The sequence below is a fragment of the Rhipicephalus sanguineus genome, chromosome 10 (genome assembly GCF_013339695.2).
Source record: "Rhipicephalus sanguineus isolate Rsan-2018 chromosome 10, BIME_Rsan_1.4, whole genome shotgun sequence".
NCBI classification, from domain to species: domain Eukaryota; kingdom Metazoa; phylum Arthropoda; class Arachnida; order Ixodida; family Ixodidae; genus Rhipicephalus; species Rhipicephalus sanguineus.
The window spans coordinates 144,603,655-144,658,754 of NC_051185.1; the positions used below are offsets into that span (position 1 = coordinate 144,603,655).

The 55,100-nt window shown below is 47.4% G+C and overlaps 1 protein-coding gene across 1 annotated transcript; it reads left to right on the forward strand.

Annotated features, from left to right (window-relative positions):
* The first annotated feature begins 11,692 nt into the window (after positions 1 to 11,692).
* LOC119372541 (putative phospholipase B-like 2) lies at positions 11,693 to 52,560 on the forward strand. Its single transcript, XM_037643022.2, has 11 exons — positions 11,693 to 11,958; positions 13,646 to 13,892; positions 27,859 to 27,956; positions 29,018 to 29,247; positions 29,405 to 29,496; positions 33,825 to 33,985; positions 37,006 to 37,098; positions 37,161 to 37,232; positions 48,276 to 48,428; positions 49,527 to 49,686; positions 52,307 to 52,560. Exons 1-11 carry the CDS (start codon positions 11,726 to 11,728, stop codon positions 52,478 to 52,480), a joined length of 1,713 nt encoding a protein of 570 aa, XP_037498950.1. The 5' UTR covers positions 11,693 to 11,725; the 3' UTR covers positions 52,481 to 52,560.
* Positions 52,561 to 55,100: the final 2,540 nt, after the last annotated feature.

A 55,100-nucleotide genomic window follows, 5' to 3' on the forward strand; every position in this document is an offset into this window, starting at 1 on the left:
GATCAAGCGTATTCAATTCTCTTATTACGTGAGGAAAAAATTAAAAAAGGAAGATATTGTAATTGCAGAAGTATTCATGAAACGTTTAGGTTGTGTTTTTGGCGCACTTTCTCTTTTTATTTTAGAACAGTGATTCCTCAGGCATTACTTTTCAATTGGCCATTCAACAATTGGTAAAAAAAAGCTTCAACCGATGTATCTTTGCTCTGTCACAGAGTGTAGATAGTAGCTCTGCTCGGTGCAGAAGCTTCGTAGGGTAATCCATTCGCTTGAAGCGGTTAAAGATAAATCATAGTGCCTTACGCTGTACGTAACTTGAACAAACTAGCGCATGCTAAAACCCTCGTCTTTTGTTCTTTAGTTTCGTTTTAAAGGCACGCGTCTGCCCGTCTACTAGGGCGAACTCAGCCGGAACTGATCAACACACCGGTACCGTTCGTGCAGGTATGCTTCGGAATGGCGCAACAGGCCGCACCTTTGTTAAGTGCGGAGCACTTTAGGCTTGTCGTCCATTCATGCATCTCATGTCGCGTGATCACGCTCACAGTAAAGCGCACAATACAGGCCATAATAAAGCTAGCAATGCTCAAAACCGGGCTAAAAAGAATGAACAAGGTCTAAAATAATATAATTACCAGAAATAACCAAGCAGTAATCGAAATAATTAACTTAAAATTCCTAAAAACTCTTCGGAAACAAGCGCCTGTCTCCCGTGACGCACAAGAGATGGCGCCAGTGCCTCACCAAAAGCACGACGGTAGCTCCTACCACCTGCATTTCGCCACCGCTTGGTCGCGACATCTCAAGGGGAAAATAACCGGGCAGAACTCGCTCCAGATGACACGTATCTCAAATGCCGTAATAAGCAGAAAGTCGATAAGGCGCATCAAAAAGCAGTGCGCATGTTGCACACCGAGTTTGCGAATCACCCCATACAAAGTTGTACTCGTGCCCGAGTAAACCCTACATGCAACCTCAAGCATAGCGTCATGATCGGTGAGGTAAACGGAGCAGTGGAAACTCCACGAATGGGAATCGCTACGAGACGGTGCTACGCACTTCCTCAGATTTCACAGCCGCGGAGCTGTACTTGGTTTTCTGTTCGAGTGGTATGACAGAATACTCCGGATGAGGAAGAAAAAAAGTTCACCATCTCCCACTAAAAGGAACCATGTGGGGACGCGAAGGAATGCATGGGTCGACTTAAAGTTCCGTTCATCACGGGCATCTTCCCCGATGTTAACGCGTCCTTGCATGTAGAGCACACCATGAATTCACTGTAGTTGCTGTTGCTGTTACTCGTCCCGAACTCTTGTTGGAGCACGCCACGCGTGTTCATCGCGCGTCTGCAGAATCTCGTTCCCCGACTCCATCACGTGATTGCTGAGAGTGTAAGGGGGAGAGTCCACAGCGTCTTATCCAGCCCCTTACACAGGCCCTACGCGCTAGCGCGTTCCAGCGCGTTCTGACTAAGATACAACGCGTCGGCTCATCGTGCGTCTGCAGAATCTCGTTCGCCGACGCCATCACGTGATTGCTGAGAGTGTAAGGGGGAGTGTCCACAGCGTCTTATCCAGCCCCTTACACAGGCCCTACGCGCTAGCGCGTTCCAGCGCGTTCTGACTAAGATACAACGCGTCGGCTCATCGTGCGTCTGCAGAATCTCGTTCGCCGACGCCATCACGTGATTGCTGAGAGTGTAAGGGGGAGAGTCCACAGCGTCTTATCCAGCCCCTTACAGAGGCCCGAACGCGCAAGCGCGTGCCAGCACACGTGGTTTTGTCTGCGTTTCGCCAAGCTAGGACCAACGTTTGCTAGGACAGCATACGACAGCCCGGTCCCCTAAAGTGCTCTGCACGTATCATCATCAAGGCGGTCGAAGAACAAGACGAAGAAGACTTCTCCTTGGCGCGAGCGCGCGCTCAATAAGTTACAGATGGCTATGGTAGGTTTCAGAAAGCGGACGGTCGCCAATGGAACTACGGACAAAGCCTGGCGCAAAAGCTGCTTCGCATCTAACAGAGGAGGTTGGTGAAGCCAGCCACTCGATCGCCTCTTTCTCTCTCGCCTCTTCTTCTCGCAGTTGTACGCGTGCCGTGCTTTCTTTGGATGTTTTTCGGAAGCATGCCGCTCACCCGAAGCCATGCATTAAACTTTTGTTGCTTGTTTTCGCGCGGCCCTGTTTTCCCTGCTGGAACCTCTGTAATCATCAACCTGGTTCAAGATGCAAGCAGACAGGTATGACGTTCACGCTTCCGTATTTCTAACGCCGTCTAACAAGACAGAACAAATGCCTGATAAATACGAACGAATGAGTACCTAAGAAATAATGCATGAGTGCCTAACAACGGCGCTTAATAAAAAGAATAAGAATGCATTGGGGAGTGTTTAAAGTCGGGCTGGCACAAGCAATGTGGTTACACGAGTATTAAAGTATTTTTTTTAAATATTTGTCCTCACCGGCAACACAGAACTACTCTTCTGATACCAAGCCGTGTCGGCACAGCACAACGCGCGAACAGCTGTGATTGTACACGTACGTGGAATTCATGCTTTGCAAAAAGCAGTGTACATGACAAGCTAACGTTTAGAAGAATGCTTTACCTGCAAAATCATTCGTGGAGTTGCCAGGTCTTGCAAAGCGTCAGCCATCAAGCGCGAACGCCTAAGTACACAAGTGAGCAAATAGCTTTTTCCTGTATGTTTTTGCTTTATAGACTATTGTGTTTTCGTGGTTTGCACACGATAACTTAATCCACGTTATTTCGCCAGCTTATCGCGCGTTCATTTAGCGTGCACGAAAATATTGCGTTTGTCAAACATTGCTTATCGACGCCTCTTACTAGAAATCTGATTCGCCCAATGCGAAGCTCGCGCTGTGGTTTGTCGTCATTATCTGTTGAAATGAGCTTTCGTTTCTTCTTCACTCACCGGGAGCGTTGCTGATGAGAGTATAAGGCCTCCGATTTTTTAAAGCTTTCAGCGATTCAGACGTCAGCGGGTCTATAGAGATACGTGTGGTGTAGCGAAATTGGTGTGCGAACTAATTTCTCTTGGATTCACGGGGTTAAGTTCGCCGTCATCGCTGGTACCGCCAAGTGAGTTCAGCGCGATGCGTGTTTTGGTTCACAGTTTAGTAGCGATACCGCTTTATGCTAGCTTTGAGATCCCGCCATCACAGCCGACGTATCCCGCAGATAACACAAGCGGCTCGTCATACTAACTAATGATTGGGTGCAAAAAGCACCGGAAAAGACATAAAGGCATTTGTAACTTGTAAGTTGATCACATAATGATGGGCTAAGCGAAATGAAGTAATCTAATGATTGTTTTGGTTATTATATTGTTGTATTGCTTAACATAGCTTTAAAGGTGGAAACCGCGGTGCTTATATTGCATCTGATGGCTGACGTCAAATTAGTGCGATATTAAATTGGATCCCTTTTTTCTGATGTTCGATAGTTCACAAGAAATTACAACTTGTAGGGTGGCTTTGACTAAGCATGTGCAAATCCCCTGCACTGGGAGCGCCGAACCCGAACAACGCCTCTTGAACGGCATAATTCGAACCCAAATGCTGAGTTGGAACCATAACTCGCGTGCGCACAACGTCGAAGCCGTGCGCGAGACGCCGAACGCTGGATTCGCTTTGCTATAAATCTTCTTGAGTAAGCCTGACGGTGCGTTCTCTACCGTTCGTTATTGCTATAACTCTGCTTGCAGCTCTTCGCTAACGTCTCCGTCAGTTGCTGCTCTCTAAAACGCGCATGTAAAAAAAAATCTTTATCGACTCAGTTACGTGTCTTAGCCCGTGAACTGTGAGCACGGTAAGCAAAGAGCTAAGCTGGTTGCATGTGTTTGCGTATTTGTTGTTTTTTTTACCATTCGCCGTCGTGTAATGTAGCCGGAGAAAGGGTATTAAAAGCGATCACGCTTTCAGAGGATCTTGTCTCACACTGCGCCCTTTGCCCGGAAGCGTCGGCGTTGAAGTGTTCGCAACGACGGCGGGAGCACCCACACGTGACGCTGGCCTGTTGAGATAAGACGGCTCTCTCCACGTAGCGGCGAAGACAGACGGACGCTGGCGTCTGCCTGCGTTGGTAAGCCTGATCCTCATTTCTCGTTGTACGCTGCAACCAGGTTGTCTGAAACCGGCTGTTTTCGATACAGAACATCGAAACATAGCGTCGACATTGTGGCGAATTTCTTTTAAAAGTCGACGCTATTTCTCCCAGTGATCGAGGCAGCCTATATGCAAGTTATCTGCATGTCCCTGAGTAAGCTTTCTCAGTTAGCTTTGTGTCGACTATTTGTATTCACGTGTAGTCGTTTTCGAATTAATCCACGTGGCGTGAAAATGCCTTCCATGCAATTTGGTTGAACTTTATTCGACTCTAGAAATGTTTCTTCTGCACTTTTTATATTAGTTTACCAGCTATCTCTCAACTATTTTACAGTACACCTTGGAGGGGGCTTTAAGTGCACGGAAGCATGATGGGTGGATGTATTGCGAGAATATATTACATGAGTTGTTTCCCTTATTTTCAAAATCAGCTGTGAACATAGAGTTTTAGTTCAGTCTCCCTGAACCAACTGAATGCGAAATATATTTAGTGCCGGGGCACAGCGACTTGAGAACTAAGGATTTTTATGTAGGTGCTTGTAACTACTGTGGGACATCTTTTCTAAAAGAGGCATTCAGCTGAGCCCGCACAAACAAATCATTTGCATGAGTTAAGCCAATCAAATCCTTCATGTTGCTATTATGTAACGCAGCAAGTGAAATACAGGATTCGTTCAAAGTGGGGTACTGTCCGAAAATTCTGACATCGGTGGTGCGACACACATGCGAGTATCAACGCGACATAGAGAAGGGATGTTTGGGCGCGTCGCAGACACTAGGTTTATCTTCACGCCATATTTTGAAATAGCCTATCACCAACATTGTGTGGCAGTCCATCGCCTACACCCTAGAGTGTCCGTTTCAACAAAGACAGATATCGAGCTGCCTCCGTAAAACGATATAGCTTAGAATAACAATGCACGAAAAGGGAGCTTTACTCGTTAGTAAGGCTGACCCCAACCCAAACGCGCTAACAAATTGCCTTTTCGGCATTATGGCTGCGCCCTCAAATATTATTTAGTTGCCACCAGACGTATTGAAGCATTACTCAAGTGTGTATAGCACGCGTGTATATATGTATATAGATAGACACATTGTGGTAGGAAAGTAGAAAGTATATGCATCTGCGAACACGTGAGCGATTTCACGACAGTTCGAGCATGCATGTCCGCTTGGTATTTTTTTTTTCTGTTTTTCATATGTTATGTTGTCATATCCAAAGCGCACGCATCCGAAAACGTTATTCCCAAGAAACTTTCCCGGCGTGCCATAAATATATTTGAAGAAGCGGCATGACTTTCCGTCATGGCTTACAGGGTTATCTTATGTTTTTACGGCCGAACTTAACTCAAACTTAAAACAACGTGCTGAAAATCATTTCCGCTGTCTTAAACCACGTATGTACTAATGGGCTAATTGGTGAGCCATAATAATTGATTAGGCAGCGCACAAGAGGACACAATCACGCACACATAAAATGACGCACTTGTGTTTGCTCATTTTATGTGTGCGTGATTGTATCCTCTTGTGCGCTGCTTAATCAATTAAACCACTTCTCTGCAAATTATCAACCCGATTCTGTTATGCTGTACACAGAAAACAAATAGTTATAAAATTCCAAACCCAAACTCCAATAGTGTCAAATCTAAAAAAAATCACCTTTGAATGATTTCTGCTAAAGATTCTCATATTACTTGCAAGCAAGAGAAGCATCAAGTTTGTACATGAACGAGTACTATCAGAAAAGTATATTTTCAAAAAATACAAAAAAGGCTTCGGTCCGGATTTTAACAAAAGTTTTTTATGGAAGTCCATTTGCATCATGTAAATCATGGGTGGATATTCTGTAGCTTCGTTTGCTTTATTCACAAAATATAGCGGACCACAGTGGATTATGCTGAGCGTGCTGACTTTTGTACCTTTGCTGCTTGTTTATAGGTTTGCATTGCAGATAAATTTAGGTTCATACTTCAGCAGGAGTTTGCTCTGGTGACGTCTGAGAATATCTTGAAGTCGAAGATATTCTCGGATCTGATTTGTGTGTAGCGTGTGCGGGGGCGTGGGGGGGGGGTTCACTTGGAATACTTTTGTGACATGTCAAGAGCATTCCACGCAGTTACCCACACAACAATAATTAAAACTGCGATACTATGACTTCAGGGGCCCCTTCCTGGATGTCATAGCCTAATTTGCTATATTCACCGAAAAAGTCGTAAGTTAACGGCTGCAAATTAGTTTTTTTTATTGTGACAGTGCGTGCTGCAACGCAGAATTTTGGTATAGCTGCATTTTATTCACTGTGATGATGATTGAGAGAATATTCAGAAAAATGCGTAATGTGCTATTTAGGGTGAGGCGGGGCAAAATGAGACGCGGGGCAAAACGCGACATTTTGACTTTGCCGCCCTCTAGGACTCATAAAAAAGTACCTTTTCTTTATTTCGCTATTTCAACGATAGGTGCCGGCAGTTTTCGACATTTTATGTGTAAAAGTTGATGATTGCTCACAACGTTCACGCGAAAAAAATTGTGCGGCTGATGTCAGTGTGTTCATGACCCACCAAAAAGGGGCGAAATTCTGCTCGGCCAAATTTTCGGATCCGTGCATGAAGATACTCCGGCATCAGTACAACAATGTAATTATTTATGTTGTTACTTTATACTACTAGCAACATGCCACGAAAAGTTTAACTCATTTGGTGCCGTGGGCCAAAGGGGAAACTTTTTTTGCATTCGAGCATGTGAGAGGGGCAAAACGCGACAAAAAGGCATTGAATTGCCTTAGAGAGTGTCTTATTAAGTGAACCATTTATTTACTCTCATTATATATGACATTTTCTTGTTAACGATGGTGCGGACGTACAAGAGAATATCATCTAGAGTTTCCTGGGAGAAAAACGACATGCAAAAAAGCACTGAATGCTTTTCAGGAGTTTCGGAGCAGCACAGCGCCGGGTTCAGTGTAGATTCAATGCGTGGCGTGCAAAGACTGGGCGCATGAAGACTGCGTGGTGGCCCACGGAGTCAATTTGAAGTGCTTTTACTGCAAGAACTGAAAGGACAAAATTTTTTCCCGCTCTCTCGTGTTGCCTGACGCAGCGTCTCGTTTTGCCCCGCAGGTTGGGGCAAAATGAGACATGTGGTGCATTTTTTGTTTCTTTTTAAAAAAATTCGGCAGATCCCACGTACCGTGGTAGTCGATGTTATGCGAAGCATGCGGCAGGTAGGTGACTGTGGCGTAAGTTTTTTTTACTGAGCGACACGCTACAAAATGACGCTAAAGATTTGTATAATTTTTGTGCGCGCACTTATATATGTTGAAGAGCCTCATATGTGTTATATAACCAGTTGTTTACGTTTGGGTAACGCTGCCAATGGCAACGTGGGTATTACCAACACCAGAAGCGGTAAGCTGATATGTAGTGCTTATACGTGTCCCGAGAACGCACGCACATTCCACGAACCCGTGTGCATGTGTGCAAGAAGTTCTTGACAGTTCTTGAACAAGGACTTCATCACCGTGATCAGTGAGTACCAGCAGCTGGTCATGACTTGTTATAGGATCCGGTCGTGATCGTGGTGACGAGGGGTCCATGTGTAGTGAACTATGTGGTATAGTAAACCTGTTAGAATTCGTGGATGCCTCGGTCATTTCGTCGACAAACTGTCTGTCGACCGAGCCGGCGACATGTCGGAACCCGAAGCCACCCTTCGCGTTGGTGAGGTATAGGCGGTGGAGGCTGGTAGGCCTGGATAGCGCTACGTAGACCAACATCAGTGGATAGTGTTTGTCGTATTTGTAGACTACCTGGACGTATGTGGCCTACGTAGCCTAGTCTACAAAGCGGCTGTCAATCAATCTGGCATCATCCTCGGTCAGCATGAGGCCATCACCCAGCCTCGTAAGAAATGAAGAGGACACTGCGTCGTTCTGGCGGACTAAGTGCACTTTACGGTGCGTTGATGTGGATATCATACGTAACTTTCGTGAATGTATTCCTCCGGGGTGGAGCAATGCTTCAATATAGCTTGCTGAATCATAGGAATACAAACGTAATGTTTATTAGACTGCTATAAAAGCGGAGCCAACACTGGAACTACACACGTTAATCTGATATGACGCATGTATCGTAGGAGTAGACATCGTAGGAGTATCATGTAGTGTTTATTGCTGTCTTGTAAAATTAGATAGCCAGCACCACAACCACAATTGACGTTGCACCGATATTACACCTGCGTAGGCTGTTTTTCCAAAACCAATTTACAGACCGGGCGTGGCTCAGTGGTAGAATACTTGTTTGCCACGCAGAATGCTTGGGTTCGATTCCTGCTGGGATCCTAATTTTTATTCTTTCCATTCGTTGAGTCAACGCTGCCGATGTTGGTTTTCCTTAACGCTCTAGCACTTAAGTTAACAATGTCTGTTCTCGACGTTCCTGGATAGATATAAACTGTCAATCACCTGTGGCGCATACTCGTACATTGCGGCCCTTGGTAAACGGGTATGTGCCACACGTGTCTAGTGGAAAGGGTTTGACGGCGTACGCGACAAGATTTTAACGTTATTCATGTCATGACCCGGCAGTCATATTCGTCAGGTCCTCTTACCCTCCCATGCAAATTTTGGTCTACACCAAGTTAAGGAGGCGATCATGAGAGCACCCAGACGTAGGCGGCTAGATAGATAGATAGATAGATAGATACGTAGATAGAAACGCTCAAAGTGCCAGAGGTTCGCTAAGAAATGCTTCGCATTTAATAATATTTTGAACCGCCACAGCATGGCCATATTTATGTAGCACATACCTTGTACCCTAAAGAAAGTTCCTGTGTTGGCATTTTATGGTAACGAGTGAAATAAAAAAAAAGATATTCACTACTTTCAAATTTTTGTCGCGTGTTGCCCCGCCTTCCCCGCCTTACCCTATAAGTCATATAGAAAATTGACACATATGCCACATATCCGATAGTGCCGTATGATCACACAAGAAGACAGATGATTCATATGTGCTCATGCGAGATCGTACGAACACAGGCAAGTTAGTATATATATATATATATATATATATATATATATATATATATATATATATATATATATATATATATATATATATATATATATATATATATATATATATATATATATATATATATATATATATATATATCTATATATATATATATATATATATACCAACTTTTTTTTAAGCTGCGATGTTGCAGAAAATTGTGGACACAGCAAAGTGTGCCTTAATATTAGCAAACGCATAGAGCTTGAAAATTTGTTCAATATATAATCATATACGCAAAAATTATTGTGGGCTATTACCACGAAAACCACTACTAAGCTATGATTTGACCAACACGATGAATTCAGAATATATTCAGCCTGTAGAGAAAAGTTTTAAAGGAATTTTTCACGAAATGATACTGTAGAACAGCGAGGCTAAACTCGATCGGGCTAAATTTGTCATATCACAGGTGTGTTCCTGTCTGACACAATAAAAATGTCTACAATAAATTAATGTACTTACCTACAGTGAAATGTGGCTGTCCAGTAGGGAACATCCACAATGGAAGAGAACTTAGCTAGAATACATAGAATACAGAAAAAAAGCATTGCGTGTAATTCCAGGTGTTCCGTGCGATGCACGCGCTAAATCCGCTTTAAAGCCCTTGGGAAGGTGAATGAATGAGGGAGGCTGGTAGTTCGTGATGTCGTCCTAGCACTAACATTTTCCGTCAAGGGACGATATAGATGCTACACGCAGAAGTTCCAAACTTCAGACGCAACAACGGCCATAATACAGTCGCCAGAAATGGCAAAGGACCGCCACTAGTGCATAAGCGTGACTTCGATAGCCCTGGCTAAGAAAACATTACGCTATCTTTAGGTGTGACATGTGTTAGCAACCGTTGAATAATGTTTAAAGGGGTACTGACACAACATTTCGCGGCTGAGATAGCCTGCGGGATCGATTTTCGGGAACATGCGTACTTCATTTACCAAATCTGAACAGGGGATACAGCTTGGAAGGTAATTTGCATGAAGTGTGAGTTTCGCGTGCCCGTTCAAGCACTACGCCTCACCTCGCGACATTGCCATGATACGAATCGACCTGAAGGGGACCCAAATCTTCCTCGACGTCACCGCTGCGGCCGAGCTTCGAGATGCCCAGCGAAATTATGACATCATAGTCGACATTGTGCTTTTGCCACGGTTGCGCCAGCAGGCTACGATTCGGCGGCTGCTCTCTAGTCCATGCCCGCGGCGAACGTGTGGAAGCCCCAGGAAAGTGTTTGCCACCAGGTGACGATGATGACGACGACCACAACGGCAATGCGCTTGACATGCCGCTTGCGAAAGACCATGCAGGCAGCGCTGAAGTGCGTCACAGTTCTGAGTGCCGTCTCACCCGCTGGAGGGCGTGCGCTGCACGCGGGAGCATCGCTCTCGGAGCTCTACCAAACTGAAACTGATAATGCTTGGTAATAAACAGACTGTAGTTATCTACCACGCGCTGCAACAAACAATGCACCGTGGTATGACTAATAGGCCTCCAGCAATAGCAACAGAAAAACGCCCCATTAAAATTGCTGTGTCAATACCCCTTTAACTTATTTGATTTTGTTAGCGTTCCCTTTGTTTTCATCTTGTTACCTGGGTAGTAATCGCTTTGGATTGTTATTTGTGGAGGTATGTTAGCGCAGGTGCGCCGACTCGATTATAAAAATATGTCCGAGTCAAGGGCGTAGCCGGAAGTTTCTTATATATATTTTTTTGCCTTTGCAAAAAATCCCGATACCTTTCTTATTGGGCTAGAGAAATTAACGCGGTACAGTGCGCCAGCCACTCATACTCCGAAATTTCTTAAACTTGTACTAACTGTGGCTGCCAAATGGTTGGGTAGTCATTGCACCTGAGAATAAATACTTTGTCATGGTGAATCCATGTCTTCCTTGTAAGTTAGTACACGTGTGTTTAAAATGCTCAGGACATGACACTCACGAACACGCTTGAAACTGTATAAGGGTAATGATTTCACGGCTTTTACAACAGCTGTCCCTGGTGTTAAACGAGGTGTATGCTCTCAAAGTTTAATGAACTTTTGCTTTCACTCTTCGGCATCGCTGCTGTGACTGTTTTGTTGTCTCCTCCGGTGGCGAGGTAAAGTGAATTGAATTGTACTAGATGCTTACAATAAAGCTAATCGCGATCTTAATAATAATATCTGTGCATCTATTTAAATTACTGTTACGTGCATGTTAATTGTACATCGTCTATCTAAAATTGTAACTTTCTAAGATTTGAGATCATTTGTGCATGAAGCTGAATTTACATTTGTATACGTTTTCTGCATTTCAATTTTCATTAACCTCGCTGGTACCAGTGTTGCGCGTGGTATAAATTTCCTAAAATCTCTTCCCGCCTCATCAGGAAATGTATTGCTTGATGCCACATTTACCAAGACCGCTCTCTATTAAGTCGACTGCGCACTTCAGAATTATGAAAAGTGTATGCGGTCATTTATGTTATTTGCTTCGCGTATTTTTCTAAACTTTCTTGCAGGACTTCTGTTGTGGCCCACGCACCCCAACATGAGGCATTCACAGACAGTCGCACGCAGCTTCTTGCAACTTTGTTGCCTGGTGGTGATTTTGGTCACGTGTGAAGCGACTGAGTGCAAGTGGGCTTATGTCGCGCCCGAACTTGGAACTAGTCGCCTTCTTCTCTACGACGGCAAACCACCGTCCGTCTCTCACAATGGCGGCGCAACGTTACTGGCGCCGGTGGCGTGGGCGAACTTCCGCGACGACATACAGAATAGCGGGTGAGTAGAAGGTAGCTCTACAATTTACAAGTCTAAAAGATTCTCTCTACTTTTTACGAGGTGTGGGCGAGAGGGAGAATAAACATGTCTTCACTCATCAAATTTTTAAGCGCACAACAAAGATGGAGGAAAACTGGAACAAATACACACACACAGAAATATCTGGGCGCATATGTTTCATTTAACAACAGTACTGAGAGTGGGGAGAGTTGCTACTCATTCTTGACTGGCTGCGCAGCACATACACAGACAAAGAAAGAAATGAGCGCCCCGGGTGCAAACTCACAATTGTTTTATTAAAACGACGAAACGCACTTTCAATTTCATTGAGAAAGACGAAACCGGGCGCTCGACTCCAATAACTACGAAAAGATTAGATAAAAAACCAAATAAAAAAACCTACGTCATGTCAACAGAAATAGAACACAAATAGAATAATAAATGCAGTTCGTCGTTTCAATAAGGCAGTGGCGAGTTTCCGCTCGTGGTGTCCATTTCTTTGTTTGTCCGTGTGTTTGTGTGTTGTGCCGCCAATCATGAATCAGTATGTTCTTGATCTTTCGTCGGGTTTTCCTTGCACAGTTAAAAATTTGCGTAATATATTAACCGACTAGCCCAACAACATCCTGTGCGGTTTTCATTATACAGCACAATTCAAACTGCTATCGCATTACAAAACATCATACTCAGCGAAATGAGCTCTTGCATGGACGTAGTAAATATATATGCCACCCTAAACGTACGTCTTAAAGGAGAGTCGATGGAAGGGGTTATTTTTGGAACTTTGGCTTGTTTTTGAATTTTTCAGTAAGAAGAGATATTTTCAATACTACGCTAGACACCTCTTCACACACCTGCACTGAACACCTGATAATGATATTTCAGCTCCGCATATCTTAGACGCAGACTTACCGGGTGCGTGTGGCGCGGACGTTTTTAAGATGTTGTTTAAGGAGCCTGGCTTTATAGGCAAGGGGCTTGTGTCACGCCTTCATAGATATTGCCTTTCGTCCTTGTTGTACTTCAACTAGATATTATAACCGTGACAAATAGCATCTGATGTATAATTGGCCAATATAAGCATATGACAGGTGATGCTTAATCGTTCACATTCCGGGAATTTTCATGGAACATTTCAGTAACGCAGGGCCACCATTTTCCTTTGTCAATAAGAACACACGCCAGTAAGGACACTCAAGTTCTTTTATAACATTATTCCAGTGTTGGATAAATATATATATCTGCGATTGCTGTATCTTTATCGGCTTAGTAAATTGGCAAGATATTTTTCATACGTCAACTGTCAGCCTATCGGCACACTAGGGCGCAAATACTATGTATGAAATCAGGACAGCGAGGAACTTCGGTGCCTTCAAGAGGAGAGAAGTTTTGACGGTGCAGCTCATGGCGCGCAACGTAGTACACTGTGCCAATGTGCCGGCGAGAAACGGTAACAGAAGGATGGGAAACATCCGTTGACGCATGCACTCTTTTTTAAAAGATTTACAGACACACGTCGTGCATGCCCTATCTTGTACAACTGTACTTTTTCTCCCTCTTCGTGCTTTGCGCAAATGTTTTATGTGCGTCTCACTCTGTAATTAGGAAAAACGCACATTTTTCGTGTTTGTTACATGCGTGGCTCTAGCTTGATGACTGTCGCTAATATGTGTGCTCTCTTGCTCAGCTGGGCCTATCTTGAGGTCGAGTCAAGCCCGAACGCAACGGACGAGGTCCAGGCGTACGCTGCCGGCGCTCTAGAAGCGTATTTGACGCGCTATCTTATGGAGGCCCAGTGGGAAAACATGTTCGCCCACTACTGCGACAACCAGACGAAGTTCTGCGCGAAACTGTACGACTTCCTGCAGAAGAACCTGGAGTACTCATACCACAACGAAAAACGCCTGAGAGCCAGTGACCCGTACTGGAACGTGGTAAATCATGGCATTTGAACCGAACTAGCGTCATGCGTTAAAAAACTCACGGTGTCCCTTACGCATTCACCTAAGACGACTCGAAGGCGAATGCCATCTTCCTCTTTTCTTCTCAGTAGATGTACTGATCCTCCCGCACCCATCTCGGAGGTATTTCTGCGCCTAACGTGGTTTTCTCTTCCTGCAGCTTTGCTTGCAGTGTATGCTTTCTACACGTCACCTGCTCTTGCACTGCCACCGTGATCGGCCCACCTTTGACGAAGCGATGGTGTCACGTGATGACGTCACCATTTTATGTCACGTTAGCTGACGTCCTAGTGTCACTTAACTATGATAAGTGATGTGATAGTGTCACCTCACTATGCCGTCATCATGACGCCATAACTACGTTCAAATTTTGGTAATCTGTGACGTCATGGCGGACGTCATAGGGTGACGCGACCACGTGGTGATTTTTGCATCACTCGTGTGGAGGCCGACGCCGCGGGACGCCGACAGTAAATTCTCGCTTTTCATGAGGCGTCTAAGGCTTGCCCCTTAATAACCATGACTAAAGCGCCTCACTACTCTATGAGCGTAAGTGTCTGAGGCAGGAAAGCTTCGCCGGCACGAGAAAGCGAACGGTGTGTGCGGCATACTCGTTCGCATTTACACGGAAAACCATTGAGTTTGACAAACATTTTGGCCGTGCGGCCTGTCTGGTTGGGTTTCATTACTGAAGTGTACTTTATCTCACTGTCGACCTCACAAACCAAATAACTGGAATGCGTGGAGCTACCGATTTATTTTGTGATTTTCATACTATAACTTCTTGCTTAAGATGACTGATTGAACTTATTGAACCTTTTTAACAGACTTCTACAAATTAGTTCACAAGAGTAAGGAGAGGGAAGGAACATCAGACAGTGCGCATCGGTGCTTGTGAGTGAAAAAAAAGGTCAGGCCTGCACGAAACCATCAGGACAGTAGCAGCGATAGCTTGAGCAGCGGCTTTTCTGCAGCCCATTGTAAACGCTATTGGGACGACCACCACAAGTACAGCGGCAAGGTACCCACCACGCCATCAATCGTCATAATTTTGCGAAAAGGGAAGTCTCCCCTATTTTATAATTGATCATTCTGAGGAGAAGGGAGGTACCCGCTACGCATCTGTACGGCATTTTGTACGCTTTGTTGTCGCTGTGGCTCATCATAACGGAGAGTTATGACTGAGTCCTTTGTAATGGGTGGGAAGCTATAAATCACCTTATCGGCCGTTGCGCATTTGGCATCGTGTGACGCCTTCTGCTATTCTGTTCTACTACAACGCTTTATTACATCAGTTAACGTGATTGTTTGTCCGAAATGACGCATGTATAGGGTCTTCTTGCGAAGCAGTTTCTAGCACCGGCACGCCTCTGTGGCAGAATACTCGACTGCCGCGCAGAGCCCTGAGTTCGAATCCTGCTCGATCCTGAATTTCTTTTTCTAATCGTGCACGATAGCGGTTACGGACACCGTCTGCGGCGGCGGACAACTACGCCACCAAAACTGGCTATTACTTCGACCCCATACAGCTTTCGATGGAAAGCTGCAGAAGAGTCCATAATGAAAGAAACGCAGCGCAAAAACGAATACAAAAGGAACTACAAGACAGAAGAGGCGCTATCCTGCCTGGGCAGCGCATGCCCTGTGTTCTTCTGCTTCCTTTTGTATTCGGTCTAGCGCTGCCTTTGCGTCATGATCAACCCAAACAAACTTGCTCACCAGTCTCTTATTCTGCGCTGCAGAAAAGATTCAGTCGCAGAGAATCGTGCTCACTGCAGTTCATCAGCAGTGGCCAGAACGTGCATGACTACTAGTTGAATAGTGTAGGACAATACAAGGACAGAGAAAGAACGTAGTCATGACACGTGCTATCACGTCTACTTTCTTTCTAATGTCTCATTTTTTCGAGCACTATTTAGTGAGTCCCCATATAGCTTCACTAAACCGCCCAAAATGCAGCACTTGCTAATCACCCTGTGGTTTCCACATTCCCCGTATGGTAGGCGTTGCTGAGGACAAAATTTGAGCCTGCATCTACCGCATAAACGCCATTTTATATGAATGGCAGGAGAGGGTTAAAAATTACTGTAAATAGTGTGCTCTTATTGTGCACTTTCTCAATGACATAATCAGTTAGAAAAGCGTAAAGTAGGCACCAGCAACTGGGTACCCTAAAATTCGTTTGTAATCACCCGCGCGATGCACAGCCGCAGTAATCAATTCTAGTTTGCGTACATTGCACAATGCGTTGAAAAACCACCATCTTTCGAATTCTTGGGCTTCCAGGTTTCTAAATGGCGTATTTTAATGGACTCTCACCCTATATCTTTTTCGGCAGATGCCTACTTTCTCGACGGAAACAGATCCCTTAGACTACGCATTCTCATTCACATGATTGCTGCTACCGACTGTTCATTAGTCATTCTTCTGCTTACTGAAAGTGCGTTTTTTGGACGGACCTTCGGTCAGAACGAGTCAAGAGACATTGTTTAAAGTAGAAAGGCTGCACATCATGATGGAATAACTTCACAGCGCCGAAAAAACAAGGACAGGCATGAAGCTGTCAAGTTACTCCATCATGTCATACAAACTCGCCCAAGCTTTCCTGCTACAAGTCATAGTGACACAATAGAATGGTTTCCCTCGATTTGAATAGCATTTTTATTAAGAGCGCAGTTGTTTTAGCTCTGAGAAACTCCGTCGGTCGTTAGCAGAAATTGTCATCCTCATGAATCAGCACGTGCTCTCATCGTTCTCTTGATCCTCTTCTTCATCTTTTGATTCGCACCCAGAACACGTGCGCCGATTTGGCCTGCGCGGGATGCAATAACTCTGCTGCGCGAGAGAGCGACTACAGAGAGAGAGAGAAGAAGAAAGAGAAATTTCTCTTGGCGAAAAATCACAGCATATCCACGGAGTGAATGATGATGAGTGGGCGAAGCTGCGGAGGTTCATCGGTAAACCGTGAATCTTCCATGAATTCTGCCCAGTACATCATCACCGACGTGAGATCGGGCGCGTTTATACTAAAGGTTCGATGAGTTATGACGACTTGCAGCTCACTTTAATTTTACATGTACGCTGTGAATTTTCATTGTTTAGAAAACCATTGCTTTAGAAAACATCTGGCGTCTTTCGTTAAGCAGCTGGCGTCTTTTCGTTTTGCTTTAGAAACATCTGGCGTTCTTTCGTTTTGATTTTAGAAAACATCTGGCGTCTTTCGTTGGTTTATTTCATCAATCAACGGCGTTTTGAACAAAATTTTTATTGTTTAATCACGCACAGGAGAAATCTCACCAGGCACTACCTTGCAGGTAAACAATGGCTGCTAATGGGAATGAGAGACAGAAGAAGTCGGCTTTTAGCTAACACTTACACTTCTACTTCTACTAACGTTTCCTACTGGAACATGCCAATGGCTGCTAATGGGGAATGAGAGACAGAAGAATTCGGCTTTTAGTTAACGCGTACGCTGCGAATTTTTTATTGTTCAACAACGCACAGGAAAAATCTCCCACCGGCACCACCTTGGAGGTCAAGATCTGGTACTAGCGTTACGACTGGTTACGCACTACTACGACTACGAGGGACGAACGGGTGCCGCCTTAAGGAGCTTCGCCCCTAAAAAAAAAGTCGCCTCTTATTTTTACCAATTCAAAGGTCGCATGTAGACTCTTTCTTACCGGGAGACTACCACACAGCACCATTCGCCTATTAGGACCCGACCTAACGCAGGACCACGCGATCATCTGGTGCCCGGGATGCGCAGAATTTGATGGCAGTGAGAGAGCGGACGGGCGTTGCTCGTGCTTTTATCAACCGAGCGGCCGACCACTCCGACGAACATCCTTTCTTACCGCGAGACATATTTGAACACCAACGGCTTGAGCGACGACAGTACAGTCCACCACACCCTGATCTATCCGGGCGGGAATCTTACCAGTGGCGCAGTATACAAACACATACATACCCGAACCTTTATTTGAAACATGCCATTAACCCTACAATGTACAGCGATAGCTGTTCGTGGTGCGGAGGAAGGCCCACTCTCAGCCGCATAACCTGGGATTGCCAGAACAGGCCACCCGAAATTAACTCGGCGCAAACAGCCGGAAAATTTTCCGGAGGGGAGCAGTGGGAGACTTTGCTTGCCAGCGAGGACCGGGGGTTGCAACTAGCACTCCGCGACCAGGCACGGAGGGCCGCTCAAGCCAGTGGAGCCCTGGATTAGGTGCCCCACCCACCCGCTCCCTGAACGTCTCTTTTTTCCCCTTCCTCAATAAACATTTTGATATTCGTTTTGATAAACGTGATATATCTTACAACACCTGGCGCACCCCTCGGCCGATCTGTTTCTATTGCGGCATCCGTGGCCATATTTCACGATTTTGCCGACGCGTCAGCAAGACGAAAGCCGAGGCTATGACGACTTTGAACGGGACGACTTTTACACCAATAGATTGCAAAATAGTTGTCCATACCAGAACAGCCCACGTCGATCATAGTCTCCGCAGAACTTCGGCGCAGTTGGCAGTTCCTGAGCCGCTACCTTCCATCCGCTGCATTCAGTTCGCCTCGTATCAGCGTGCTGACCCCTATTGTAACCGCATCATTGGATACCTCAGTGGAGCATCTCCACCTCCTAATGCCAGACTACGTCGTCAGCTAAGGCAATTCAAGCTGGAAAACAATGTGCTGCATCGCTATACTTACAATACCGATGGGCATAGGTGGGTGCCAGTACTTCCCCGTTCGGTGCGTGCAGAAGTTCTCAAAGCACTGCACGACGACCCGTCCACTAGCCACTTGGGGTTTCACAAGACGTACAACCGTGTGAGGAGCCGTTTTTTCTGGCCTGGCCTTTCTACCTTTGTGGCCAAGTATGTCGCTTCTTGCACACTTTGTCAACGCCGGAAACGACCAACTTCACCTCCTGCTGGCCTGTTACAACCCATCCTATGTCCCGAAACGCCCTTTGCTGTAGTCGCAATAGACCTGGTCGGGCCACTTCCCGTAACGCCAGCAGGTCATCGGTGGATTGTAACAGTGGTCGACCACGTCACACGGTACACAGAGACCGCCCCTCTACGCAATTGTTCTGCGTCCGACGTGGCCGCCTTCTTTTTGGAAGCCATAGTGTTGCGTCATGGTGCACCTCGCGTGCTGTTGAGTCACCGGGGCAAGACATTTTTGTCGAAAATTCTTGAAGAAGTGCTGAAGACGTGTAGCACAGCTCATAAGAGGACATCAGCCCACCACCCTCAAACAAATGGCCTAACGGAGCGATTCGATCGTACGTTAACCGACATGATATCAATGTACACCGGAGCACACCACGATAATTGGGACACAATTTTACCCTTCGTGACGTTTGCGCCAACACCGCTGTCCAACGAACTACCGGATATTCACATTTCTACCTGGTCTACGGTCGTGCGCCGACATTCGCCATCGACGCCTCTTTCTTCAATGCAACAACGAAAATCTAAACAACCACACCAGAAGACTTCGTCTCTAGGCTTGACGAATGTCGGCAACGTGCTTGCCTCAACACAGAGGCCAGTCAACAAGACCGCAAGCAGCGTTATGACAGCTTTCATCGCGACGTCACCTTCCATACTGGCGATGAAGTACTACTTTGGACGCCTGTTCTTACTCCTGGATTGTGTGAGAAGTTTCAATCACACTTCATTGGACCTTACGTTGTTCGTGAACAAACATCCCCAGTGAACTATCTTGTCACCCCCGTTGAGGTCTCTTCGGACCATCGTTACCGTGCTTCTGAGATAGCGCACGTAACGCGTCCCAAGCCATTCGTTCGGCGCACCTTTTCCGCCTAAATCGCGGCCGCGCCGGCCGCTCACGAGCGCGGGGTGACTAGTGTGAGCATTGTTGATGCCCTTCATGTTCTCATATGTACATACTCATCATCACCAACTGTGTTCGGGTTGTGGGGCTCACACTCGGCACAATAAAGAAGATTCTTGAGAGTACTGAACGTTGCCTCACAATATATATATTGGTGACGCAGCACCCAATCAGAAGTAGTGAGGGTGAGGAGGAGAGATGTGAGGGTAAGGAGAAAGGAAAGGAGGACAGAGAGCAATGCATACCATATTCTTGTATTGTTTTGTATAGCAAGGGGGTCGGCAAAGGAAGGGAGTGTGAACAGCCCACGGTGGTCGAATAGTCATGGTACTCAACTGCTGACCCGAAGGTCGCGGGATCGAATCCCGGCCGTGGCGGCCGCATTTTCGATGGAGGCGAAAATGCTCGAGGCCCACGTATACTTAGATCTAGGTGTACGGTAAAGAACCCCAGATGGTCGAAATTTCCGGAGCCGGTCCTCTTCGGCGTCCCGCATAATCATATCGCGATTTTGGGACGTTGAACCCCAAGAATTATTATTGATATTATTATTAGTACACGAAGGAAGGGTGACTATTAGGAATATGAGGAGGGGAGAGAGTGAAACATACCACGTCCTGGTATAGTGTAGTATTGCAACGGGGTGGAAAGAAGAAGTGAGGGTGATGAGTAAAAGGAGTAGAGGATAGCATGAAGCATAGCATATCCGTGTATGCTATAGTACAGCAAGGGGTAGGAAAGGGAAGTGAGGGTTAGGATGATGAAAACGAGGAGGCCAACGCCACCAGCTCCGCTACTTCCTCAGTCTTCGCACCAATAGTTTACAGCTGCAGCATTTCTTTTTAATTGCCCCTGGAAGCCTCACGGGCATATGGCATCGCCTAGTGACAAGCCTTGGTAATCCGCGAAAGAGTCGTCCGGATTGCTGTACACTGTCTGCTGTTGTTTAGCCGCGTCATATTTGGGGCCTGGAATTACCGCCTCTATACTATTAGCCATTCGCGCTTTATTCTGTGATTATTGCGATGTATAAGGAGTTCATGCGAGAAGTGTTACTGCCTTCGTGGCGTTTAGTGAAACCATGAGAAGCCGTGGCGCATGCTCAGCGAACCGCAGCGCGAAAATTGCCCCACCTCCTCGAAGGGAATCATGAGGAAATGCGAATGCATTTCTTGCGCCGAGAGAGGGTACCGTTGCCGTCAGACATTCGCCTTCACCGACTTCTGCCATCGCCTTGAGAGGCGCCCAGCCAGCGAACGGTCGAGAGTGAGGCGCGAGCGGACGGGAGAGTGGGGCGCAGGGAGGAGAGAGAGCAAACGGCGAGAGAAGGAGCAGCGAAGTACTGCACCTACCCTCTCCTACACTCTCTCGCACCACATGCTCCGGTTGCTAGAGGCGAGGATAAGCGCGCGCGCCCGCAGCTGTTGCTATGGGAGAGGGCGCCGCGGACAACGCCGGACGCCTGACATAGCCCGACTAAGAAATGCATTTGCATTTAAAACACGAACCGCTATCGCGCTATCCTACTGCTGTTGGCAGTTGCACGTCTAGCGTGTATGCCTTCGTGGTAGCTGCAGACGGAAACATCCTGATAAACATATTTAACGGTGATGAACATGTTCAACGGGATAAACATGTTTAAAGGGGTACTGACACGAATATTTTCAGTTGTCGTTTTTTTGCGTCAAATGAAAGGTCAGGCCCTCAAGAGCCTAGAAAAGGTAGTGCTAAGCGCGAGTGCGACCTGAAAACGTAATTACAGTATGTTTTTAAAAGCTAGTTTCGGTTCCTACTGTACCCTGACGTCACAACACGGTATGAGCTTCTCGTCACGTGCTCGCACAATATACAGTGACATTTCCACGGCCGCTCCGCACATCCCTTACAAAAATATATTTAGACAGTCTATAGACTGCCTAAAAATGGGTTTAGACAGTCTATAGACTGTCTAAACAAATTTTATAAGAGACCGTGGTTCCGTTGGTGACGCACAAGCGGCCATTTTGGAAGTTTTGATGACGCACAAGCAGCCATCTTGGAAGTTTTGGTACCTAACGTCATCACAACTAGCCAGACTGCTGCGTGAAGTCACCAGAATTTGTACTGTAGCCTGACGTCAAGCTAGTGTCAATGTCAGTAGCTGCGCCATGAAAAAATTGACTTTAATATCAAAATAAAATATCTTATCAGCATTTGCTGAGCTTCCCACTTGCTCAGAGCCGTCCCTGCACACAGCAGATCTGTATGGCGGAGTAAACTCGCCTTCTAAAAAAGGTGTCAGTACCCCTTTAAGACTCTCCGGGCATCTAGTCACAGAGCTTTACCACTCAGTGACAAGACGCCCAGAGCGGTAAGCTTTCTGCTGCACTAACGCAAGTAGTACCGACCCGCCGTGGGGGTCTAGTGGTTATGGTGCTCGAGTGCTGACACGAAGTTGTCGGGATTGAATCCGGGCCACGGCGGCCGCATTTCGATGGAGGCGAAACGCTTGGGGGCCGTGTACTTAACTTTAGGTGCACCTTAACAAACACAACATGGTGTCCCTCTGTCATATCGTGGTTTTGGGACGTAATACCCTAACGGTTATTATTAAAGAAAGTAGTAGCCTAAATATTGGTTGTCAGTGCATTTAAACTGCATACCGCCGCTGCTGCCTATTTTTTCTCTGTTGTATAAAGGTGAAGGATGAGGCCCGCCAAGTATCTACATCTGTGGAGCACTTTTCATTTTGTTTCTAGTCCTCCCATGGAGCTGTGTTCTACAACGCTTAGTTACCTGAAAGCTTCAGCTTCTTCCCAAATTATTAAGGCGATAGTGTTAGATGCCTCCTAAAACGCCACAATAGACCCTTTTCATAATCCGCAAGTGCGCTTCTCTGCGCTGCATATTTGAACAACTAATGGCGGCACCTCTCTTGCTTAGAGGGGAGACGAGGTCCTAGTTGCACGTGCTGAGGCTTGTCTATTATGCGTATTTATGTCAAGACAGCCCAGTCTACATTTTCCACGTCATAGCGTAAGCAAAATGCGCTAGAACACGCTGTTTGCAGTAAGTGACTAGCCGCCATTTCTTGGGCAAACTGCATGGCAGGAAAGCTAGCTTTACAATTATGAAAAGGGTATATTGACCGTCGGCGTCGGCGGTGTCAATGAGAGTGACGCAAGAGCTCATTACGTGATGACGTCACCATATGACGTCATCACATGGTACAGATCGCCAAAATTTGTGTCAACTTCATGCCGTCACTATGCCGTCATCATGACATCACATAACGTGAGGTCACGTGATGACGTCATCACAGTACATCGTCCCTTGGTCAAATGTGGGCCTATCACGGAGGCAGTGCAAAACCAGGTGAGGTGTAGAAAGCTTGCAAAGCCCCCGATGCTAGAGGCCGTGCAAAACGTTAGTTGTAGAGAGCTCTCGGAGGGCGACGTGTGTGGATCGATGAAACGCTGAGAAGAAAGGAAGACGCCTTTCGCCTTGGAGTCATCTTAGGCAAATGCATAAGGGACCCTGTTGGTTTTTAAAAGCGAAACTGTTTAGCAAATCATTCCTTGTGAGTCGATCGCAGAAAACTATCATCTTGACGGGGTATGTGCCACTGTGCGGTGTTGTGCCAGAGCACCTGACCGAACGAGGAGACGTCAACACCTGCTACCTAAAGGGCTGCCCGACAGACTAAGGGGCTGGTGAGCCGATGCAGCCGAAGATCGGACTTATCGCTGAGGAGCAGGACAAGGAGGCAAAACGTTTACAAACAGTAACAAGGTTTATAGCAGGTATAGCAGGCAATAGCAGGTTATAGCAGGTTATAGCAGGACAGAGCCTGCCAGCACGACCAAGTCGGCTGGGGCGTCTCCCTCAACAACGGACCAGCCCGGTCTTAAATAGGGGACCAGTCCATTGTTGACAGGGTGGCTCTTTGGTCCCAGGTGTTGACGTCCCCTTAGTGTGTCGGGCAGCCCTTTAGGTAGCAGGTGTTGACGTCCCCTTAGTCTGTCGGGCAGCCCTTTAGGTAGCAGGTGTTGACGTCCCCTTAGTCTGTCGAGCAGCCCTTTTTGGTAGCAGGTGTTGACGTCTCCCCGTTCGGTCAGGTGCTCTGGCACAACAGCACCCCCGCCACAAGACAATGCATCCAGAGTTCGAGCTGTCAAACGCAGCTCGGATGATGCGATGCTGGTTGACCGTTGTCAACTGTGGTCGTACTGCTCTTTCCACCAGGAGTGACCTCCACGGCCCAGCAGCAGTTTACTGGAACTGCCAAGAAGCAACACAAAGCCAAACCACTCTGGCCAAAGCAAGCGCCCTCCAAATGCTGATCAAATCGCCAGACCAGCATAAAAGAACAAAACATTTCCTAGAGACTACGCTAAGCTAAAATTAAAACATCACGAGCAACGTATCTCAGGAAGAATACCAAAGTGAGGACGTGCCTCTAGCTAAGTGTCATTACGTGACACTGCTAAAATCAATCAGAATGTCTTCGCGAGCGATTCTCAATGGTGACATTGGCAGATTGGGGACCATCGAAGCAGCTGGGGAAGACTCAATTTTGCCCCAAAACTACAAACACTCCACTAAGTGCTCCCTAAATCGTGCGCTTTGGCACCGCTCGCAAGCGTTCTAAATGTCTGCCAACAAACATCTCAAGATAAAACAACACTAGCCTTTCGCTAAAACGCTTTCGCTCATTGCCCTTGGCAAATGAGTACTACATTAAGAAAACAAAGCGCTTCAAACTAAATACGAAATAAACTGAAAATCAAACTCACGCGTTTAACACAAAACAAGGAGAAACTAAAATTATACTGACACGCATACTAACACGTAACGCAAAACAGATCAGTAGTACCTTAAACAGAGGCTTTTATCATTCAGCCTTCTCTGTAACTACTACGAACAGCTCTCCTCTACTCGAGCGCTAACAGTTATGTTTCTAAACACTAAAACAAACAAATAACCAAACAAACATCTCCATGTCTGCTACAATGAGGAGGAAAGTGACAAATTACAAAATTTCACTCCTCAATTCGTTAGTACACATTGACACACTAACTTCTTCCAAGAGGTTAATTCGTTGGAAATCATTAACACACTATGTTCTTTCAAGATGTCAATCCATCTTTATGCTGCGGTTATCCCGGGGTGTCTCCAAACGCACCCTTTCAGACGAGCTCTGGGGAGCCGCGCATTCCACACTTTTCGAGGGGTCCGATCTCGACAAAGGGACAGGGAATAAACCTGTCCGACACACTTAGCAGCGGCTACCTTTGTACCGTGGTCGCCGAACTCAGACAAACCGGCATACCAGCGGTTTTGTCTGCCCATTGTACCACTCCGGGGTAGGCCGGTACCCCTTCGCCACTGTGGGGGACTTCCTTTGTCATTGTTCCGATGCACGCGACACCTCGCTGCGCTCCTGCGGCTTCTTCGCGTAGGCGATAACTAGGCGATAACTACGGCGCTTGAATTTACTTGAAATTCGAGTCTTCGCGACACGCTTCACGCTTAATCTAGATCTCAGCAGCGGCCGGAACTTCAATCTTTTCTTAGCGGGCCTTCTCGATTTCTTAGGCCCAACCTGGAGCTTGGCGTCCGAGAGATGACGTCATCGCGCCTAGCCACTTTGGTGCGCTTAACGCCACTCGCAGCTCTCGCGTTCGCCTTCACGCGTTCTCGCCGACGCCTTTTCCTTTCGGTACTGCTCGGAATGCTCGCAGCATCGGCACTCGTACTCGCAAGTACGCTGCATTCGACTTGATTTGCCAAAGCTTCATACTGCTCAACCAGCTGATCCTCGGGATCGTTTATCGGTGTCCGTCTTTCTGGCAGAACGATAGTTCCGACGGTTTCTAACCTAGCCGGCTCGCCTTGCGATGTCTCAATTAGTGGCGGTGTACTAATGTCGCGGGTACAACCCTTTCTTTGGCCTTCGAAGTCGGCCTTCTCATCACTATGACGCACTTCGGCGTCCTGCGCCTCGCGAGGAGCTTCAGCCTCTAGCACGTCGCGACGTTTCTCGACCTCTTGGTCTTCGCGGCCCGCCTCGGCCTGTAGCGCCGCGCGATGGGCCTCAATCTCTAGTGCCTTGCGGCTCGCGTTATCCTCAAACGCTTTCTCTGACGCGCTTCCTCCTCTAGCGCCTTGCGACGGGCCTCGGCCTCTAGCGCTTCACGATGGGCTTCGGCCTCTAGCGCTTCGCGACGGGCTTCGGCTTCTAGCGCCTCGCGACGGGCTTCGGCCTCTAGCGCCTCGCGACGGGCTTCGGCGTCCTCAAGCGTCTTACGACGGGCCTCGGCGTCCTCAAGCGCCTTACGACGGGCCTCGGCGTCCTCTGCTTCCCGCTTTTTGCGCCTTTCGCGTTCCTCCGCGTCCTGCTTTTCGCGCCTTTCGCGTTCCTCGGCCTTCCGCTTTTCGCGCATTTCGCGTTCCTCCGCCTTCCGCTTTTTCTCGCAAATCTCCTCCCAAGTCTCGTCAGCCTCCTCTATCGTCACATTCTCCGCCCGCATCACCGCGAGAATCGCTTGCTCTGTTTTTGCGGACCCGGCGGAAATGCCCAAGTCATCACAAATTTCAAGGAGGTCCTGTACTAGGTATTTCTCCATCGCGATCTCGTCCCTCGTGATGCCTTTCTACAACATTTACTCTTACTTTAAAGCTAATATCGTGGTTCAAAGTGAGTAAAATGAATCAAACAAAAACACAATACTCTCTCCTAACAACTACCTGTGCTAGAGAGGTCTGGCGAAATGACCAGTAAACGTTGGGCACTCACCCAACCAACGTAGCTGACTCCGGTCGAACTCGTGGCTGCCGTCGAGCGGTGTCGTGAGCGTCCTCGCTCCTCGGGCCTGCAGGGATCCGATCCGGCTTGCCAACCGTAGGGATCAGAGTAGCATATCCCGTGCAGCCAAACGTTGAGGTAGCGTATCCCACCTGGTCCAACGATGAGATGAGGTAGCGTATCCCACCGCTGCCACCACTGTTAGGAATGTGGGTTTTCGTGACGATGAAAGCCGGGAGGCTGGTGAGCCGATGCAGCCGAAGATCGGACTTATCGCTGAGGAGCAGGACATCGGCTCACCAGCCTCCCGGCTTTCATCGTCACGAAAACCCCCATTCCTAACAGCGGCTACCTGATAGCGAGTACAGAGAGGGAGAGAGAGAGAAAGAAAGAAACAAAGAAAGACAGATACGCTAGAAATATATAAAGACAAAAAATATTCTTGCCGACAATATTCTTCAGGAGGCGGGATTCGAACCCGCATACCCTTGATCCGAAGGCGAGCGTCCTCAGCGCTCGGCTTTCCAGGGACGCTGGCAGAGCACAGCATAACCTTGTATAGTACTGTGTAGCTAGGAGGTGGGAAAGAGAAGTGAGCGTGAGGAGGAGAGATGTGATGGTGAGAAGTAGGGAAAGGAAGAGGAGAGATAGCAAAGCGTAGCACAGAAAGAATGAAGAAAGAGAGAAACGGAAAGAAAGGCAGAAAGAAAACGAAAGAGAAACAGAGAGAAGATGAGTGAAAGAGAGAGAAAGAGGTAGAAAGAGGAAAAAGATAGAAAGAGATGAAGCAAGCACCGCGTCCTCTTGCGACCAGATGCTGCACCACCTGGCCAAGCCGCGCATAAGCAGTAGCTATACAAGAAGGGAAATCTGGGCTAGTTGATTATAGTTCATTTTCGATCAGCTCACAGCGCAAAAAAGACGAGGACACATTCGTGTCGTCGCATTCTTGGTCTGTGTCCTCGTCTTTTTTGCGCTGTGACCTGATCGCAGTAGCTAAGTCACGCACACCGATGGAAGCATGGCGCGCAACCTCCGCTCTATAGTGCATAGCCTGGCTGCGTACTCCCGAGGAGGAAGCCGCGCATCTCGAAGCTGGACGTGTTGGTCGACGGGGAGTACGAGTGGCGACGGGTCCGTGTTTCGCTATGCCAAGCTTTGCGCGATTTTGTGCAAGCTGCTCGCATTTTTTTATACTGCTTTGAACATTCGTATATTGGAGTTTGAAACTCGCTTTTTTCTTCAATTCAAATGCTTATTGTGTGTTATTTTTCTGTGCGACAGGTACACCTCCAAATGCGGCAGCTTAGTGGCTTGAGCGACGCCTTCGAGAACATCACACTTGACACGTCACGGGAGCTTACGAATGTCACCAGAGCTTTGTAAGCTTTTCCAGCAATGCATTTAGTGGACTCATTTAGTAGAAAAGAATTATCTCAATCTGCTTTTCTTCATGCTGCTAATTCCAGGAAAGGGACAAGAATATACAGCACATGAAGCTCCCGTGAGAGCAGGCTCGCGCGATTGAACATACAATGTCTCAAAAAGAATATGTAACGATGAATTAGCATGCAATGGCGGCAGCTTACGGAAGCCGTAGCCAAAAAAAGAAAGAAAAAAGAAAAAAGGTGGCCGAACGGGGGCATCACCCGCGAGCGATTGTGTGGTAATCTAAACAGCGGCATTTCCTTGGTTGCCACAGGAAGCCGCTAATGTGACAGAAGCTCTAGAGTTACTGTATATGCTATCTTTAGGTAGCAGAGTTGTGCATCTGTCTTCCAACGCATCTAGCAACCATGCATTGCGGAGAAACTGCCGCTTGGGCCGATTTTGTTTTTATTTCTCGACGCCGCCGCTGCAGCGAACTGAATTACCACTAGCCATCGACAGCCAATGTTTATCGCAGGTCTTCGACACGCCAGACAGGTTAATCGGCGACACGGTACGCATGTCGCCTGCAAAAAAGAAGTGCGACTTCACCGCATAGCTGTGCTTGCTAGCCGGACTTATGCGCAACTCTGCTACCTAAAGGTAGCACATACAGTGACTCTAAGAAGCTCCACGGGCGCGTTATATTATCTGGCCTCCGCAAATAGCCGGGCTTCCACTCGTAAACCCTTCTTGTTGCATGACTCCAGGAACACAATATTACCTGGAAACACTGACATACATAAACACACACCGATAAGGTATTTTACAACTACGTTATTCCGTTGAACTTCTGCAATTCTTCAGTGCGCACAACAATAAAAAAAGCATGTCTCAAGCTACTAAAGCTATATTGTATGACAAAATGTTTGTGCCGTATGAATTCTTTCATTTTAGCAACCTCATCCATTGTTGGAACTACACTAATGCGCATATTTTTATGCATCAATTTTAGTTTCGTTTGATATGGAAATAATTCAGGTCTAACAAGGTAATCGTTCACCCAATTTTACAGGTTCTTCAGCCTTGTGGGAGATTTCCTCGACCTTGAAGCAGCGTTGAATCGCCCTGATGATTTCCTTTCTCTGAACCTGGTACCAGCGTGTTCGGCACTGGTTAAAGTGGTCGGTGACAACAAAGACCTCTACGTGGGCCACGACGCTTGGTTCCTCTATAAAAGTATGCTGAGAATTCAAAAGAAATACACATTTCCCTGGCACTATGCGCCTGACGCTACGGGTCTAGGTGAGTATCAATCATTAGGACTTAGCAAACAGTATTTTTTGTGCCTTGGCAGTACACGCCGACTGTACATAGATATTTCTTAAACACAGAAGACCGTGACCGTTCTGCAAAATAAAAACAATAAATTCTTACAGAAAACGGTGTGCTTCTATTACAGATGGTGTAATTCCTGGCCACACGATCACAATGTCCTCTTACGCCGGGAAGCTCGTCTCCTTGGACGACTTCTACTTGACGTCAGCTGGACTGGTATTACGACATTTCTTTCAGTTTCATATATGCTACAATGCAGAAATTTAGTCAGTATCTGGCGGCACAGCCAGTTTGTGATTATTATGCCGTGTTATTTCCCCCTCTTAGAGATAGCGATAGGTAAGCGCTTATGGAGCATTGATCAATATGATGGTTTGAAAGCCACAGTACACGCCCATTGCTCGCTGCTGTCGTACATGTAACTTACAGTGGATCACCTTCGACAGCTGCGCTTACATTGAAAGTTGCCTCCACATCTCCCAGTGATTCCAAGCTCGACATTTGATTTCCGTGCACTACTGGAATTCACCAAAATAACAAGACACCAGAAAAAAAAACTGTATTTCCTATATCTTGCCCCATTTCCATATTCTTCGAACATGACTACAAATGCAGTTCATTGCAACTTAGAAACATCCCAAAATGCTCGCATTACAAAGGGAAATGCACACTGACTCATGTTCAGAAGTTGTGATAAACGCGTGTACTTGATGTGACTTCAAGATGTTTCGTTTATAACCGCACCACATGCAATATTCAGAGCATCTGCCTATTTGCAAAATTACTTTCACCAGATGCTGATTCTTACCACAAGAATGAAGTGCTTACACAGTGGTAAGGTGGCTCTCCATTAGCTTTTATTTTTTCCACGAAAGCTTTTGGGTCAGAGCAATCAGAAATACAGAGAAACTTAAAGGAGTACTGACACCGTTTTGAGAGATCAAAAAAGGGACAATTTTCTTTGCCTTGGTATGCAGCGTAAACGCTCTGCAGACACTGGATTCAGACAACACGCATAAAATATTTCTTTGATTTTAAAATTTTCGTCGCTGAGCATCTGCAAGACAGCCCCACCGCAACTGACATTATCCCAACGAGTCACGAAAGTTCCACTGAGTTTGCGTCCTGCATGCAGTCGGGGTCACTGGGCGACAATTCACTCATCGTTGTTTACGTGCACCACGAGCAGATGGCAGATTTGCTGATAGTAAGTCGGAAGTTTTTGTCTCCCCATGACGTCGAACTATGCTTACACGTCACTGTGAGGCCCTGGCCTCGATGTCGAAAGCGAAAGTGTTTTTCTTTTTAAGGTAGCGGTATTAAAAATAAATTCGTTGCATTCCCAGGCACAAGAACACCCTTTTCAGGGTTGTCGACACCAGTGTCTGAATTTAGAGCAACCATCCGAAATATTTAAAATTCGTGTCAGTACTCCTTTAAGCACAAAGTAACCATGAACGAATAATAGCACCTGCAACTTCCTCTTCACTCGTAGATATTTCCATTCGGCTAACTCGATTTTTAGGGTCTCGGGCGCTCTTCTAATACATATAGGCCGATGCATTGTGATGTAAAGTATCGCCAAGAGCCACTTCTAAGCCTGAAGAAGCATCGCTTTTTGATATACAAACAACTGTGCGAGCTCGGGTCTTCAGATATTTCTGTTGCAGTAATTCCAAGTAGATCTTCAGTATTGCTTGGTATAACGTAATGTGACGACGTTGACTTGATCGAATGAAGTAAAATAAAATTTTGCGTCACAGCTTACCACGCCAGGCGGTTTTTCATTTATTTCTTTCCCTCCTGTGACATTTTGTAACTACCACTATGCAGGAACGCTGCTATATTTATTTAACTGTGTAAATTCCATTTTTCTAATTGAAATGATCGCGTTTTAAAACAAGCATTTTTTAAAAATTTTAGGCACTCGAAACAGCGCGACAGTGTTATGTCGTGAGCATGCGTTGTCGGCGAGACATCTCTGTGGATCTCGTGTCATTGTCTATTTCTTTGTTAACTTGCCTCCCGCGCGACTGCTGCGGTTTCGTAGAAGTTCTGCTTGTGTTAAGGAATCGTAATAGACGCTGAGTGAAGTAATAGCTCAATGTATGCGTTTATAATATTTCTTGTCATGTAGCGTGCGACCCTACAAAAGGTTGTGGATGTTACGAATGTCTCACAATTCTTGTAAATTCGTATGAACCTAGTGACGCCTTTAAAATAAACAAAAAAAACAGCGTTCTTCTAGCTAATATGAGCTACAATAAACAATATATCAGCTAGAACCGTGATATATCAATTACCTTCTATTTGTCGCTGAGCGGCCGTATTTAGGTCTGTGGGGTGTCGGAAACAATAAACCTACACCACACGACTTGCAACAGATCGTAAACGCTTACTTGGTGCTGTGCACAAGGCACAACAACAAAGACACAGACCTAAAGTAGGTAACATTTTGGCTATATATAATTTGTTGTTATGTATAAGTAACCTATAACCTTCTGGTCCACTAACAGCATTGTCCTCCTCAAAAGTGGCCGCTGAGAGTGAACGCTGTCGAAAAGTATACGCAAACCTATTATTGGTAGGTCAAGACAAAAGGACGCATTCTATCTACTGTCAAGTACATCAATGCAAGTACAACAATGCGACACTTGGCTTACTTACCGTCTTGCAGTAAAGCTTTTATTCGTGTAAACTTGCATAGTACAATAGCTCAAGAAACACAGGGACACAGGCAAGGGAGACGATACAGCCGCAGGTAAACACGTAATGCAGGTAAACTTGAACTTGTTTATAAGCACTCGTGGTAGAAAACGTTAGCTGTTCCTAACACGGAGAAGAGAGACGCGAGTTCTCTTCCCTTTGTGTTCTTTCCTACACGCATAAGTTCGTGCACTATGCAATAAACTATATTATTGCATGTTGCTCATCTCATCGAAAGCGTACAAGTGAAGAAAAAAAATCTGTTTTACTGCATTCCCCTAACGAGTGAAATATTAGCGGAGTGGAGTGTGACGGCCGCTCCCACGAAATTGTCAATGTCCACAGTGTGACATCTTACACCCAGCTACTGCACTTACCGCAAAGGCCTATGCAACCTTACCACCTGCCAAACACATCCAAGAATTACTCATACATTAAGTCTGTGCTTTAAAGTGTTAACATTGCTGCAGAAACACAGGAATAGTTTGTTTTAAGCCAAGTACTCTCAAGCCGAGTATAATTGGTTTTAACCATTTTAGACGGAAGAACTTGAAGACCTGGTGGCGACGCATTGAAAAGAACTAAGGCCTTAGCTAACTACATGTTACTGAGACGTACAGTCAACCACAAAAGTTTACGTACCACGCGAGCGCGTGGCCTAGAGCTTCGCGACGTTTCCGCTACGTAAGCGGCGATTGACAGCAGCGCTACGCCCAAGACGCATCCGTCGCATAATCGATGGCCTGGCGATTTTCTCGCTGACCACTTTTCAATGGGACGTACTCTTCGCCAGCCGTCGCTACGTGCTTCTGTCTCGAGAGCAGTATGTCAGCATAACTGTTATCAGTTTATCGGTCGCAATCTTTCCCACAAAGTGATATGCACCCAACGGCACATCGTTGGAAGCACGCCGTGGTGCCTTTGATTCTGCTATCAAAGTAGAAGTGCGACACTCATACCGCAGATAAGCGCTTTGCGCAAAAACAACGATCGAACAGTGTTCTGCGCGGCAGCAGAAAACTAATATACCAGGGAATAACAAGAAAACCCACTTCCGGGCCAGCGCTGCGGTAGACGGCAGATGGCGCACCGCTAGGTGGCGCGGACAGGCAGTTTGGCACGCCCTCGCGTGGTCCGTACACTATTGCGGTTGACTGTGCGTATTAAGTCTGCCTCTTAATCGAAAGTAAGGTGACCTGCGGTAATTTTTAATAACTGCGGGTAGGCCACAAGCATGGCGTGCACTCTTTCCTTTTTGCTAACGATCTGGCTCATACCTGTAATAAGTTTGGAACAAGCAGTTCTTCGCGTCTTACCGTAGTGTCAGGAAGTTGAAGGCCAGGGCAAACAGAGTAGTATTTTGCTTGAGCCTAAGAACGACGCTTTCTCCTCGACCGGCATTTTTTTTTAGTATAGAGCAAGTTCGAGGCATAAGTACGGCACACTACTTTTTTCACATTGCCAGGAATCAGCACCGTGTGTTGGCCACTCACATTAGAAAATGCTCCGACGACAGACTTTTGTATAACACGCGCCTCCCAACCTTTCATTGCATTCAGGGGTCTTGCCTAAGCAGTAGTGCTGCTGTCGCAAGTATATTCAGATAATCTATTTAAATTCGTATGTATTAGGCTCATGGGAGACTGGCGCTATCATTATACAATTTGTTTTGAACTCTTTGCAGCGACTAGTTTTAGCCCCTTTTACACACCCAAACCACATCTTCAATCTTCAATTCATTTTCGATTTCATCTGCAGCTAAGCCCTCTCATGACGCTTTTGGTTAAGCAGAGGCCATGCGCCTATAAGGTAACCATAAATATCTAAATATTTGGCAGGCTGTCACCGAGACGTCGATTGAGAACAGCAACCCCGACCTGTGGCAACTGCTTGATCCAGAGGCGGCACCACTTACCTGGGTGCGCGCCATGGTGGCGACGAGGCTGGCTACATCAGGACGCGAATGGGTTGATATCTTCGCGATGAAGAATAGTGGCACGTGAGTATAGCAGCCTAACTGGACACGAGTCTTCCTCGTTTACTCAGCTTTTTTTATATGGCTATATCCTTTGGTGAATGATAATGGGCAGCAAATGGTTCCACCTACTTACCTACTTTTTGAAAATTAATGCGATAATAAATCTAAGGCTGAAAAAGAGGGACACCAACCAGTGTTGTGAGCAAAACGAAGAACGTATCCGAGAGGATGTGACAACACAAAAACTACGTATGCAAATTCGACTGACAGAGGATCACCCTCGCTGAGCACAGGGAGGTGAACGACCTACTTCACACCACATGTAGTTGGCAAGCAGGCTGCAGTTCATAGATGTAACAACTCATGAAGCAACAGCACACGAAGTGATATCGTCTCGCACGTCAGTAAGGATCAGTAAACAGTAAGCAGCAAGCACAAATCCCGAAAGCAAGGAAGGAAGGAAAAACTTTATTGGGCGAGTGAGTTTTGGCGCTTTGCGGGCCCTGGGCCACCGCACGGCCATCACATTGCGCCTATGTGTCCAGACCACGCAGGGCCAGGCCATTTGCTCCCCGGTTTACACTGCAAAGCTGTGCGTGCAGATTCTGCGGCGAAAGGAGGCCCTCCCATTGCTCCCATGTGCTGATGGCGGGCTGCCCCTGCAGGGGAGGATCGGCAGGGCAGTCAAAGAGAATGTGGCCTAAGGTGGTGGGCGACTCTCCGCAAAGAGTGCACTCCGGAAAAATGGGGTGGAAGTGGGATAGGACTTGGGGGGTGGGAAGAGTTCGGGTGTGTGTGTGTGTGGAGGGGGGGGGTGATTCTTAAAAGGAAGAAGGAAACGAAAATGAAAATTGGGTGGGGAGTGCACGATAACTGTCTCTCAAGTGAGGACACCTCAACCGATACACTATCGGGGGATTGGGGAATGAAGGGACACTGAGAGTGAAAAGAGTATGGTAAAAGAAAAAAAGAGGTATGAGCGCAAAAAAAAAAGAAAGTGAGGGGTGGGGGCAGGCGAATGGGCGTGGTGACCGTGGTCACCGTGGTGAGTGGCTAGAAAATTCGTTCGACTAGGCGAGCATCGGCGACGGTCCACGCGGCCGGTGGGATGGAGCAAGTCCTAACCTAACCATCTGGAGTCACCTCGAGATGAACAAATGCAGGGGTGGGGAGGGGTGTAGAGGCGACGGGCAAGGCATGCTTGTTGGGTGAGCTCAAAGAACGTGTGTACCCGCTCTCTCGAGAAATCGCGGCTGGGGTCGCCATTTGCCCGAATATGTCCACGGGCTGTTTTATCGGCGGCCTCATTTCCGGTATTGCCAGAGTGAGCTGGCACCCACACGAGTTCAATAAACCTATCGGAATTTACCTACGCTCCCTCAATATTTGCCACGCGGGTGGATGGAGGCGACCAGGGGCAAAGTTAAGAATCGCTGTGTTTGAATCGCTAAGTATGCAAGTGACGTTGGTTTTGGTGATTGTTAACGCTACAGCAGCTTCCTATGCTTCCTCCGGGTTAAAGGAGGGGAGGGGGTCCAAGACGTAGGTGGGCGGGGGGGCTGAAGGATGATAAGCTAAGCTACCAAATGGTCTGGACCACACGCGGCGTCTACCCAGCGCACATCCTCTAAATTGCCATATTCCTTATGGAGAGTGGACGGCGGAATTGGTGGTATTCAGGATGAGCGCTCCTAGGGAGCGGTTTGATGATAAGCGCGGCACGCATGGCACGAGGGAGCGAGACTAATTCTGCAACATGTGCGGGTATACGGATTCCAAGCGAAACAAGTATATTCCCAGCCAGGCGAAGGTACTGCGACGGTATATGTGCATCTATGAATTCTTCTATAGTGTCGTGAGTTCCCAGTTTTAGGAGCCTATCATCGCTATTATTCTTTGGCAGATTAAGCGCTGCTTTGGTAGCCATTCCGATTAGAGCGTTAACTTTGTCTTTATCCGTGCAGGATAGGTTCAAGTAAGGAGAGCCATATAGAATGCGACTAATCACAAAAGCATGTAGCACCTTGAGGTTATCTGCTTCATCTAGACCTGTGCGGGCATTTGACACCCTTCTAAGAAGCTGTATGACGGAGTATGTAAACTGCCGTAGTGCCTTCATAGTAATGTTGGTTTTCTCCTTTGTCCTGCAAGTACAGGCCAAGCATTCGGAGGCTAGGTGTTTGCGGTATGGGAGCGTTATGTAAATAAATTGTGATGGGGATCGTAGGCATACGGCGCAGTCTTAGTATGAGGAGTGCCGACTTTATGGGGAAACATTCAACAAAGCAAAAACTGGTATGGCGCGAAGATGACGGGGACGAAGCGAAGACACGAACTGACAGACACGGGCACCAGAAGGAACTGCAGCGCACATAGCAGGCATTCTTGAAGTCACGACGCGCACTGTACCACACTTCATAAAGCGAAATTTGTACAGTCACGGCACGTGGCGAGTACTTTGCCTGCAGCTTGAAGAATAACAAGGAGACTCGGGAACAAGTTGAGCGCTACGCATCGTTTGTGGCAACTGAAAAAAGTAGGCATTACCTTAAGAGATCGGAAAATAGAAGAGTTGGTGAGAGAACCAATAGATGCGTAGCCAATATTCTAGGTGCTATTAAGAGCAAGAAGCAGACCGGCTCTGGCCACGTGATGCTTAGGACACATAACCTATGGTTCGCTTACGGAATGGCTTCCAAACGATGGGAGACGCACTTGATGATGACGGAGACCTGGGTTGGGTGATGAAATTAAGAAGTTCGTAGGAATGAAGTCAATTCAGCTCACGGAAAGCAGGGTAAATTGGAGGTCATGGAGAACGACCACAGAATAGACTAGGTCATATATTAGGCTGATGATAATGCTGCTCTTGGATAAATATTAAATTTTTCTCCTTCAGTACTGGGATTCATCCCCTTCACTAAGGGCCTTCATTTTAACGAATAGCTTCTTCATGGTCGCCGTTTTGTGTGTCCACGCAATTTCTCTCGTTGGCCTTTCAATGTTGAAGGAAAAGTGCGGCAAATGTATCAATCTCCTAGGTACAACAACCAGTGGATGATTGTCGACTACAAGTTGTTCAAGCCTGGAACTGCCATTGTGAACGACACTCTGTGGATCCTCGAACAAATGCCGTGAGTACAGGCCCGTTCTATCCCTTGCACAGCCTGCACTCAAAGGTCCCTTTTCATTCCAGAGGTATAATGCGGCAGGGAGACGTCAGTGATGTCCTTCGTAAGCAGAGCTACTGGCCAAGCTACAACGTTGCGTAAGTACGCTGCCTGTTTGGTGACTCGTACTGACTCTCATATCCTCAAGTCGTGGTAGCTCTAAAAATTAGGGCATAGAAGTTGCACACAGAAACGAGAAGCTCACGAAGAAGAAAGTAACTGCCAAATCCTTATTTCACAAAGAACACTAGTGATTTACAAGGTCCATAGAGCACACGAGTCATGTCATGCTCTGATATGAAGCACTTAACAAACTACTCAAACAGGGCCTTGTGACTCACATTATGCCTCCACGAGGGAGACAAAGGAAGTGCATGAACAAAGAAAGCTGTGCGGATCCTACGTGAGAAGGAGCTGTGTGGTTTTTAGATAAGAACGGCAAAAATGACACGTCACCACTCATGAGCTATATTTGCGCAACAGGCGCATCTCTCATTCACGACAATAGACGACGAAGAGGAGAGCTGTGAACTGGGCTAGTTGGTGTTTAGTCACATTGAAGAGCGCGCTTGATTAACACAGGCACAGTACAGAAAGAATAAAATACATTGCCCTCTACGTCTTCTGTCCTGTATTTCCTGCAGACATGACCGAATAGCGCAATAAAAACCACAGCGCTCCGTCCTGTCTGTCGTCTCTACCTTGTCTGTGGTTTTTATCGCGCTATTCGGACATGTCTGCAGTTAATACGCACCAACTAGCCGAACTCACCTCTCTAACTGTCCTGTATTTCATTCGTTCTGTACCGTGTCTTTGTTAACAAAGCGCACTCTTGAAGATGAAAGACCACAAAGAGCAGAAGAAAACGTTTAATGCCGACCATTCTTCGACGAAGTTCTCACTGATTTCTTATGATCTGTCAAGAACATCAAGAACACACAAGGGTTCGCGTGCGGGCACGCTTTCTGAGAAACAAAAAACGTGTAGCCAAACGCCCTGTGCGGATACCTACTTAGAGCGAAAGCAACTGCTCTAGCACGTTAAGCTAAATGAAAAAAAACGTTCTATCAGGAGACAATTTTTGCGAAGTAGGCGGATTCACGCAGGCAAGAACTTCCTTGTGCATGTTATGTAAAAAAATCTAACAACTAAGCATTCCTACACGGGTCTGCAGCTCAAACGAAAGTGAGTGAAAGAAAGGAAAGATGAAACAGAAAGGGAGAAGGCAGGGAGGTTAACCTTCCGGTGGGCTATAACCCACATTGGGTATTAGGGAAGGGGAATAAAAAGATGAGAAACAGGGAGGAGGGAAGAGAAGAAGAAAGAGAGAGAGAGATGAGAGGCAAAGAATTAACTGCGGCGTGCGGGATTGCACACAAGTCAGAGGCGGTCGCACAAGCCCGTCGACCTCAAAAAGCACAAGAGTGATTTCGCTGCCTTGGAAGTCCTACTACAGCACCGTCCACATCACTCGAAAGTGAGTGCGTGAGTGAAAAAATTAGGCAATGGAGAGATGGGAAAGCAGTGAGGGCCCCTGTAGCGCCTTCAAAGGCCAACCCCGGCAATTTTTTTACCATCTTCAAGTAATCGTGGTTTTATATTTCTAAGACGCTCCTGTCACGGGCCCGATAGTAGAGATACTCAGCAAATTGGAAAAGAATTTCAAGATAAGCAAAAAAGCACACCACCTGAACCAAACCCAAGAGAGCAGTAGTTAGTAGCGTGACGTACAATATGGGAAAAAGCGAAAATAATTCCATCGGTCCCCGGTAGCGCGAAGTACGAAAGCTCCGAAAAGGCGGAAAGGTGACCACGCTGCACCTGCCGTGCCATGTCTCTGACTTGCTATGCCAAGTGCACAAGCTCCTTGGATCTGTCCGACAGCTGCGAGTCGGAAGAATCTAGAGGTCAACTAGAATCGCCATCGCTCTTCGATCAAGTACAACACACTTGTTTATTTATGTGCTTGCCTGGTTCTGCACTACACCGCCAGATGACACCACAGGTCCAGGCCGCTAAAACTCAAGTTTGTGGCTACCAGCATCGGGTAAAATGCTAACCCTAAGATGTTTGCAGACAAACTAAAATTTTTAATAATGTTATCAAAAAAGTGGATAATTACTTGGATAGCGGCGTTTGATATTGCGTCGATAGGATCGATGAAGTTCAATATAAGCCACGTATGAGCCACCTCTCGCACAATGCGCAGCTTACCGTTTACGGACAGACCCGGTTACGGTGGACCCTGTATACGTTACCGTAAGTGTTTCCATGCCGTAAACACCGCGCATGTGCACTCTTCAGCCGGTACGGTATTACAGTACTTTCCGATTGGTTAACCGATAGTGCTAGCTAAAACATTCCGATATCGAGAAGAAGAGCACTCGTTAGCTGCAAGTGTTTAGTGACTGGTATTGTAATTATACGGAGAATCGTGTACAGCCAACGCAACAGCATTCGGCACCCATCGAACGCCCGCACACAGGGAACTGAAATTCGAACGGCCAACCAAGGAAGCGTGGTCAAACACACAAGATCGTTGCCTTGTGGACATCAGATGCTCTAGTGGCAACTCGGTTCCACCCCTGCCGTCGCTTTGCCGTAAATGACGTCACATACACAATGTTCCCAATAAATGCCGGAAGCCAGGTGGGCGATTCAAGTGCAATCAATAAAATTCATTTGTAAACAATCGCCGTATATTTCCAATCGGTAGTTTGGTATAAATGACGGAAAGATGCAAATGAACGCGCCCAGCTCATTTTAATGTTGATCCATTGACCTCAAGAAATCGCTGGAGTTGGCTTTTGACGTCACCAAACAACTGATTTTCGAAAAACAGGCTGACCGCGCGACCATCTCGGGCCACGGGGCATTTTTACAGCCAAACTGTATATCACTCGTTAGTCTGAAAATTTCGTGACGTCAGCACAAAACACCTATAGCCTGCATGTGCCACAGAAATTGGGCAAATCCCACTACTCACCACAGCCGCTCGAGTGTTCCTCTGATAGCAGATGGGCGCGCTTCTTGCGTTTCACCTCGGACGCTGAGGAAGCGCATTCGGGGAGGGGGACAGAGTAGCCGACGAACGCAGTGTAGCGAAAGAAAGAGCGAAACGTGCAAGCGCGTGTAACTCCGCTAGCATTCGCTGTAGAATAGTGCACAACTGAAACACCACAACTAAACTTCGACCTCTGGGTGGTTTAGGAGCCCTTTAACAAATAAAGGCAAACGGCATATCTATCTTTGCAACCAGACATACAGCGTAGAGCTCAGTATTTGTTTTAATAAAGGAAACCCCAAAACAAGCGTCAATACCACATGATGGATGATAAGGCACCTGTGAACAATGCAAACACCCTCCCACGCGTTCCCGGTAAACATTACGTTGCAGCTGCTTTGCACTTCACACGAGGGCTTCGAATGACACCAAACGGCCCTTCCTTCTTCCGGCGTGTGTTTGCCGCTTTCATATATAAATGGTAGAATCGACTAGCCATTCATTCAATTCATCCTAAGACTGCCATGGGTAGACCACCGAAATTAAAGACACCAGATTAACAGCATTAATACAATGCTCGACGGAAGGAACAAAATTGTCGTGCTGAAAATGGTCGCGCAAGCAATCATAGTCTATCGCAGCAACGACAATGCGATTGTCAATACCAATACTCTAATTTAATAATTAACATACCTCCCCTCCCCCCTCCCATCAGCGTGTGCGGTGTTTGATACAGATCCGCTGAACATTCACGTTCGCAAGGCGGGATGGCTGCCAATTTTTTCAGGTATATGATGTTGAGGCTACGTTCTCGCATTGGCGCTTTCATCGTCGGCTCTAACTAAAATAGTGCAGGCTTATAAGCAACTCCCCAAAAATGCTCAGCCCTATTAGACAAGTATATACAGGCAGTTGCTATGTTATTTTAACACGAAAGTGTTTTATGCCGGGGTCCACCAAGTACATCCGTCACGGATATTACGGTGATAAAATGAATGGCAACGGGTGAGAAATAGAAAAACCAAGAAAAAGATACCCCGCTGGGAATCGAACCCACGACGTTGCGGCCGCGACGGCAAGCGCCCGGCGCTCTACCGACTAAGCTAACTCGCAAGATGCGAGACACGGTGCGAACGCGCCTTATATCTTTCACACATTCTCTTTCGCGGCGGGCGGAGCGGGGCAGTGCCGCCGTCTGTGAGAGGTGAAAAGCAGTTGTCGGAGCTAACACGAGAAAGATCCAGCCCTGTAAGCGTTGAGTTTTCGAACTGATTTTTTATTATCGGACGCGAGAGCGGCGATATACGCAGGTTTCAGTCGATCGGCAGCCACGACGTCTTCACGGCCATTGATGTCGAGCGTGAACGTCTTTGGTGTACGATGGAGTACGCGGAATGGGCCATCATAGGCTGGTGTGAGTGGTGGCCGTATTTGGTCACGCCGAACGAAGACATGACTGCAGTCCTGCAGATCCTGGCTGACGAAGACAGACTGGGGGTGTCGGTCGGCAGGAATCACAGGAGCAAGGTCCCGAAACGTGGTGCGCAGCTCTCGAATGTACGTGGAGGCATCGTGAGTGGAAGGTGGCGATGATGGCTCGAAGAATTTTCCTGGAAGACGCAGAGAAACGCCATAGACTAGTTCGGCTGATGAGCAGACGAGATCCGCTTTCAATGCTGATCGGATGCCCAGAAGTACGAAGGGGAGGTGGTCGAGCCAACGTTCCCTTGGCTGGTGGGCAGTGAGGGCAGCTTTCAGTTGTCGATGAAGCCGTTCGACCATGCCATTGGCGGAAGGATGGTAGGCAGTTGTCTGGATGTGTCGAATGCCCAGGATATTGGCAAGTGCAGTGAAAAGGGCCGATTGAAATTGACGACCGCGATCAGTGGTGACGACAGAAGGGCATCCAAAGCGCGACACCCAGCCGTTTGTGAAAGCCTTAGCAACTGTTGGTGCTGTAATGTCGGAAATGGGAAACGCTTCCGGCCATCTGGTGAAGCGATCCACACATGTCAGCAGGTAACAGGCTCCTTGCGATGACGGAAGAGGGCCGACGATGTCGAGATGGACGTGAGAAAACCTTGCGCCTGGAGGCCGAAAGGGGGATGTTGCCGTGACAGTGTGGCGGTGAACTTTAACCCGCTGGCACTCAAGGCAGGTTCGCGCCCAGCGTCGGACATCAGCATTGATGCTTGGCCAAAGGAAGCGAGATGTAACTAGCTTCTGGGTCGCACGAATACCAGGATGGCTCATGTTGTGCAATTGATCAAAAATTGCACGACGAAAAGCTGAAGGCACGAAGGGCCGAGGGACACCCGTAGACGTTTCGCACGTTATTAATGAAGTAGAAAATGGAAGCGGGCACTCCGTGAGCGATAGAGACGTGGATGAAGAGCGAAGACGATGCAGCTCAGGATCGTTGCTTTGGGCAGCTGCTAGCTCTTCCATGTCTAGTGGTGGCTGGGTCGACAAGGCATCGATGCGGGATAGTGCATCAGCAGCAGCATTTTCCGGCCCATGGACGTGTCTGAGATCCACAGTGAACTCGGAAATAAAGCACAGTTGACGGATCTCCCGTGCAGTGTAATTGCTGTGATTGCGATGGAAGGCAAACGTCAGGGGCTTGTGGTCTCTAACGACGTAAAAGTCCCGGCCCTCCAATAAATGGCGAAAATGTTTGATGGCGAGGTATACCGCGAGGAGTTCTCGGGCAAATGTACTGTATTTTGCTTCCGGTGGCTTCAGTTTTTGCGAGAAAAAACAAAGGGGCTGCCAACCGGATACGTGCTGCTCGAGAACGGCGCCTACTGCCACGCTTGATGCATCGGTGATGAGACGAATTGGGGCATCAGGGACGGGATGTATGAGCATGGTGGCATCTGCAAAATGTCGGTCAAAGGCTTTAGGAATGTGGCACACTTTGGAAGAAAGCGGCGATGGAAGTTTAGTAGGCCCAGAAATTCTCGGAATCTCTTCAGTGAAGTCGGGGATGGAAAGTCTTGAATAGCCTTCACTTTGCTGGCGAGTGGTTGGATACCCTGTGGAGTGACAAGGTGGCCTAGGAACTCTATTGTAGCGACGCCGAAGAGACACTTATTGGGATTAATTACGAGGCCGTAATCATCCAGGCGGTGGAACAGGGTGCGCAGATGGGCTTCATGCTCAGGGCCGGATGAGCTTGCTACAAGGAGGCCATCAAGGTAGGCAAATACGAAATCGAGACCTCGCGTGACCTCGTTGATAGTGCGCTGAAAGGTCTGCGCAGAGTTGCGCAATCCAAAAGGCATCCTCACATATTCAAACAGACCGAATGGGGTGATGATGGCCGTCTTCGGAATGTCGGCGGGTTCTACAGGAATCTGATGGTAAGCCTTCACTAAGTCAATCTCAGAGAAGATTGTGCACCCAGCCAAATTTGATGTGAAATCCTGTATGTGAGGAAGTGGATAGCGGTCTGGTAAGGTGTGGGCATTGAGAGCGCGGTAATCCCCACATGGTCTCCAGTCGCCAGGATCTTTCTTCGGCACCATGTGGAGTGGCGACGCCCAGTTGCTTGAGGAAGGCCGCACAATGCCGTGTTCAAGCATGTGCTCAAACTCACGGCGGGCGATGGCGAGGCGTTGTCCAGATAGTCGACGGGGTCGTGTAAAAACGGGAGGTCCAGTGGTCACAATGTGGTGAGTGATGGAACGCTTCACCCGTGAGTCTCTGGTGTGCGGTTTCATGATGCTGGGAAAGTCGGCGAGTATTTTTGCATACGGCGAAGCAGGTGTGAGAGCTCGCAGTCCCGTTGACGAGGACGTACAGAGTACACCGTTGATGGAGAGGTGGGTGTTGAGATCAATGAGGCGATGAGCATGCATGTCCACAGCAAGGTTGCAAAAACTGAGGAAGTCAGCTCCAGGAACAGCTGGCGAGACGTCAGCGAGGATGAAAATCCAGCGGAACGTACGGCGTAGTCCAAGGTCAAGTGTAAGAGAGCGTTGGCCGTATGTGCGAATGGCGGAATTGTTGATCGCTTGGAGTGGGCAGGTCTGTTCGTTGCGACGGCGATCTGCACACGAGGCCAGTATGACGCTAACCTGGGCTCCTTTGTCGACTAGGAAGCAAGCGCCAGTGATCTTATCGGAAACATAGAAAAGGCGGTATGACTTCCTACCAGTACCACTTGCCACCGTCAGTGGCCGGTCGTCGCATTTCCCGACCAGGAGCACGGGCGAGTGCACTTGCGAGCAGAGGCACTGAATCGGCGGTGGTACCAGCACACGGTTGAGGATGAGACGTCCCGCGGCGCATCGGTTGGCCGAAGTTCCGGAGAACGTGGGGGCGTCGAGGAGCGACTGTGTATCTGGAACCTGGATGACGGTCGACGATGCGCAGGTACAAAGTCATCGAGGCGCCTGACAAGGGCGTCCAAACGGTTCTCGATGCTCGCGAGCGCCGTGTCTGCAGCGGTGGCAGGTGGCGGTGTGGTAACAGCGTTGAGGCTATGTGTCCGCGAGTAGGCCGCCACTCGGTCAGCCATTTCAGCGAGTGTGTCTACTGGGACATCTCCTGCAGCCACGAGGACCGGGACCATGCTCTGCGGTAAGCGCTGGAGGAACAACTCACGCAACAGCTTCTCCTCTTGAGGGGCGGAGGGGCCGCCAAGGAGCTGGCGCATGCGTCGCAGAAGCTGTGATGGGCGACGGTCACCGAGCTCTGTAGCCGTGATGAGCTGTTGGAGTCTGCTGTGTTCGGACTCAGACTTGCGGGAAATGATAACTGCCTTCAACGTGTCGTAGGGATGGCTCGGGTGCGGCGACGCTAAAATATCAGCTAAGTCGTCGGCTACGTCCGGAGGTAAGCAGGACACCAGATGCCAGTACCTGGTCTGTTGGCTGGTGATTTGCCGTAGACGGAAGTGCGCCTCGACCTGCAGAAACCATGTGCTGGGGCTGTTGGGCCAAAATGGTGGTAGGTTGACATGTTGGATCGCAGCGACCGCAGCACCGCTAGGTCTGGCGTCTTCTTGGACGTCAGGAACGGTAGGATTGGTGGCAGAGCCGGCGGGATCCATGCGGGATGATCGGGGCTGCGTGTTCTTTATCGGGTCACCATTAACTGTCGGAGCTAACACGAGAAAGATCCAGCCCTGACAGCGTTCAGTTTTCGAACTGATTTTTTATTATCGCGCTGCACCCGCCGCGCGGTCGAAGCATTCTGAGGCGCTACAAAGTAATGCTTCACGATCGACACTTACTAGCGCTTTCTCCAAGATTGCACGCGATATCGAAGGACATGCTTACAGCGTCTCGATGCCAGAGAAGTAGACTGGCCGCGCTGGCGTCACCGAGGCACCCTTGACGCTGTTAAGTTGGTTAAGGTCTTTCTTTGCCTTTCGCTTCGTGTTAGCGTGCGTCGGCTCATCGGAGTAGTGCAGCTTCCACGTGCACCAACGGGATTCCTCCGCCGCCGACTGCTTCAATTGCGAGAGCACCGACTAACAAAACTGCTGCAATACGCGTTGAAGAAAGGACGCGATTTCGACGGGCGAATGTCGTGCCTTGGTGGAGCGAGAGCAGCGCCTGCGAGACAGAAACCAGCGGGACGCACGCGTTTGCGGCTCAGGCTACGAACCTCAACCTCCCGTGTTGCTGAAACGCAGTGTGTGAATGTATGCATGAGCACAGGCGTCGGCTACCCATTACTAGAAAGCGCACACCGTGCCGTTTCTCTCCTTAATTGACGACGCTTTGAAGAAGTGCATACAGGGTACCAGTGTTGATTATGAGCTTGTTTATATCATCCTTACGCGGGATTCACGATTCGCTGTGTCCAAATATATGTTCCCACCGTCAGCTACCACAACGGTTTAATCATGATCATGGGCGTTAGTCGTCGCGATAGAGACATGCTGTCAACATGGATGCATCCACGCCAAACGGTGCTATAGCTGCCAAACACGAATAGACATTGTACAAGGTCTCATATATCACTACACGATAAGCACTACTTCTGTGAAGACACGTTTCACTTTCGTGTTATACCGATTCCTATGACGGAGGGATCAGCCATGTTCTTTTCTTGTACTAATCCCTTTGTGCGCAAGGCATCGCGCGATCCAATTTAAGAAAAGTGTCGTAACGCAAGGGCGCAGTGGTTATGCTTGGCTGCTTACCTGAAATACGCGGGTTCTATCCAGGCCGCGGTAGTCTCTTTTCGATGGAGACGAAATGCTAAAGGTCCGTGTACTATCAAGGTGATGTTCTTCTGTGCTCTATTCATTAATGAACAGCACTATTTCTGCACTATTCATTATCCCTCATTATGGCATACCGTCCGCCGCGGTGGTATAGCTGTTACGGTGCTCGTCTGCTGACCCGAAGGTCGCGGGTTCGATCCCGGCCGCAGCGGTCGCATTTCGATGGAGGCGAATCGGTCCAGGCCCGTGTACTTAGATTTAGGTGCACGTTAAAGAACACCAGATGGTCGAAAATTTGGGAGCCCTCCACTACGGCGTCTCTCGTAATCATATTTTGGGTTTGGGACGTAAAACCCCAGCTATTATAATTATCACTATGGCATACCAACAGGCCCAAACCGCTGCGTGCTGCAGTGCACGTTACCGCTTTCAATGTCGGATGTTTCTGGCTGTGACGCACCCCGAATGTCAGCTTGGTTTTCAGAATATCAGGCAAGCTTGAAACGCAGAGAAATCGCACGTTGTAAAGTTAAGATGACAGATATGGAGGGAAAGGGGATACAACAATGTCGTTTGCTGCTGACAGCAGCAAGCAAGGCCGTGGCGAACGAGCGAAAGCGGCGATCGAGTCATGCTTTGGTCTACTGATGAGGCAATGACGCGCCCCTCTGAACTTGACGCATTGTAGCGGACACGCCGATAGAATACAAAAAAAACCTTTACTCGTAATCGCACGCGCGGCGCATGGTAGCTCAAGGAGGTATAATGAGAGAAAATTTCGGAATAGAGCCGTCAAACAGACGTTAATGTGGCGTTGTAGTAAGCCAAAAATTGGGGGTCCCTTAAGCTTCGCCTTTAAGAGTTGAACGTGATAGCGAAATCCGGCCCCTTGTGCGCACTTCAACCACTAAGTGCATACTTATTAATGTGTATTGTTACACACACACGCACACAGACACTCGCGCGTGCGCGAGTGGTACAGGTTTTTGATCTGAAGCAAGCGTCGCATGGCATGCGCATGGCCTCCAATATACACGCCGCGGGCCCGCCATCTCGGATGCCATGAAAAGTCAAGACGTATTTCTCACAATGCCTCACAGATGGCAGTACGTTATATAGCGTTTGCTGTTTGCTTGATCAACGCTTCCTATAGAAAGCCGGCGTTGGCTTGATATGTTTTCCGCTAGATGGACATAGTTGTCCATTTTTAGAGCTGTTTGAAAGTTCGTGTGAGTATTTAACGGCGATGGCAGCACTATCCCGGCCTTTTTCGACGTAGTTTCATGGCCTCGCGAATGCGCCTACAAATCGCCGAATGGGCTCGTTTTCGTCATGACACCTGCCGAACAAAATGCGTTAAGGGGACTCCTTTCACTACATGGTATTTATGTAGTGTTTGTTTCCGAAGCAGCTGCAAGTAACATCGTGGCTTTGTGGTAAGACACCTGCTTGCCACGCGAACGGCCCGGTTCGATCCTCAATGGGACCGAAGATATTGTTCTCTGTTATATTTGCTTCTTTCTCAATTTTTCGGTCACAGATGATTTTTCGCTCACAACCAACGGTGCCCACAGCATCGCCGACACCGGAATTTCTGCGACACGAGCTCTCTAACGCCATCGCGTTAAAAAGGCTGCAATATAGTCGCAAGGAACAAAACGCCTTGTTTTGCTTGTTTTACTTGTTTCTTGCCTGGAGGAAGAAAACAGTTAAACGAAAAGTAAGAGAAGGCATACGGTTAAGAATGGAAAACAAATAGTCAAGATGTCCATGGCTTATGATGACTTATCAGTAATGTCGGCAATCTACATTAGGATGGGCCCTTACACAGACTTGAGTGAAAATTTGCACCAACACGCATTGACAAGGCAGCAATAATCTTTTAATCTGCTGTAGTACAAACACGAATTGAAGCCGCATAACATCAATTACATTTTCATTGCTCATTTACAGCTACTTCGATGATATCTTCGTGATTAGTGGTCAAACGGCACTTGTGGAACAGTATGGGGACTACTACAGCTATGACAAGGCTCCCAGGGCAAACATATTCAGGAGAGACCACGGCCGTGTGACGGACCCGGCATCAATGACGGGACTCATGAGGTAATGTGGGATGCTTTAGCCATTTTTGCCTTTTTTCGTTTTTGCTGTAGAAAAAATTGGCGCAGATAACCCAAGAACTAGTGATGCGAAGGCTGTGGAAAGAGCGGAGCTAGTGGCGTTCCCCTCCCCTCTTTCCTCCTCCTCACCTTCCTTTCCATTGCCCATCCCTTTGCTATACTATACATGTTTACACCGTTCCCCCTCACCCTCACATCACTCCTTCTCGCCCTCACTTCCCTTTCCTCCTTGATATACTATGCTACACATGGCTGTGTTATGCCTCACCCTCTCTCCGCCTCTTCTCCCTACTCCTAACCTTCACTTCCCTTTCCCATCTCCTTACTACAATATACAACACATGGCTATGGCATACTTGCTTTCGCTCTCTTACTCTTTCTCTCTATCTCATTCTCTCTCTCTATTTCTTTCTCTCCATTTCGCTGATTCTTTCTTTTGCTCTCTTTCTGTCTCTTGGTGTCTTGCTCTCTGTATTTGCTATCGCTTTTTTGTGTCTGTTTCTTTCGATCCTCTGTCACTGTCTCTGTGTATTCTTTCTCTGTCGTTCTACCTTTTTCTGTATTTCTTCCTTTTCTCTCTTTCTTATTCTTTCTTCTCTCTCTCTCTCTCTGTGTACTCGTTCTCTCGCCCATTCCAGTTATAACATCCCACGCCGAACATTTCGGCGCATGTGTCCTCCCAGCGCAGCAGAACATAAAGATGAGGACGATGAGAGCGCGCGAACTTCATAATTATGAAAGTCTTCGTTCATGACTAACGGAGTTTCTCCGAGCAGAAACAGCTCCCCTCTGTTAAGAAGGACACCATTTTCTGGTGTCCGTGACATATTTGCACGGCGTTCAAGATGTTCAAAAACCATGTCCGAAAAGTCCAATTATCGATTCTTTCATGCAGAATATTTTTCCTCGCGTCATGGCAATTGTAAAAAAAATATTTAGGTAAATGTTTTAAAATGTAGGTTATACCTATAAGGTATCAAATGTGTGCATTGAAAACTTGATCGTTTGGGGCAGCATTTGGCGAGCAAATTTGACCCTCGAAGGGGTGAACACTTGCTTATGTATTTTTCTCTTCATCAAGGTACAATGACTACACCAATGACCCCTTCTCCTCGTGCAACTGCACGCCGCCCTACAACCCAGTGTACGCCATATCCTCCCGCTACGACCTGCTTGACCCGCACGGAAAGTACGACGTTCCCAGAATGTACCGACGGCCTGTCGGTGGCATCGATATGAAGGTATGCGCTGCTTTGTTCGGTATCTTTAAGGGTTAATTGAATTTCACTGTATCCTCTATTGACGACACTCACGGGGCATATATATATATATATATATATATATATATATATATATATATATATATATATATATATAGACCATACGCCGAGAGTGACCGTAGTATAATTGATGTCGCAACAAAATAAAACCAATAGTGTTCCGCAATTGAAGAGGCCTAAATTAGTACCATAATGTCATAGGATGGCTCACAATTATGTGAAAGAATATGGCCGCCAGGTGCGAAATACCCATTGTGCTTCGTGCTCGTCAAAAATTATCAACTTTGTGCAGCGGCATTTGCAGAGTAAAAAAAAAAACATTATGAAAACTAATATCAAACTTTTGTGGGGTGCTGCATTCGTGGTGTACAGGGTACCATTTTTATGTGGCAAATTATATATAGGCGTGACCGGTTGATGTGTTGATAAGCGCTTTATAGAGCACGAGTGGCGTCTACCCACAGGGACTGGGTCGTATTTAGCAAAACACTGTAAAGCGTGGAATACTCATGCTCCGTTTACAGAGACTGATGCATTGAAAAGGAGGCCTGACAGTACCGCCGAGAGTTACCGGAAAGACTCTTTGTTTGGTCACATAGTTGAGACTGTGCCAGTGTCGGCACGTCAACCTTGTACAGCACGCAATAGTGTTTTTTTTAGGTTCTGACGATTTAATATGCTCTTTTGATCAGTTGTCATGTAGTTTTCGGCGCATGCGGCTTGTAGCTGCGCATGATCTGCTTTTGAAAAAGAGGGGTGTGACGCAATGGGAGGTTTCAATTAAAAGTAACACGTTCTTTATTTGTCTTTCATGCGCTGCCTTTTACGCTACAAAGTATGACCCGAAGGTCGTGGGATCGAGTGCCGGCCGCGGCGGCTGCATTTTCGATGGAGGCGAAAATATTTGAGGCCCGATTTAGATGCACGTTTAAGAACCCCAGGTTGTCGAAATTTCTGGAGCCTTCTACTACGGCGTCTCTCATAATCATATCGTGGTTTTGGGACGTTACACCCCACGCATTATTATTATTACGCTACAAAGTTGTTTTGGACGTCTCAACTGAACCAGAGTCAGTCGCAATTCACAGGACCCGAAGTCATTCCCGATGAAGTCCTTCCCATAGTAAACGTCTCTGCACTCGTTAGCGCGCCACTGCGTGCACTCTCAGTTAAGCTTGCATCCCGCATCCGGAACGTGCAGCCTGCATTCATAACGTGTAGCATGCATTTTGGACCGGTTCGGACTTGTTTTCGTAGTGTGTGATCTGATCACGACTGCGTCAGCGTTTGGCAGTCTGATCCTCGTGCTCTGCAGTTATTCGTACTTGAAGTTGCAGCTTTTTCTCGACTTCTCGGCGGCTTCGTTTTTCGTCGTTGATATGTGTCCGTGGACGTGCTATTTTTACTTGAATTACACCGCTTTACGATCAAAATTTCTGTGTATGTACAGCTCCTACTGCAACGAGTAATCTCTCGTTCTCAGGCAACGAGCCCAGGAGTTCCACGACTTACATCAGCGCAAACGAACCTGAAACGTCCGCGTACAAAGTGAAATGCTGTGGGTGTTTATTATGCGCTTTTTTCCTCATCGGTACATTATTATAATCATCATCAGCTAGTCTATACATCCTCATCGTCGCCACGTGTTATGATCATCCTCGTGCGTGCGCGTTGTGCGTCTGTCTGTCCCTGTTCGCTGCCGAGTCATTCAGCCCAATAAACGCCTTTCCAACTAAGACGTGACGCGTGGTGGAGGTGGGAATATGCTTCTACTTATGTCATCGGCTGTAATCTTGTGTCATGTGATACGCACGAAAACAAAACGAGCTTGTACTCGGCCGCGCAAGGCTTGAGACACAGCGAACCTGGGTGATTGACGGCGTTTCGTGGCTCGCATACGCGCTGTATTCAACTCACGGTATTAGCAGTATCTTCTCGTCGTCTCTTGTTCTCCTTTTCGTGGCCGCGTAATCTGGATCTGGTCGTCGCTGCCGCTGCCGGTCTCGTACAGCGACACGCATCGCTTCATGATGCGCTGCTGCTTCTTCGGGAGTAGGTGCACTTTCTTTGAGCGTCCCATCGATGTATCTGGTCGAGCGGCGGAGCGCGGCATCGGGGTTGCGCGAGGTGTCTCCGTCGCTTGGCGTGGCTTAGCGATGGCAGATGCGTGGTTGTCAATACTGCGCAATATTTATTTATTTGACTTAAATAAATGAATAATGCGCAGTAGCGAGAACCAGTCGCTACTTCGCAGGGCTTTCGTTAAACGCGCTCGTTTTACGGCTGGCTTAAAGAGCTTCGCTCTTACAAGAACAAAAAAAACCCCTTAGTTTCCCAACAAAAGAATGCAACGATGAAAATGACCTCTTCGGGCTCCATCAGTACTTCTCATACAAAGTGAGGGCACACTTGCGACGCGCTCACGAACGCTGTTCCGATACTTATATTTATTTTTTTTTTATTCAAACACCGTTAGACTTTATTAAAACACCATGCGTAAGACAGCATTCACGTCATCGCAAGCAAAGTCGAATAGGCGCTTGCAGTGTTTATGCACCCCATTTTTCTGTTTACGTTTCAGTTCACCACGTACGACAAATTCAAAAGGCTGCAGTTCATCGCAATTAGCGGACCTACTGGAAACCCGCTGCCGACGTTCGAGTGGAGCACGAGTGGTTTCAACGACAGTCACGTCGGGCACCCGGACCGGTGGGAATTCGGTCCCGTGGAGAATGTCTGGGGATCCTGCTCATAGAGTGGTGGTGGTAGCTAAAAGAAATAAACCGCAATGGACTAATGGCGCTGAACACGTCCCTTGTGTTTATAGGGAATAACTGCTCTCATGACAGCAATGAGAGGAACAAAGAGAACCCGGTTGGTATTGATTACGGATTTCATATATGGGATTTCGCTTCCTTTTGTAATTTGCTATTCACGACTACTTTAATATGGTAGAGCGGGTGCGAACAGCGCTCTGACCATTGACATGCGGACGTAGGGAGCACCATATTGGAAATCAATATTCACTGTATCCGCGTTAGTCGTGTACATTGTGCTACTCACTTACACTGGAAATGGTGTTCACGAACAATATTCTCCTTTAATAGCGCAACCACAAGTTTCCGCCGTGCTATGCGCGAGTGTGGGGAATACACATTAGCTGAACACGCTGCATATGACGACCTCATGTTTTTCAGCGCCATAGGAAAATACCTAGTCACTGTTACGAACTCAACTAGACATATTTTCGCCCACTATATTGCCCTTCAAAACAAGGACAGCGCTTTAACTTGCTGTTGCAATAAATATCAGAATTTCGTTTTCAGGTATCACTAATAGAAGGCCTGACTCGTGATGCAGAACAGGTGGTGCTCGTCTACAGCCTCAAAAGTCAACGTCTCTAGTCATCCATACGAATGCAGGGCTAGAAGAGAGGATAAATGCTGATAGTTTAGTAGTGTTGGCGCTATGCTGTCTTCGGGACTCTTTTTGACATATTGATGATGAGGTTTACTCTCTGAATTTTGATTCACAAATTACAAAACTCACAGGGTCTCTTATGCACTCACCTAAGACAACTGGAAGGCGAAAGCCGTCTATTTTTCTTCTCACTCGATGTATTAATCTGATGTATTGATGACGTGCCCTCCGAAAGCTTTCTGTACCTAACGTGGTTTCCTCCTGCCTTCAGGATCAGAGGCACCTCACCTGGTTTTGCTCTGCCTCCGTGATCGGCCCACCTTTGCCCAAGATACGATGTCATGTGATGGCGTCATCATGGCACGCTACGTCGCGTGACGTCACTGTGACGTGATAATGCACTGTGACGTCATAATGACGTCGCACATTTTGGAGATATGTAACGTCATGATCACGTCATATGGTGACGTCATCACGTGGTAATTATTTGGGTCACTCGTGTCGACGCCGATGCGGTACGGCGGTCAGTTTTAGCGTTTGATGAGGCATCTAATACCCTTGTCAGACGGGTAGTTTCACCACAGTTAAGTACGACGACCGTTAAGTCTAACGGCTGTTGTACCTTGTCACACGACAACCCTAACCGCAGTTATTTCGCTAACGACCTTTTTCGCAAACGGAGGTAGGCAACCCCTGTTATCGCCGTAAACTGACAACATGGCGGCCCCCATGTCGGACGCGAGGAGCTCGGCTCCCAGCGAAATATCGAGCCAAAAGCGTGTCAACTGGACCGTTGCGACGACGGAGGCGTTGATACGCATTTGGGAAGATAAATTACCGGCTGTGAGGTACAAGTTTGTCCGTGCTGCAAAAATCTCGTGTGCATTTCATGAGATTGATACACGGTTGCGTTCGTTCATTGAACAGGGCTTCACGCTATTTGATAGACGCGCATCAAAACACGATGCTGACGCGTCCATTATCGAGGGTGAAGCCCTGTACTATTCTAGGCCACTCTACCTCTACAAGGCGGTGTTATAGCGGTGTTGCACGGACGCAGCTATGCATCAATTAAAGAACGCTTGGAAGGGCTGCAAACGTGTGACAGCGCCTCTGTCTGGTTTACGGTCACTGTGGTTACGTCCGCTAACTGCAGATGGGTATAACAGCGGTTAAGCTTACCCGTGTGACCAGGGTATAAGGCTTTCGCCCTTGAGAATTCGCTGTGCTCTGGGACCACTTAGCACCCTTCCCACTTGCTACGCAGAATTGCGCGCGTCGGAAAATGTTTGCGTATGGAGCTTCTCACTGCCTTAACAAAAGTCAAATAAATCCTTAAATGACGAGCCAATTACCTTGCTAACACAAGCTCAAACTATTTCCTCTGAACTTTGTGTAACAATATGAGCAAACCAGAATTTTATCTACTTAAATTGAGGACATACCAATGCTACTCTAGCAGCATCGCTGAAGATGAAGAAAACGGCGGCCGGCCTGAGACACGAGGCAGGTGCATGAGACAAGAGGTCACGAGCGGCCCGTGCCGAGCGCTTTCGGGCAGGCAGGTCTGCCAAGGCATCATGACGACTGGACGGTCAGCCGCGGCTTGGTGTTCAGCAAAATACACTTGATTTTGGAAATTTATTGCTGTACACATGTTAAGCTGAGCATATTAAAACTCGGTACGTTCGACTTTCCTATTTCCGCTATCTTTTAATGCAGTTGTTGGGATTTTTAGGCCCACCGTTATACTTCAAAATTTTCCTTAATACTAAGTGGGTTACCAATCACGCCGTTGTTTGAGAATAGTTCTCTGACAAAATCATCAAAAAAAATTTTTTGAAGCCTCTCTGATTAAAGTCAAGAACGTTGTCTACCGTTCTGCCTATGAAAACGTTGCCATATTTCAGTTGCTAACAATTTATAATGCGTTAAATCTGACCAACTCTACCGGT

Excerpts from the sequence above, each read along its gene's own strand:
- LOC119372541 (XM_037643022.2), top strand. The coding sequence starts at position 11,726 with ATGAGGCATTCACAGACAGTCGCACGCAGCTTCTTGCAACTTTGTTGC. Across the intron at positions 13,893-27,858 it reads GTGACCCGTACTGGAACGTG|GTACACCTCCAAATGCGGCA; the intron begins GTAAATCATGGC and ends TCTGTGCGACAG. Across the intron at positions 37,099-37,160 it reads TGGATCCTCGAACAAATGCC|AGGTATAATGCGGCAGGGAG; the intron begins GTGAGTACAGGC and ends TTTTCATTCCAG.